The sequence below is a fragment of the Nesoenas mayeri genome, assembly GCF_963082525.1.
Source record: "Nesoenas mayeri genome assembly, chromosome: 16".
NCBI lineage: Eukaryota > Metazoa > Chordata > Aves > Columbiformes > Columbidae > Nesoenas > Nesoenas mayeri.
Genome location: NC_137562.1, coordinates 3,466,162 through 3,537,226, shown reverse-complemented (window position 1 = coordinate 3,537,226; position 71,065 = coordinate 3,466,162). Strand labels below are relative to the sequence as shown.

Genomic DNA, 71,065 nt, shown 5'->3' with positions numbered 1-71,065 from the left:
CAAAACAATTCAGATCAAAGGTCTGTCTTTCAGCAGAATTAAAATGTAGAGGCTTCTAAAGCAATTTTAGCAGTTGGCTTTACAAATGAACTTATGTCAGCTGCTCTGTATGATGACTGACTAAATTACTTATATATCTAATCTTATCTAACTATCTGTCTGTCTGTTTTTCAGCATTTCAGTACCCATCACCGTATTATCTAGGCGCCACCATAAGATTAAGGAGCTCTGCAGTGACATTCTCAACATGATCTGTTCAAAGGTCATTAGCAGAGCCTTTCATACTGGAAAAGATCGGAGGAGAGTACAGGAGGAGAGAAAAAGGCGAAGGAGGCGGTAAGCCGCTGGAGCTGGGTTAGTTGTGCTCATCCCGCGTGGCTGAGCGAGCACGGAGGCGCAGGGGCCTTCTGTCAGCAGCCTTTGCTCTGCTGCGGGACCACAGCACGTACGGTGCGCTGCTGTCAGCGCCCTGAGCTCTCTCCCTTGGCCTTGGGGTTGCTGTCCCTGGGCTTTTTCAGGTACTGTTTACAAGCTTGGTCTTTATGATTTCGGTATGTTGCTGCCTCAGAGCAGGACGTTTCTCTGCAAAATTCCTGGTAGAGAGCAAACGCTTCAACTCGGGAAACCACCTCCTCCAAACTAATATATTAGTTAAAATTTTATTTTTAGCTTAGCATGCAAATCCTACAAACTCTTTGTGTTTGAAGAAGAAAAAAAAAGATGGGTTTCAATGTATGCAGAGTTGCATAGGACCTATGGAATCAAGAAAGATGACTTTATCCCATGAGGCCCAATCCTGCTTCCACTGAATTCTGTTGCTGGACTGTCTCTGGTTGCCACGAGCACGTGCGAGGACAAGCTGGGGAGCTGTGTTACGGAAGGCGGGCCCTGGCCGTGCCGCGTTCGCTGTGCAGTCTGGTGCTGTGGTTTCCAGAAGTATACTGGTAAGTGAAAAATCTGCCACAGCTCTGTTTTTCACCACTCCAATTAGGAAGGCTGGTTCAGTCCTGAGGAGGCCAATGACAGTATCCTGACACGTTGCTCAAACAAACGCCTGGAGGTCTTTCGTATCCCTTTTGGTGCAAAAACACTGGGGGTTTACACTAGGGGATAAATAGGTGGTTCCAAAACAAGAAGGAAAGAGCCAAAGTTGGAAGCGAACCACAATCCGTGGGTGTCAGCGATTACCAAAGGCTTCCAGTAACTCTGCTATCATCAGAGACTAGCTTTATGGGTATGGCCTCAAGAAGTTTCCCTCCACTTAATTAAAGAGGCAGATAAGTATCTAGGTGGAGTGTGCAGATAGGTTCTGAATGAGTTATCCACTAAGGCTGGTTCGCTGCACCTATTGTTAAAGCCAAAATATAATATCAGATTAATGCATTATATTTGCCTATTATAGCACTATGTCATCATTATATGACATGTTGTAATTAAAGCCCTGCGTTAGAAACAAAACTATTTGGCTTGGGATAAGTTGCCTTTATGACTTCTGTGGTTATGATTTCCTCCTTTTCTTAACCCCTTAAAACTGCATAATATAGCTATTTGTAACTGTATAAAGAAAGTTTCTAGGTTCAGATTCTAATCTCAGGTAATTCGATGTAAATAAAGTAAAAATCTGGCACATAGTCTTTGCCCGTGTCTGAATATTTGCTAACAGAGGGAAATCCGCATTGTTTGGGTCGAAGGAGTCACAAAGATGGGCAGTAGATGAAATGACAGCATGCATAACTCACCACCCAGCCCTCTCAGCTGTCACCCAGCTGTCCGCATCCCTTCCTGATTCGGTACAATTGCCCATCACTGTTGAGGAGAGGAAGCCACCCAGCACGCTTTCACTCTTCTTCTTCCTCCCTGGAACTACATGAGGAAAAATTGGTTATTAGAGTCATTTCTGGACCTGGCTCTCGGGAAACCATGCTCACAAATGCAAATCTGCAAAATGGGGGGGGTGATTGCATGCCGAACTTGGAGATACGATTAAGATTACAGTTTGGGTAACTGACTATGGTAATATGTTTAATTAGTGATTTGCATATGCAAGCTTTTAAATCTCGGTAGTTGGTGAGTCACCCCGTGAAGTGCCCAGCTCAGCCCTGCTCTCAGCTTTAGACAGCCAGGGGACACCAGCAGTGCCCCTGTCCCCACATCAGCTGCACAGAGCGAGTGGTGTCACCAGCCAGGGCGTCATTCCCCCACAACAGCCAGGCTGGGTCCCTTTGAGAAGTCAGCATTGTAGGGCGATGAATCTTCCTGCTGTTGTTTGGTAGCAGCTTTTATTATTTAATATTTCACAATACTCTTATATAAATGTAATTGATGTCTTTTGTATTAGTAACTTAACTGTGCAATTGTTTGGTTTGGAGATGACCACCTTAATGAAGGTTAACGCTGAGGGGAGAGTTGCCAATAGCTGGGGGAGATATCCCACTGTCTTAGTCAATCAGCTGGAGAGAGTTTATTCTGCTGCTGCAATGCTGGTAACTCAATAGTTTGCTTCCTAATTCGTGGATGACCTCTCACCTAGACTTGGACCGAGCTGGATGTGGCCTTGGTAACTGGCTTGTGCAGTTTCGGGGCTTAAGCACACCAGGAACTATTTTGTTATTTCTGTTTCACTTAGATCCTGGCAACGTGCTTTCTCTTCATGGGGACAATTTCTCCCATTCAGGAAGGTCTCAAGTAAGTGCCAGATGCCTCACGTCGCCAGTCTGAGATACATACAGTCTTCTGATTTGTATAGCTTGTACACCTTTCTAGCATTTCATCTAAAATAATAAAATTCTGAAAGTGACAATAATAATAACAATAATAATAACAATAATAATATGCACAAATGTGATACTATTTTTTTTTGCACAGAAAAGTTATTTCCCCAGCTTTTGCCAGTGGTGCCCTGGCCGCTGCTCAAGGGGAACCTTCCCTCTACGGCTGCTTACTCACACGAGTCAGTCACTAAACTTGATCCCACTGCAGCTCCTGTTCGCACGGAATCGGTGGCTGCGCAGGGATGACTCAGAAGGCAAAACGGGATATAATGAGCCACACATGGGCCTTCCAGGAGTGTGTGTTCTCTTCAGTGCTAATTAATTTTCTGCTCTGCAAAATACTTAACAATACAAAACACTGCTAACTTCTTTTTTCTTTAAACGTTTCCATCAGCCTCTTGGAGGTGCTTTTATGAACTCCATTTAGTCCTTTTCCATGTTGATTAACAAATCAGGCCTAATTACATGGTTTATTATCATGACATGTTGTCCCTGAACAGCGTGTTATTACATACTTAATAAAACTGCAATGATACCCACCAACGTCGGGAATTACATACTGTCAGAAGGAAGGGAATTGGAAAGGAAAACGCTGAGGACTCAGTGAAATTCTGTGAACTCAGAGCTCAGACTCCGGAGGAGAAAGGGAAGATAGTATCCAACTTTGAAGGTGATTTCAAATACCTTGAGAAGTATGAGGCATTATAAAAATATGGCCCCTGAAGAGGATTTCGTCATGAGGGAAAGGCTGCTCTACTCACTGGGTGAAAAAAATTACTTTCTAATAGCATCTGTCTGTTTTACATACATAATGAGCCAAACTCTTTTGTGGTCATGTTACTGCCTGGGAAGTTTTTGGAGTGAGGGACAATGGTGCTTCCAGTCATTTTCACCAGAAAACTTTCCCTGCTGAATTCATTCCTATTTTTAGCTTTTAGTATATACTTTAAACAACGTATGGTATTGTCAAGATCTTTTATCTCATATTTCACAGTTTTTTTAACAAATAATACCTGAGACACCCTCCTCTGTTCTCCCAAATCCAGGAAGTACCTTTCTGCAGATAAAAGAACGGAGGCAAAGAAAGGTGAAGTAACTTGCCTGAGATCCTGAAACAAGTTTGCAGCGCGGTCAGATACAGGACTTCGCTTTCCTTACTCCAGAATCACTAGGTCATCGCTCCTACCTAGTTAATGTTGGGCAGGGTCTCTGCAGCAGAGCCTGGAAAGCAACCGTCTGGGCTTAACGCTTAGGACAGGATCAGTGCAGCGGCCCAGCCCTGTGCCAGCTCCACTGGGCTGCATAAGGCGGCCAGAGCCCTCCGGCATCTCCAGCTGATGTTTAGTCCTGGGGGGGAGGCTGGAAGAGAGTGCAAATTAGCTGAGAGAGGTGGTTATTCGGAGCTCACATTCACCTCCCTTCTACCCTCAAGACAAGGTGGTGGGCAAGGAGAGGGGGAACTTACCTAGTATTGCATTTGTAAAGGAGCTTATAATAAATGGGCTGTTTTGCGCTGGATTTGTACAGTGGATGCTGTGGATGCAGGAGGCTGAGGCCGTCAGACGTCCCAGCACACAGGACAGTAAAAGGCAGCATTCCTCACAGGCGAGCTGTATGCAATATGAAATATTTTTTACATCTACAATAATTTTCCCATTTGTGCTCTTCACTTCCTAAAAAACCTTCCACATACCCAAGTGCAACAGACAAACTCTTCTCAGAATAAAGGCTGTTTAGAAGCAAGTGAGGGTTGCAAAGGTCTGAAATGCTGGTATCAGAAATGCTTATTTTGGACCAGCAGACTCTAAATGTTGAAGTTGTGAGAATGGTTCATAAAAAAGCAATACAGGGCTGTTGGGAGATGGTCCTCACCCTCTTCTTCTTTGAATGCAGGTGAGGATGAATCCTCATGCTTCATGGCAGCGTGGCAGCACAGCATAGCTGTATTTTCATGGGCAGAAGCACATGCTGCAAAGGTAACTTTTCTCTGAGGAAGAAAACCAACCCCATCATTTCTGGGCTTTATAGTAACCAAGATAACGCTCAGAGTGGGAGCAGTGTGTGAAAAATAGCAATGCCTGCCTCAGTCTGCAGAAAACAACAAGTAATAGGCCTGAGAGGTCCATGTTGCCCTCTTCATCATAGGAGTCTGTTGATCAGAAGATTAGGAAGGTACTAACTTGAGAGCGCAGGTACTACCTTGATTAGCAGTTTCATAGTCTTATCACAAGCATCTCATTTTCCTCACCCAGGTAGGTGGAGCTTTGTTGGCAGCTGGAGCCTAGGGAAGGTTTAGCACTATTTTTTTCTCCACATCTAATGCTGCATTGAGTGCTACAGCGGAGTTACTGCAGAGGACCACAGACTGCATCCTCCAGCCCCGCTCCGCGGGCTCCCTGACACAGGGGGGACACAGCCATGCTAAGGTGTTTGTCCCCAAGCTGTTCTGTGTCACAGCTCGCTGCCCTGTCTGGGTTGGGTCAGGTACCCTGCAGAGTGCACCCCTGCCCCTCCTGCGCTGGGCTTACGCATGTTAAAGCAGGATTTTCCCTCTTTTTTTTAAAAAAAACAAAAAAAGAGAAACATTTGAGTTTTACCTGTCATAGTAAACTGACTCTAATGCCAGTAAAGCATGCCTAATTGGCAGGATTTAGAGCCTGATCATTCCAATTTATGCCCAGAACAGGTAGGGCAGCAATGAAAGCCTCTCCCACCCAACCCCACCCCTTCTCGCCAATGTGCCTCAACCCTGCCCTGAAGGGACCACCTGGAGGGCTGAGAAGGGAGTTTCCTCCCTCTGCGCAATAAAAAGGCACAGTCCTACAGTAAATACCAGGTTAAGCTTAAGGCTCTTTAATAGTTAGTGTACCTCCGGTAATAAAGCTCTTGCAGGGCTCGTGCAGAAGAGCACCTGCTAGTGAGTTAATGCAGGAGCAGCAGCCATTTGCTGAGGTTTTCACTTTAAGAACTTGGCAGAAAACACGAGAGTAGAATTTTTACTTCACGTTACCATGAGGTCAGTGGGCAAACAGTTCACTGCCCCTGGCCTGGGGTTGGACACGGTTCCCATCACTGCCACGGCTTGCAATAGCCTTCCCAGAACCGTGTGCTGTTTGGTATCACTTCCCTCTTCCAAGGCCTCTTCACCACATGGACATCTGCTTTCTTGCGCTTTTTGCCAAACCCTTTCCAGTCTGTCAGACTCGCTCATGAACTGTATGCCCTGCAGCCTACAGAATGGATTTACAAGAGGTTCGACTGCATCATTCCCACCTCTTCCGAGTGCTTTATCCTCCCCAGGCCAAAATCCACAGGAGCTAATTCTAGTGAAAGGCACATTGACCCGTATTTGTTATCGACAGAGGAAGAGCTATGAAGTAGAGCATCTGTTAATATAAATAAAATGCTTTGGGAAAGAAAAAAAAGAAAGAAAGCAAAAAAGCAAGCACTGTTCAAACGCCATGTCACTGTGAGCATTTAGCGAATCAGGCTTATGCAATTTTAGAACTGAAATAAAAATAACATTTTCCAGTAGCCATTAGTAGCATTCAGATTGCCCAATGCAGGCACCTTTGCTTTTCTCAGCAACTGCTTTATCAGTTGTCTTGCAGCCCATGGAAGTCCATGGCTCTTGGCAGCAGCTCTTGCTGATGTGGAGTGGGTTATTGCTCAAGAAGCCTTTGATCAGCAGCCAGGTGCCAGCACCAGGCTCTGCGGCCGTGGCTTGCCAGGCTGGCCAGCGTGCAGACTGGATGTGCTCCTCAGTACAGCGGGAGGAAATCAGGATTGCTTTTGGACTGAGTGCATCTCATTCACCATCCTTCTGGACAGACAGATTTTCTGTCATGTTTTCTTTCCCAGGACAGCATCCCAGCAGTGTAATCCAGGGGCTCTGGAAGATTGTGTTTCAGCACATCCAAAACTTGAAAGCTTGTGTTCAGCAATTTCTTGCTTCTGGTCAGGTTTAACATCCACTCAAGTACTATCCCTATGTTGAATTGGGACGCAGTGGTGGCTGTTAGAGCACAAGCAGTATCCCACTTGTCAGGTGTTTTGTTGTCTGCTTTATTTCTCCTGGGAAATGCAAAAGTGCTGAAGCCACTGTCATCTCCTTGTGCACAGGAAGGACAGCCAAATCAGCCCGTGTGCATGGGTGGCTCTCTCCAATTTGAAAATACATGGAATGACAGTGCTCAGAATTTGCTAGGGCACATGCTGTAAAACTCAGCAAGGCACAAACATTTTCCCAGAGACACTGTGATCTCAGATCCATGTATATACAGATCCATGTAAATACATGCATGTAAATACAGATCTATGCATTTATCATCACTCATGTGAGTAATAATAGTTCCACTGAAATCACTATAGCTACAAGTGAACTACATATGTAAGATGAGGATCTAAATATATAATAGGCAAATACACCTGCAGTTATGGCAACTGGACTTATAACTAGAGATGCACATATGTGTATATGGCTTCAATTACATTTAGGGGCTAACTGGCAAGCTAAAGATACATGATAAACTGGTGAAAGAGCCAGGACTGGAAACCATCTCTTTTGTTTCATGTGCTAAGCTCAGTATTTATCCCTTGCATCTCAATTTCTGTCAGCATTCTGCACTCATTAATTCTGCAGCTGTGTAATTTGCTGTAAAAGTGTTCGGGACACTGTGCACCCAATAGCTAAAATCATGCGTAGAGACCTTCTGCCTTCTCTTCTACTCCTTCAGTTAAGGAGTTAAGTACTACCTTAAAGTTAAGAACAGTGCTTAACCCAACAATCAGCACTATTGGCTTTAAGCACAAAAATATGTTCTGCCACCATGAGGGCTCATCAATAACTCAACAGCAAGGAGCCCATCCTGCTCGGAAGTTCTCTTTCTTCACAGAGCTGCCACACAAGCCAGCTGTGTGCTCAAGTGGGGTGTAAATGGCCATGGTCCAGCTTGCATTCCTTTAAGCAACCAAACTCCTTGATAATTACTGTTTTCTTTTTGTAGTTCTACTCATCTTGTTGTGCCAAGTTATCCCACAGAATTATTCTACACCTGGAATATTGTGTCCAGCTGTGGCCCCTCAGTTCCAGCAGGACAGGGAACTGCTGCAGAGAGTCCAGCGCAGCCACCAAGATGCTGCAGGGAGTGGAGCATCTCCCGTGTGAGGAAAGGCTGAGGGAGCTGGGGCTCTGGAGCTGGACAAGAGGACACTGAGGGGGGACTCATTCCTGGGGATCAATATGGAAAGGGGCAGTGTCAGGAGGATGGAGCCAGGCTCTTCTGGTGACAACCAGTGACAGGACAAGGGGCAATGGGTGCAAACTGGAACACAGGAGGTTCCACTTGAATATGAGAAGAAGCTTGTTCCTGGTGAGGGTGGCAGAGCCTGGCCCAGGCTGCCCAGGGGGGTTGTGGAGTCTCCTTCTGTGCAGACATTCCAACCCGCCTGGACACCTTCCTGTGTAACCTCATCTGGGTGTTCCTGCTCCATGGGGGGATTGCACCGGATGAGCTTTCCAGGTCCCTTCAACCCATGACAGTCTGGGGTTCTGTGATTCTGTGATTTTATCCTGCTCCTTGCACATGTAAATGTTAGACACACTTAAGTATTGGTAAATTATATTCTTTTTCTGGCCTTATGTATTTCAAAAAATACAAGAGACAGGATATGTATTTCACTGTTTGGAGCAGGACACCTGGGCTTGGAGACATGTGGAAATCACTGTCAGAAACATTCACTCCCGAGTTATTGTGGGACGCAGGGGCTGGGGACATCAGCAAAACAATGGCTTTGTGAGCAGCCACGGCTGCTCTCCCTCTGCTTCTCCAACCGGCTCCAGGCACTTTCTCTTGTTCTTGTGATTCCCTTCCTGAATTACTTCAGCCAAGTAATTGTTTCATCATGTTGCGCAGAAATATTTTCCCATCGTGTCACCATGACATTTGTTTCTCAAACCAAAGCTCCTCCACTTGCTTATAGAAAATATATAGCAAAACTTTTGTGGCCCCAGATCCCAGGTGAGCTGAGGGAGGAGGGGGATGCAGCAGGTGAGGTGTTAGAGGGATTTTTGTGTTGTTTTAAGGAGACTGTGATTCCTATTACTGTGATTTCTAGACAACATCAACGAGCTGTTTACCATGGGCCTAATGAACTGCTGTTGCAATATACTAGCAAGCCCAAGGTATTTATAGAAAACAAAGAAGCCGTTGCGCTTGATTTGTCTGGGGATGGGGACCGTAGCATCTTGGAGCCTCTATCAAAAATGCAGGTCTTTACCCTGATTTACATGATGTACAGAGGTGTCTGTGTGTGAGCCGATCAAAACCAGGTCTGCTGACCAGGTCACTTCTACAGTGTGAGTTTGCACAGGATTTATTCTGCAAATAGTCTGAAATTATGAGACCTAACTAAAAATCTCTGATTTAAATACCCTCAACTCTGAGAAAGTGCTGTGGTAGCTGTGTAATGTGTGATACAGGGATCCCAGAGGCGAAAGCAGATAGGACAGGGCAGGGAGAAAATGGGATGTAGATAAAATTCTGCCTTAGCTTTTAATTAGATAGAAAACATTATTGGAGTTTATTATTATTTATTCTACTAATAATTTTAATAGTAAATGTATAGATTCATGAGAATTTTAAAACAAATGAGAGTTAGATTTGGCACTGCTCTGTGCAACTGTGGCAACCAGTTGGAAGGTTTGGAAGATTCAGCAACTATTAACCCATTTCTCCTCACTTGGTACTCAAGCCCTATTGTTTTTTATATCCAGACAGATCTAACCACCAACACTTCTAGTAGGGGAAGAAAGCCTTTTATTCAAAACAAAACAATTTAGCAGGTGGGAAGATGATGACAAAAGGCTATTTGGTTTCTGATAGAGTTTCCAGTAGATGAAATGAGAATGATTTGTGTTCTGAGCAGGAGAGCTGTGCCTGAGCTCCCGGGTGCTGCTCCGGGCGGCCATGCTGCCTCTCCCAGGACCGTCCCAAAGAGAAACTCTCTTCCACTTTCGTGTAGTTTTGCATCAGGCTCCCACCACACCATAAATGGCACATGATCCTGATGTCAATCCAAGGCTGTATCTAATCTCTTTAGGTGTTTGCATACCATTGTGTGGCTCATCTGCCCAGGCTGGGGCGAAACAGCCTCAGTTCACGTGGAAGAATCAGGAACCTCAGAAAACCTCAGGGTATTATCCAGGTGTAGAGTGTCTACCAAGGTTTAGCTTTATGGTGCAAAGATTAAACCCTCAGACTATGATTTGAGTCCCAGCAAAGAGTTAAGTAGAACTTTGTTCTTTTAGTGATTTCACTTGTCTGTTCATCAAGTGTCTCTCAAAAGAGAACTGATTCCCTCACATATTTCATGTACAGTTTTGGCCACATGGTTTTATTTTTACTTTACTGATGGATTACAAAAAGTATTCAGAATTTAAACAGAAGTGTTTCCTTGGGAATAGTTAACTATATTCCTAGTTTTGTTTGCATTTCCCGATTAAGGTATTAAGACCCTTTCAACTTGCATACACATGTTTAAGTTTTACTTCACACTTCACATTACTGTATGAGGTTTGCCCTGAAATTCTGACTGTTAAGCATTTGCGTGGACTCAATTTGTGCCAGTGTGAATGACAGCAAAATGCAAGACAAGGCTTATTGTATCTTAAGCAATATCTGGTCACAGCTACTGAAACATTGCCTGAAAACTATCTAATATGAGAGTAACTTTGGGATTTTATACACATCCGCATCAGTGACACTGGCTGTAGGTAAAGAAGGTGCACAAAGATGTTTTTCAGGTTGTAATTTCAATATCTGAAGGCTTTTTCAGAATTTTAATGAGGGAAAAAAAGACCATACTGTTATCAAATTACCTATTAGAGAGCAGTGTAGGGGAAAGGGACCTGGGGGTCCTGGGGACAGCAGGGTGACCATGAGCCAGCACTGGGCCCTTGTGGCCAGGAAGCCAATGGTACCTGGGGTGAGTTAGAAGGGGGTGGTCAGTAGGTCAGAGAGGTTCTCCTGCCCCTCTGCTCTGCCCTGGGGAGACCACACCTGGAATCTTGTGTCCAGTTGTGGCCCCTCAGTTCCAGCAGGACAGGGAACTGCTGCAGAGAGTCCAGCGCAGCCACCAAGATGCTGCAGGGAGTGGAGCATCTCCCGTGTGAGGAAAGGCTGAGGGAGCTGGGGCTCTGGAGCTGGACAAGAGGACACTGAGGGGGGACTCATTCCTGGGGATCAATATGGAAAGGGGCAGTGTCAGGAGGATGGAGCCAGGCTCTGCTGGTGACAACCAGTGACAGGACAAGGGGCAATGGGTGCAAACTGGAACACAGGAGGTTCCACTTGAATATGAGAAGAAACTTGTTCCTGGTGAGGGTGTCAGAGCCTGGCCCAGGCTGCCCAGGGGGTTGTGGAGTCTCCTTCTGTGCAGACATTCCAACCCGCCTGGACACCTTCCTGTGTAACCTCATCTGGGTGTTCCTGCTCCATGGGGGGATTGCACTGGATGAGCTTTCCAGGGCCCTTCAACCCCTGACAGTCTGGGGTTCTGTGAAATGTGATTGAGTCTCCCACCCAATGACCCTTTGGTGCATGAGTGCAGTTTGGGTGATGTTATTTGATGGAGGAGAAACAATTAGGATAGAAACAAGTGTTTATTTTCCTGCATCTCCAAAAGGCACTAACAGGAGGCAGCGGGAAAAACGTGAAAGCAACAGCTCAGTGTCAGAGCCGCAGGGGGTTCCACGGGCTTCAGGCAGAGCAGAAGAGTCAGAAATTATATTACTAGATAGGAGATCTGCTAACAAAATTATAGCTGTGTTTTTAAATATTTTGTTTGAAAATGATATATATGATTCCTTTTGCAGTGCAACTGAATACAAACACTTAGCAAACGGTAAAATGGTGCTAGACACTTGGGAAAGGGGGTGTCAGTGCTAGGGATTTGATGTTACTTATTTCTACACAGGAAAAAACTCTTGTTATTTTAGTGGTAATGAGGAAGACCCGTATGAATCTGTCAATATAATAAATATTTTGAAAGGGGAAAAAAAAAAAAAACAACAAGTTAAATGCTGTTTATAAACTTCCAGAACATTCAAAATACTCCTGGAATAAGTGCCTTAACTTGTCCAAAAAAAGAATAGCCAGACATCTTTTAGTTACAGGGGCTTTTTCACTTGCTTGTTTATAGAGCAGGGTATTTCATTACCTTCATGCATTTAATAGTGCTAGAAAGCTCCTAAAATGTAAGTTGTGTGGGTAATACAAGATTATGAATGAAGGATTCTGTTATTCTTTTTCTGACTTTCATGGATTCCTTCTGAGTCTGGTGTAAAAATGGTGCCTCCGTGTCCCTGGTTTTTCTGTCTGTATTTGCATCTCTCTGACAAAAACTAATCACTGCACAGGTTTCTTCCTGAACAAGAAATCTGTAATCCTAATTAAGAGACAAATTGGAATACAGCAGTAATTTAAACATCGTTCTTTAAATTGCAGCAGCTCTACCCTGGCTCTCCTGAACTGTGGCAGGCAAAGTTTAAGGATGGGGATTAGCTGATTCATGCCTGGTAGAGCTCTGTCTCCAAAACTGGACTATAATTTAAACAAATATAAATACCTTTAGTACATGTTATCTTTCAATCTACCCTGCCTTCTGGCCCCCACAAACTGACCTTCTGTGGGGAGGGAGGAGGGAGGGAGGGAGAGACAGAGAGAGGGAAAGAGAGAAAGAGAGGAAGAAAGAGAGGAAGAAAGAGAGGAAGAAAGAGAGGAAGAAAGAGAGGAAGAGAGAGAGGAAGAGAGAGAGGAAGAGAGAGAGGAAGAGAGAGAGGAAGAGAGAGAGGAAGAGAGAGAGGAAGAGAGAGAGGAAGAGAGAGAGGAAGAGAGAGAGGAAGAGAGAAAGAGAGGAAGAGAGAAAGAGAGAAAGAGAGAAAGAGAGAAAGAGAGAAAGAGAGAAAGAGAGAAAGAGAGAAAGAAGAGAGGAAAGAGAGGAAAGAGAAAGAAAGAGAAAGAGAGAAAGAGAAAGAAAGAGAAAGAAAGAGAGAAAGAAAGAGAGAAAGAGAGAAAGAAAAAGAGAGAGAGCGAAAGAGCGAAAGAGCGAAAGAGAGAAGGAAAGAAGGAAGGAAAGAAGGAAAGAAGGAAAGAAGGAAAGAAGGAAAGAAGGAAAGAAGGAAAGAAGGAAAGAAGGAAAGAAGGAAAGAAGGAAAGAAGGAAAGAGAAAGAAAGAAAGAGAGAAAGAAAAATGTATCTGAGGACATCTTCAGTCCCCAAGCAATTCCACCCTCAGCAGCACTGGGTTCTGACTGGGAACGCTGCTTTTAAGTTTGGGTAACATTACATGGCCTACAGCACAAGAAGAAAATAGGATCTAACGATGTGGATAAGTTTCGTAACTAGAAGAATAGTAGAACAAACAGCCACAGGAGGCTGGAGTAATCATCGTCACGAGGGACAGTCAAGACAAGATCTAAAGTCTATCTTGCCTGCAAGAACTTGAGTCATGCTGGTGCAGGAGCTAGCTCACCCAAGAAAATCTATTCTTAGGGTCTCATAAAAACAACTTAACTGCACTGTACAAATTAAAAAGCAGATGGGTGAAATCTGTAGCAGGACTAACACTCCGCTACTTGCTACTTCCCAGCTCCTAGCAGGAGCTACAGAGGCATTGCGGGAATGGGGAGTGCGTAACCCATTTCATAAGAGCTCTGGGAGATTCCCCTGCAGGAGGCTATGAGCTTCAGTGTCAAAAAAAGCAGAACACTTCTTAAAGCAAGCACACTTTGCTTAAAGAAACACTAGAAATAAGCAACAAATGCAATATTTGTCCTTCTGCAATCTGTTTGTATTGAAATGTACAGCAGCAAATTCAAGTCCACTATCTTAATACTGAAAACCCTTCCTGTGTTCAGCTGTCAAACAGAGCATAGATGATTAAGGAGTTTCTCTTCTGGGGCACCAGGAATCTGGATCTGAAAACTTAACACTTCAATTTGGCCCAAGAGGAATATGGAAAATGCTGAGTAAGAGCCGATCATTTGCCCAACTGCTCCACGTAACCAGCTTGAGACTGTTCACTTCTCACAGACCGGACACAGCAGCGTCCAGCGGGGAAAGGACCCGGCCCGACCAGCGTGTTCCATGGGCAGGCAGAGCCCCAGCTCCGTCAAAAACAAAGCTATGGCCTCTACAAACTCCTCCTCCTCTGCCACCCCCCCCCCCCCCCCCCAATCTGGTTTTTGCCCCCAACAAACACGCATGCACACAGAAACAAACACCTCTCAGCAGAGAAACTCTGACTGCAGCTTTAGAGAAATGTCTCAAGGCACAGATAAGGGAGTTGTTCACATGCCTCTCACCTGGCCGGGTTTCATGAGACCTTCCTGAGCAATGACCGAAATTACCGACATCCAACAGAAATGCTACTTTCTCATGTTTATTCCTGTAAACTACAAACATAAGAAATGCTGAATCATAACTTAGAGAACAGAAACTCTGTAAAGAAAAACACTCATTTCAGGCTTCCTCCCTTATTTTTTCTTCCTCCCTCCAACTTCAGACGTGGCGTTACTTGCCAAAGATTGGTCATGGTTTGGATAGCACATCTCGCTCTACACGTTCGGAACAGCAAGAAGTGCAAAAAAACCACCCCAAAACAAACACCTCCTCCCCAACAACACCCAAGCGGCAGCTAAAGCAAGTGATTAGAGGAAATACGAGGCAACGAGAACTGGCTAAAGCTTCCAGCTCTGCTCTTTGCTGGGTTTCTCTTGGGGGTTTTGTTTTTGTTTTTGTTTTTCCTTTCTCTGAGTCACAGAGAAAGTTCAAGAGACCAATAGGAATCCTGATCCCTGATCACAGCGTTGAGCCAGATTCAGCTAAAAGTTCAACCCTGCATGTAATCTAACTTTAAACATGCCTTCAAAACAAAACAAGCTGCTTTTTTTAACCTAGTCATAAAGTTTATTAAAATTGTTCATTAATGCTTCAAATGTAGCAAGAATGCATAGATCCCAAAATATACATATGTATTTTCTTATAGAAATAGATTATTCTTTATAATAAAAAAAAAAAAACTGTAGGAACATCTTTAACAGATTACTCAATTCATGACTGACAGTTACACGAGATTGCATCATGTACACAGCATTCCCAGCCATGCTTAAAGGATTGCATCACTTCGCCCTTGCTCTCCTCTCGCTCTTTTAAATAACCCAGCGCCCAGCAGCCTGCGGAGCCCGCCCGGGGCCCCCGGGACAGCCCCCGCTCACAGCCCCGGCCCCGCTGGGGTCCCCGCGCGGCGGAGGGACCTTCCGCCAACATGTAAATAAAGACCGAAAAAAAAACAACCAAACCAACAACGAAAAGTAAAAACCAAACCAACCAACCCGTCCCCGGGCTCCCCCCGCGCCCCGGCCCGACAGAAGCGCTGAGCAGCGCGGGGACCGGCGGCTCCGCCCGGCCGGGGGTCAGCAGCGAGGCGAGGAGGCGAGCAGGGGCTCGGGCAGCTGTTTGAACAAGTTCCTGAGGGTGCTCAGCTCCCGGGAGAGCTGCTCCACCTTCTTCTGCAGCCGCTCGTTCTCGGCCGTCAGTTCCAAGACTTTGTGCTGCGTCTCCAGGTTGCGCATTTTCGCTTTGTCGCGGCTCTTGCGCACCGCGATGTTGTTCCTCTCCCGGCGGAGCTTGTACTCGTCGCTGTGCTTGTCCACGCACTTCTTGGGCTTGTTCTTGCCCACCGGGGGGGCGGAGTAGCCCCCGCCGCCGCCGGCGGACTTGGAGGACTCGGAGGGGTTGGGGGTGCCGGGGGGGCTGGAGGAGGACGAGGTGGACAGGTTCCCGCTGCTGCCGCTCGGCACCGACTGATAACCCAGGTAGGAGCGCACGGTGCTGCCGTAGGGTGAGGACATGCCCCCCGGTCCCGGCCCGGCTCCCCCTTCTTCCTTACGGGGCCCTTTGCAAGAGTCCAGGGTCTCGAAGACCGGCTCCACTTTGGTTTCCACGATCTGGGGCGGGAAGCAGCCCGGCAGCCCCCCCGGCTTGTGGCTCTGGCTGGCGCAGGGGTGGCTGTGGCGGGCGAGGCTGATGTAGGTGTAGTCGGGTTTCTTGCTCCCGCCGCTGCCTTTATAGTCCTCGGCGAAGAGATCGGAAAGGAAATCTTGGCCGGCGCCGCTGCTGCAGGGAGGCTCAAAGTTGCCCCCTGCTGCTGCTGCGGGAGGAGGCGGCTGGGCCGGCGGCTGGGATGCCAAGGGGTCCAGGTAGGGGCTGAAGTCGATGGCTCGCTCGTGGTCCCCTACGGTGAGCTCGGTCATGGAGCGGCCCCCGGCCGCCCGCGGATGCAGCTTGTTGAGAGCAGCCAGACAGTCCGCCTCGTAATAGAAATTAGCCACTTCCATGGATTTAAAGGCGGGCGGCTGGATGGGGAGGCATGCTGCGTCCCAGGCCACCAGGCGTTGCATGAAAGCAAAGGGGGATGCGGGGAGGAGAAAACGACGCAGGGGCCCCCCCCGGCAGAGGATCAAGCTGCCGCCGTTGCGGTGGGGGGGTCCGGACCCTGCCTCAGTCCCTGGCGCTGGGCACGGCCCCGGCTGCGCTGCCCACCTGGGCCGGATCAGCTCCTGCGGCGCCGCGGGGCTTCACCGCTCCGGCTGCTGCGGCGGGAGCTGGCGCGGCTCCTCCGGACCATCTGGTTCTGGGTCCCGTGTCCTAAAGTCTCTGACTTAGGAAAGTTCCTTTCCTCAGTTATTTATAGGGGCGGTGGATCCCATAGCAACAGGCGCGTCACCGCCTGGCCGCCTGCCACGCTGCACGCTCGGTAAGTGCTGGCCCCGGCCCCGGAGGAGGCACCCGGGGCGGGTGTGCCGGTGCGGTGCCCCGCCGAGCCGGCCGCAATAAAGCCGGGCTCTGCCGGGCGGGAGGGCAGCGGGCGGCAGGGCCCGCAGGTGCGGGGCAGCGGGGAGGGGGCAGCGGCCGCGCTCAGCCCGGGGGGCCGCGGGGACACGGGGGACGGGGCGGTGCTGCCGCCTGTGTGCCAGCCCGGGCTCCGGCGTTTCACCCGAGAGCGGGACTTGGTGCTGGGGCTGACGGGGCCGTGCGGAGGTGGGCACGGATCCCGCCTGGGGCACAGATCCCGCCTGGGGCACGTTTTACCCTTGGGGAAATCGAGGCAGGAGTGATTTTCCCAAGTCCTTTTGCCAAGGCAGGGGAGAAAGCTGCAAATAAAAGACAGATCCCGTTATTCTCCGTCCAGTGCTTGGCTAAGTAAATCCCACTGGCGAGCAGAGCTGTCCATAGGAATCTGTGGAGAGCTGTACAGCAGCGAGCGGAGCGGGCACGGCGCTGCTCCAGGCCTCCTTCTTGCGGCTGCAGGCAGCCAGGGAGCCCAGCAAACCCTGCTCCCCTCCCCGTCTCCTCATGCGGGGATGATGGCCTTAAAGTTTGTCTTGGTGTATTTACTTTACATGATATGGTGCAACTGTCAGGGTACACAAGCGATAGGGAATCTGTGCACTGAAACCAGAGGAGACCGTATGTGACATGATTCAGAAGGAAAGTGAGATACGTGCATAAAAACATGGAATGCAAATGTTTTTCGAATTGTGGGGTAAGTTTGGGAAGGAAGACTGAATCTTGATGTCCGTTTTAATTGAAGACACCCACCTTGGGAATCAAACTTAAATTTTCACTCTCTTACTCCCACATTTACCTGTCTACAAGCTGGTGATTCATCCCCAGAATAAAGGACATTAATTTAAAACAAAACATATAATTAAAGGAAGTAGGAGTGTCCTTCGCCTCAGTAAAGAAGACCTAGCACTGCAGGGAAAATGACACTGCCTCTTAGAATAATGTGAAGCAATCCTGCGGTGTGGGAAATATTGTAACGTTAAGCCAGAGGAACAGGTATTGCATTATACGATTCAAACAGTCAACTGTCCATAATGTTCAAACCTCAAAACTTTGAAAAGAGGAAGAATTCAAGAATCAGCCAGTGGATCATACGACTTTATTTTTTTTTTTTCATTTGCTTTTTCTTTTCATGTTTTAAAAGGATTTCTTCTTTCCATAACAAAAGCACTCTAACAGGTTTTCAGGCTTCAAATATTTCTAGTTCCATCTTTATCTACCAAGTTAATCTTTGGTGCATGCACCAGAGATTAAATTGGAGCTGGGCCTGGCCAGAGAGCTGGGGCTGGAGGTTGTAGTTGGAGCCCATACCTTCATAAATACAAACATCTGTATTGGGTGCAAATACTGGCAAGTTGCTGTGAGCCAGGGCTTGTTCTTCTGGCTGTTTACTCCCTCATTCTGCGTCTTTATCCTGCATTCTGATCTGGCAGTTGCATCCAGCGGCTGCCCTAACTGGCCTTTGCAACTGAAGTCTTGAAAATTGGTCTCATGTACTTCCTACCTCCAAAACGTCTCAGAGACCCACAAGCAGAAGGTCTTCTTGCCGTTGTGGCCTGCTGAAATGCATGGTTACGATTTCTGGGCATTACCCCAGTAGGTCTCCAGCTTGCCAGAGCCATTGGCTAGAACAGGACGCTAAAACTAGTTGGTAAATTTCCTGGACAACTTTTCAATATATTTTTTGAGATCTAAATTTGCCACCTTCAGAGTTCTGCCCTACTCTCTGCAGCATGAAGTTGTCCTCCTACTTGGGCTGATCTTCCCTAACAAAATAAAATGTCTGTGCAACCGTCATGTGAAACAGATTATATCAGGGATGGTGTGGCCCACACCTCCTTTCCAGGCCAGTGCTGAGTAATCCCATAGTCACCGAGATCACACGTCAGCCAGGGTGGTAATTGAGGTTGGATGCTGGCGTGTCCCCTCCTTCCCTTCTCCCCCCTCACCTCCCTGCTGTACCTGCATCTCTTTAAACTTCCTCCAGCTCACCTCAAATCCCAACATCCACTCTCACGGAGCCAACATCCGTTCTCAGCTTCTCATGGGAACCTAGTTGGCGGGACTAACCACATATCCAAACCCCTAGCATTCGGTAAGCAGGTTTTGAGCTAACTCTGGTCTCTTTAAAATCGTTTCTGCACTTGTCATAACAAATGCATGGGCAGAAATGGGGGTTTAGAAATGGGAAGAGGTGCAGAGCGAGGCTCGCGGCACGGAGGACGGGTGGAGGTCTGGGCACACCAAGCTCTGGCCCTGCGAGTGCCACGGCTTAGCCTGGAGAGAAGTGCCGAGGCTGCTAATGATCAGCCTGGAAAACCTCCTCAGAGAGACGCTTTGGATAGGAAAAGACATGCAGACATGCCAGGCGAAGGGATCCGGGGAGCCCGTGGGCAGCAGCCCTCCCGAGCACGGCTCCAACAGCAACTTTCAATAGAAAGGCAGCACTTCTGTGAAAAGCACCTTCTTTATAGTGACTTCATTATTTCTCTTTTTCAGAACTAGTCAGCTGAGGAAGAAGACACCATAACTCCCAAAGTGCTTAGTAAAGATATCAACATTTTTGAGCAGAAAAAAAAAATAAAAAATCTGATGCAATAGAACCCGGATTCCTCTACATTCATGTTTGAAACAATATAGGGACTGGGAGGGTAACAGGAGGATATCAGGATGGTGAAAAGGTGGAGGGAAGAATCTCATCCTCACTGCTCATTTCTGTCAAGAATTAAATTCTTCTTTCCAGTTTCTCTGTTGTACTGTAGAAGCCACAACTTTCCAGCTCCAGGCTCAGACCTACAATAAAGCATTGTAGAGGCATTTTCTTCCTGGAAATTGCTGCCTTTTCCAGGATTTCTTGCAAGCTCTCCAGTTCATGCGCTCCAGGCCTGCAGCAGTTGTCCCTGGAAGGACACCAGCTTTGGGGAGATGCTATTAGTGTAATGGTGATGGCTCAAACACCGAAGCGTTTATAGGAAGGTCTGTGGACTAAGGATCATATTCTAGGAAAGGTTGTCTGTAATTTCTGATGCTTCTTGCTGTGGACTTGTCTCCTGTATTATTTCCTTGCAGTAGGTCTCAGCGGCTCAGCAAGGTCAGAGCTGCGTCACGCTGAACCCTGTGTGGACGCAGCTGCTCACCCATAGACCTGCACTGTAAAACAACATGAAGGAGCAGAACGGGCAAAGAGGAAAGAAATTAATGCCAGAATTTGGCAGTTGCGTGAATGAGGAAGATGCTATAGGTACTGCATTGGAGATGAGCTAAAGAGGAGAACAGGAGTGGTTCCAGAGCAGTGTCCATGCCAGCGGGCAGGCTGGGACAGAGCACAGAGGTGGCATGGGAAGGTCTCTGGGGGGTGGGAGGGGACCTTGCCTGAAAGACTGACTTAAGTGCAGCAATGTTGCAATAAAGGCAGCAAAATAGAGAAGTAAAATTGAAATTTATTTCTGAGCATGTTGCGCGCTCTCTTTTTTCTTCTTCCTAGCCCCAGGTCCCTCTTAATACAGCCGCACACCGTACGCCAACAACAACTCACAAGCTGTACCTGGCAGAGGCCAGATTTCAATGTATTGCTTTCCACTTGCCGTTCTCCACTGTAAAAAAAGCTGCGCTTACGAAATGTCAGGCAGGGACAATGTCTCAACTCGGAGAGAAGTTGGCTCTCCTTCTGTCTCCCCCAGCTCTTAGACCAGGCTCAAGACTTTGCCTCATTTTAACATAAGAAGCGATTGCCACATGCTTTCCTCTCTTCCGAAGCCGCAGCTGTGATACTGTGCCCTGCAGTCTCCAGTGGCAGGCGGCTCCCCGGGCGGCTACCAGCCGTGTCTCCTGGCCTCCTTTGGTTCTTTTGTTACAGACCACAGTCCCCCCCCCTCACCCCTTGTTTCCATGTGACATGGTGATGCTCGGGTATTTGTTGGTCTTCTGCTGATTTTCTGCTCACCTCTGACCTAGCATGCTTGGCCTTTGCAGTGCTGGGTTGCTCAATCCCACTTTATCTACACGTTGCTCTTTGCCCTACCCAGTGCTGCAGGGACGACACCTGGAGATGGGCACTGCTGCCTCCAGCCGGTGGGACAACATGGGCCAAATACCTTCCCCCACCAGACTGAACATTTTCCAGAGCAAGTTGCAGGTCAGAGCACCCACGCTGCGGCCATGCAAAAGAAAGAAAAGGAGGGAGAGTCAGAGTGCACACAAGCGCCCGTGGAAGGGAACGGTGACAAAGCAGAAGCTACAGTCTCCAGTCCTGTGCTGCAGAGAAAGGCTGTGCTGAAGGCGCTTGGCTGGCAAGATGTGGGCTGGCTGTGTGAGCAGGGGCAGTAAGAGGTGGCTGTGTATTTTATGAGGAGCCTGTTCCCTTGTATCCCAAAAAAAAGGGCAGAAAAGTTGGTGTGCGCTAACTTTCCAGAAGTTCTCCATAGTTGCCTGAACCATTTCCTAGGCAATTGTAGCCTCCTACTTGGAATAATTTGTTGCACATCACATATTAATGCTTTTTTTCTGGCGTATCCAGGCTTTCAAAAGATCCATCAGGGGAACAGGAATCCTATCCTTCCAGGGTACCCTGCCAAGTGTCAGAAGTTCCCACTAACAAAACTTGGTAGTTCATTTAGGAAGTTTCTAAAAGACAAGAACTATTGAAAGGTGCTGAGGCTGCAGGCCAGGTGGCTGGAACTGCACGGTGTGTATTGCCAGGGGCAACAGAGATCAAGGGAGGTGTTAGAGTGACAGGAGAGTGGTCTTAAGTGAAAGATTAAAAGATTTTTCTTTATTAAAAGCATTAAAGGCCCGTGCTCTAGACTGTGCAAATACTTTTTCTTCCATCTGCTCTCATCTTGTGTCAAGCACCATGGGGAAAGCGGGGCTGCCAGGGAGCCAGTTGGGACTTGCTGTTTGCGAGTGCTGGCACATGAGAGCAGCCCCTGGGCTGGTCTGTCACCTGGCAGCCCGCTTGGTGGACGGGGTACCAGGCAGGCGGAGCCACAGCGCACTGTCCCCCGCATACCTCGCCCTTGGTCCCTGTCAGTTCCCTATCTTTGCATTTCTGGCTTTGGACGGGAGCCGTAGGAGTGGCCATTCCAGCTCTTCCACCCACTGACACTTTCCCATGCCAGAGAGAGTCCAGCGAGGGAGCTGCAGCCAGTTTCTGCTCCCTCGGTGCCTCCTGGCTCGAGAACAGACCAGAATTGCCCAAGCAAGGCGAGCAGGCGAGAGCCGTGAGTGTGAGCGCTGCTCCGCGCTGGCGGGCCAGCCTTGCTGGGCAGCTCGCAGGAACCGAGGGGAAGCGTATAGAAAACCAGAGCTGCGGTGCTGCGACTGGGGTGAGTGTGCAGGTGAAGCAGCAGCTGGAGCTGGGCCAGCTGAAACCACTGGCAGCACTTTCGATCCTGTGTCTGCCCCTTCTCCTCCCGGACACACCGCTGAGGCTGCAGCCGCTGCTGGCAGGAGGCCGGTAAAGGCCAGATGGTGACTTTTGTGAATGTGCAAACCCTTGTTGTTGGGGTGACATCTGTCCTAACTCACCGGCAAACGGGCTCTGCAGGGGGACGCCTGGAAGGTTTTCCCGCGGGCGCCGCTGCCCCGTCCCCGGGTGGCTCTGGCGGGGCCGCTGGCGGGGCGCGGCTGTGACGGGCACGGCGGTGTCGCAGGCTGGGGGTGTCGCAGGCTGGGGGTGTCGCAGGCTGGGGGTGTCACACGCGTCGGGCTCTGCAGCATCTCCCGCCCGCGCCACCGTCACCGGGCCTGGAGCGCCACCTAGCGGCGCGGGAAGGGACCGGTCCGGGGCGGGGCCGGGAACGGGCGGGGCGGGGCGGGGCCGGGGGCGGGAAGGGGCGGGGCGGGGCGGGAACGGGCCGGTGGTTTGTCTCCAGGAAAGGACCAAATCCTCTCCTTGATGGTCTTCAGTCCTGTCACACTCAGCTGAGATCAGAAGAGGCTTCAAAGCACCTTTTTCCTTTTGCAAGGTTTGTCTTTGGGCAGCTACACTGACATTACTACAGAAAGATGCAGCTTTATTCCAGCCAATACCAAGGAAAAACTAATAACCATTTTTCAAGATAATTTGATAACCCATCCAAATCCAAACCTTGCTAGCAATTTGCAGCCTTTTTCATACTGACAGCCCTTCTGCCTTGACAAAACAAGATGACTAACAGATGTTAAAGGTATCTTGGGGAACACTCCCAAGAACTGTACATTAGAACTGTTTATATCTTTCCTCTAACGTACACCTCCATCATGGGGACATATGGCCACATATCTCAAAACACATTTAAAGGTGCCACATCCTACTGAACTGACATTAATTGATTCATGTTTACACCAAATCCGCACTAACATTATCAAGGTCACTGTGACCCTAAGAGGATCTTAGCAAGAACCTTAGCATGGGAGCAGCCTAACCTCACAAGCGTCTGATGAAAACATCGGCACCCCTCGATACCAGAACCTTCCCATCACTCTGTCCAGAGAGTCTTGCCCTGCCTGATATGTAGGGCCGGGGCCTGATTTGGGGGATCAGCTTTAAGTCTGATCCAGCATTGTGGACAGGCTGTAAGAATGACTTCACCTGTTCCCATGGACACTGGCCATCCCGGGGATCGACATTCATAATAAAGATCTGCTTTTCCAGAATGACCTCGCTTAAGGTGTAACCATTCAGCTAACCATGCCCACTCCTCTGGTATGCTTTCAGCTATTGGGCTAGAAAGTCAGCTTGTTGGTTCCATTTGGCAGTGGGGGGTTCCATCTTTTGCATGTCCTTTTACCCAGCCCACACTCGAAGGTTGTGACCTGCCTATTTCTAATAGTCTTTGCCCATTTTCAGCTCTTCACACCCTGGTGCGATTTACTTCCCACTGGTTGGATTCCCATTGGCATATCCATTCAGTTGCACCCTTATAGCTTGCATAGGAATCCATGTAAACCGCGGAGGCTCCTCCTTCTGCTGCTAATAAGAGAGCACGTAGTTCTCCTACTTGAGCACTACCTTCCCCCTCCTCTGTTATTCTTTTTCCTGTAGCAATCTCCAATGCTGCTGCCTTGTACTGCCAGTTTGCCCCTACCCGATGGGCTGATGCATCAGTGAACCAGACTCCTTGTGTGTCTGAGTCCTGAGTTAGCTCAGGTGCTTCTTTAATTGGGGAGGGCTTATAAGGCAGGCTCAGCAGGACTGGATCAGCGTTCACAGGTTGTTGAAGTTTTGAAACTTTTACAGAACCCTCTTTCAGTAGTAACAATTTACTAACTCCCTCTTAATAGGTGTACCATTTTCATACCGTTGCTTTCTGTGCCACCCCCTGGGGGATGTGACCCTTTAAGGATTGAATTTAACAGAGGAAAAGGGCCTTGTACAATAACTTCCTATGATGTACACAGCTCCTCTGCCTCCTTAACTGCTCAGGTAAGTGAGAGAAGCCCCTTTTCCCACTCCGAATATCATTGTTCAGCTCCCTTAAATGCGGTGGAAGAGAACAACTAAGGTCTAGCTGGCCCTATTGGCCCCCTTTGGAATATACCACAATAGGAAGCATGTTCTGCAAACCCCCATTCCACTCTCAGTGGGTCTTGTGGATGCAGTGCGCCCAGTTTCTGATAGGCTTTAAGTTCATCTTTTAGAACATTAAGGGCCTCTATATGTTGTAGAGTCCAATCCCATTTCTTGGTTTTTTGGAGTAAGTCATATAGGGGACGGGCAATCACTGAAAATCCTGGGATATGCTTTCTCCAGTACCCTAATGTACCAACAGGTATTGCAAGTCTGCTTTGCTGTTTGGGGTGTGCCCCTTTTCTATAGTAACCGGGACATCATCAGGCACTGCTATGGCTCCCCCTCTCCACCAAGCCCCTAGGAATTCAACTTCCTGGCTGGCACCCTGGCACTTGGACAGTGGAATATCTGATCCATTCTGTGTTAAAAACTTCCAAAGAGTTCCTGCTACTTGCCCCACCTGTTCCTTATTGTCTCCGCCCACTAGGATGTCATCTATATATTGATATATATAGAATGCCCAGATACCTGTACAGTGTCAATGAGTGCAGCAAGGGCATTGTGGGCAGTAGTAGGAGAGTGTTTGTACCCCTGAGGAAGCTGATTAAAAGTGTATTGCTTCCCTTCCAGGTAAAAGCGAATTGTGCCTTGTCTTCTTCCATTAGGGGAATCATGAAGAACATATGTTTGACATCCAAGGCAGCCGTCCATGGGTGGGCTGCTGCTTGTATTACAGTCACCACCGAGGATACGTTTGGGACGGCAGCTGTTAGGGGTGCAGTGTTATTATTCAGTTTTCGATAATCAAGTTAGGTGCCATCGCCCGTCAGGCTTGCGAACGGGCCAAACCGGAGAATTATAGGGAGAATGGGTGTGGCTAATTATTTGTCTTTTTTCAAGATCAGTAATAACCTCCGTAATGCCCCGTTTTGCTGCATTCGGCAGGGGGTATTGTGGAGTACAGGTTATTGTAGATGTAGGTAGAGCAGGAGCAATTTGCAAAATCCTAATGCCAGTAGTTCCTTTGAGCTGCAAGGGTGCAGGGGTAAGTGGCAATATTCTAATACGGGCTACCTCCGCTCTGTGGCTTCCAAAGCTCCAAATCCATTAGGTAAGCACCACCGTCTACCTGCCAAAATATCAAATCCCAATATGTTTGCCTTGTAAGGACTCAGGGCAACTTCCGCAGCCGTCATCTGCTTCTCCCCAGGCAGCAAAAGGTGGGTTTGAGCTAAAGGACATCTCTCTGCTACACTCGTTACCCCTACTATATTGATGGCTTTCCTTGATGGTTTAATCCCGAGTTTGTCAGCTTGCCGCCTGTTCAAAACACTGATTTGTGTGCCCCCGTCAATTAGAAATTTCACACTTATCCGCCTTGAACGGACGGGAATATGTATGTATGGCTCCTTATCACTGGACCATTGGCAAGAAAATACAAAGTGGGGTGGCCGGTCCTGTTTCCAATCCGCTTCTACTAGTTTTTTGGCTCCTTTGACTCCCTTTGGGAGGGTATGAAAGGGTTAATGTTTTGTTTGTCCTCAGGGAGGGGGGCGGTTACCGTTGCCTCCTCTCTGATTTTCCCTCTAAATATTCCACCAGCTCCTGTGTATGCTCAGTGGGAAGCTTATATAGCAGCGTCCGAGGCACCCCCATTGCAAACGCACGGTGCCAGGGGCTGCTCCAGTTTCTGGGACGGGGGGCAGCCCCAGAAGAGGCTCGGCTCGGCTCGGCTCGGCTTCCGGACCGTCCGGCTCCTGCACGGGCTGCCGCTCGGGTCTACACCACCAGCCCAGTAAGCTACACGAGATGTGATGGACTGATCACCGTCCGGACCATCACTTAAACATACCCTGGGCCCCAGAAGCCTGTGGCTTCGTCCTTACTCAATAATATTCTATCACCCCCGGTAAGTGAAACGCGCCAAAGATACTCAGCCTCCATCTCGCCCGGCTTGCGTGAGAATTTAGCTCCAATCCTGAATATGGTGTGCTGTGGGGAGCCGTGCGTGGATTTTTGCCTCGTCCTTCCGTATGTGTTTCAGTTCTAATAGGAGGACGCACGTCCTTTGCTTCTACTCCCCCTTCGTCAACACTGTTTTCAGAATCAGTATCTTTGCCGAGAAGCGGGGGGGCCGAGGGGCACACCTGAACTTGGGGACGCTAGGGGGAGCTCTTGTATTAATTATCAAAATCTCAAGTTTTTGTTCCAAAAAAACCAAGTTTCCGTTCTAACAAGCCAAATCTCTGTTCTAAACCATCCGATCGTATGCTTTGCCACAAAAAGTCCTGCTTTAGAGAGTCAGACTGTTCGCTTTGCCGCGGAAGGTTTTGCTTTAGGTCAGATTGCTCACTTTGTCGTGAAAGGTTTTCCTCCATTTGGAGCTTAAGTTTACACAGATCCTGTGCTACCTTAAGCAAACGGCCAGACTGAAACACACCGCCATGCACATTACTGCAAGACCCCAGGTTACTGCAGAGATATTACTCAATCCTCTAAATAATTCCTCCATATCTGATACCCTGCTCTGCTGCGCCAGAAATGTCATGAAGGCACCTCGAGGTTGGTTTAAGGGACAACAGGGTCCAACCCAAACTTTTATTCGGTAAAAAAAAGTGCAGCAGATTGACCAGTGGAAGATGGGGCTTTAGCACTCCAAAGTGACTTGAATAAAGGTTCGGATATCAGTTGAGTAAATCATTAAGGGGCCGCTGCTGGCAGGAGGCCGGTAAAGGCCAGATGGTGACTTTCGTGAATGTGCAAACCCTTGTTGTTGGGGTGACATCTGTCCTAACTCACCGGCAAACGGGCTCTGCAGGGGGACGCCTGGAAGGTTTTCCCGCGGGCGCCGCTGCCCCGTCCCCGGGTGGCTCCGGCGGGGCTGCTGGCGGGGCGGCTGTAACTGCACGGCGGTGTCGCAGGCTGGGGGTGTCGCAGGCTGGGGGTGTCGCAGGCTGGGGGTGTCACACGCGTCGGGCTCTGCAGCATCTCCTGCCCGCGCCGCCGTCACCGGGCCTAGAGCGCCACCTAGCGGCGCGGGAAGGGACCGGTCCGGGGCGGGGCGGGGCCGGGAACGGGCGGGGCCGAGAACGGGCGGGGCGGGGCGGGGCGGGGGCGGGAAGGGGCGGGGCGGGAACGGGCCGATGGCGGGAACGCGCAGCCCGGCGGCGGGGCGGGCCGGGCACTGCCAAGGTTGTTTTGTGGAGCAGAGCGAGCTGCCCACCGCACCGTGGCGCTGGTGGCTTCTCCGCACCAGGGACACGCATGAGCGCCGCTGGCCGCTGGGGACCCCTCGTTCCTCGGTGTCCCCGGTACCGGCGGGGCCGGGCCGGCTGCTCGTGCCCAGCACGGACCTTTCACAGGAGAGCAGGAGCTGAATGCAAACACAGCAGGGACTTGGCTGTGTGCCGCCTCCAAACACCCCGGCCAGGGATTTAGGTCTTTCAAAGGCCGTCTTATGGTAATGGGCACTACCGTGTTGCAGATGGTCTTTATCTTCCTCAAATAGCATCCAGAATTTCCTACAGAATTAGTCTCTTAATACAAGCTTCTGTTCAGAGTCCCAGCAGCCTTGACCTGGCTATGCTGGTCCAGGTGGCTCTAGGTTGCCTGATACGTCACGTTTAAGGTGGTGTTTCTGTAAGGTGTCGCACTCCCACAGTGCTGAATGCTCAGGGATGCGCTGCTCCTGTGGCTGTACCGGCTCGTGGAGTTTCACTAGACTCCATGAACTAACTCACAGTTTCTCCCTCCTCCCCCAGATCATGAAACAGGGGAAAAGGAACTTTCTTCAGATGAGTCCCAAGTGCTGGTTTGTCTCCAGGAAAGGACCAAATCCTCTCCTTGATGGTCTTCAGTCCTGTCACACTCAGCTGAGATCAGAAGAGGCTATCAGTTGAGTAAATTATTAAGGGGCAGCAACTAATACAACAGGAGGTCCACAGTGTGCATGCACGTGGCTTCACCAAAAACAATGCTGGAGCCGCCCCTCAGTCCGGGAAGAGTCCACACTTGCCTGAATACGGTGTGGGGTTATTTTAAAGGGGTACACGTAGTCGTATTGAGTACGGAAAGTGTACACTCGTGATTCTGCGAGGATTAATTTATAATACACTCGCAATCCTGCGAGGAGAAATACATGTGCAAATGTGCACGGAATGTTACACGTGCTTATGTGGAAGCACGGGAGGAAAATACACTCGCAACTGTGCGAGGAAATAATCACATTCAGGGGGAGATGGGGGACAGTGGGGTCTGGTGGCCGGGCTGTGCCCTGGCTCACCACCAGCTGCCTGGCTCTGTTTGTGGCACTGGTGGCTGGGGGTGCTGCGTGGCTGCTTCACACCCCATCCTGCCCCCGTCTCCAGGCTCTTAGAGTACCGGGGCCGGGTCTCTCCAGTGCCCAGGGTGGTCCCTGTGAAGTGGCCACAGGTCACCATCCCCCTCGTCCGACGTGTGAAGCCGACGCTCCCCGTCAAGCTCTTCGCTAGATCAGCCACCATCACCAACAGCTGAGCCAAGCTGAAGCGTGAGTCTGTGCGTGGGTGTGCAGGACGGTGTGGAGACGAGTGTGCATGTGGACATCCATCCGCAGCCAGTCACCCACAGGGCCAGGCGCTGCCACGGAAAACCTTAAAGAAACCCCAAAAACATAGAATCATAGAATCATTTTGGTTGGAAGAGACCCTCAAGATGATCAAGTCCAACCATAACCCACCCATGTCCCTGAGAACCTCATCTCTGTGTCTGTCCAGCCCTCCAGGGATGGTGACTCCAGCACTGCCCTGGGCAGCCTGTTCCAATGCCCCACAGCCCTTTGGGGAAGAAATTGTCCCCAGATCCAACCTCAACCTCCCCTGGCGCAACTTGAGGCCGTTTCCTCTGCTCCTGGCACTTGTTCCTGGGGAGCAGAGCCCGACCCCCCTGGCTCCAAGCTCCTTTCAGGCAGTTCAGAGATCAGAAGGTCTCCCCTCAGCTCCTGTTCTCCAGCTGAACCCCCAGGTCCCTCAGCCACTCCCCATCTGACAACAACAGCCCGGGCAGGGGCTGTTCGGAATCCCGCAGCTGCAGGTGCAGCAGAGGAAGGTTCAAGTAGAACCTGAGCATGCCACAGCCCAGTGTCAGCCTCCACAATATGCCTGAACAATGGACACACAGGCTCTTTTGGGGTGCCTATGACCACCCACAGCCCCCTCAGCCTTCCCTGCTCTGCAGGACACCGAATGCCTTTTTTTCCTTCTTTCTTTCCTCCCAAGTGAAGCGCAGCGAGCTGCAAACAATCAAAATGGAGCTGACACAAATCAAATCCAACATCGATGCTCTCCTGGGCCAACTGGAGCAGATCGCTGAAGAACAGAAGTTGTCCACAGGTCAGTTGGATGCTCACCGATGCCTGGAAATGGGCAATGAGCACAGGGATGTGCCCTGCAGAGCTGGCCAGGAAAACATCACAGCTTAGAGCATCCTCCAGGCTCTGGTAGGGAAGTGTCAATCCCCAACTCCCAGGGTGGAATCACAGGCCAAAATTACATGCCAAAATTCCCTAGATTATAATGAGATTTTGTTTTCCTTTTGTCATATAGTTTGTATTCTTTTTAGTTTGCTTTTTTGTTCTATTATTCTATTCTATCTTCCTCCCATGCTCCGGAGCGCTGCAGAACAATATCCTGCTCTGCCCTCTCTGGGGCTGCTTTCAGGCAGCTTTGTCAAAGTCAGCAAAACTTCCCATTGCATTATTTACCTGCTAACTGAATTTGGGGGCGCACTGCATTAGTGTCACCAGGCTCCAGACATTGTCCCCCCATCCCCTGACCCTCGGCTCTCCTCTCTCAGAGGTATGGAAGAAGGCAGATGGCAGCAAAAGCAAAATCTCGCAGGAAGACACAGCATCAGAGGCCGAGGTCACCACGGAGGAGCCGCTGAATGGGGACGAAGGGGAGGAAGAGGGTCTCGCACAGGATGAGTGTGAAGATGAACTGGTAAGAGAGTTTGTGTAACGCATCCCTCCAGCGGAGGGAATTCAGTAATGGACCACTGTAACTTATTAAATCCCCAGAAAAATAGTTTTGCCTTCCTCAAAAGAAATCGTTGTACTTAAATCCTATGATTGTTCACAGCTTGTTCTTTCTAAGTGTTCTGCTGCCTGCAGAAACATTGACCTGGCAAATGCATGTGGACACGCCGAAGAAAAATGGTTGACTCTTGAAATTCTGACCACATTTATCCTTGATGTCACAACTCTTAATGAATGGTTAACACGAGTTGTTCTGCTCCTGAGCGATTCTGAGATGGATTGAAACATATGGCAAAGGCTGACCATGTTCTGTTAACTGCACTTTCCTACCAACCTGCCTTTGCAGTGTCATTTTGTCTAGACAGACATCACATGGCACAAACCTGCTTAGAAGGTCTGAGCAAGGCAGGACCGCAGGACCTTGCTCGGACTGCTGTGCGGGAGCTGCACATCCCTGGCGAGGGCAGCGCTTGAGCATCAGCATCCCTTTGTTCTTCCTCACCCCGTCATCGCTGGGGCGACCACACCGCCCTGCACAAGCACAGCACCCTTCCCTTGCCAAAAACCTCCTCAAACTCAAACCACTGCCCAGGTTGTTTGTGTTCTTCTGCTCTGCCCCACCTGAGTCATGATGGATGAGGGATCTGAATGGGGTCTTTCAGGTATTTCAGTTTCTGGGGCCTCGTAGGTGAAGTCCATGACCCCTGCTAAGACTAAGAAATGTTGAAAGGGAGACATCATAACACGCGCTATAAAGAAGAAAGGCAAAAGCTGGTCTCCCTCTCTGTGTCGATTAGGATGAGGAAGGCCAGGTCTGAATTCCATCAAGGGAAACACATGGTAGAAATCAGGGGGAAACTTGCTGATGCTAATGATCATAAAGCAGCACACAGCCTGTCAACAAAAAAATGTGGACTTTTCTGCCATTAGTGGGATAAGAGAGCAGAGTGAACAGACATCTGCTGGCAATGATTTGAGAAGAGCTGGTCCTCATTAGGAGCAGATGAACAAGATGACTATTTCAGCTCCCTTCTGTAACTCCCTGATCCTAAAGTATCACTGAGATCAGAAATATTTTACTGTCAACATCAGAGAGGCTCACGTGTGCTCTGCGTGGGGCAAGTCAATGTGTGCAGTTCATCTGCAGGGATGTTCTCTTAAACACTGCAGGGCGACTCAGAAAAGCCATTCTTCGTATTTTGCTCCTGACCTTACAACACTGAGGAGTTTTCAGTCCTGGGGAGCAACTCCTTTATCTCACAGCTTACACACGTCAGCATGGCCTTTACCACTTGCTGTCCATGGACATGGTGCCCACACCAGTCCCCAGAAACATTATTTACCCTTGGCTGTGGTGTCATGGTAGCAGAGCAGAAGTCACTCAGAACTCATCTAATAGTTTATTGAGTTCTAATCAGTAAATTTAGGTATGTAAAATATTTAATAAGTACAGATGGATTGGTGGTCAATACTCTGCTATTTACTATACTTGAAGTTTGTATGGGATATGAAAATTATCATGTAAGCTTACTATGCATATCTTAAATGTTACGTGTGTGCAAAAAAATGTCACTTGCGACCCCCTCGGTGTCTGGTGTCAGGTAAGGGATCTCTGAGCCTTGACAGACATCCCTATTCAAGGGGGAATGGCCACCGTGCAGCCAGCTCACCAGCCTTGACAGCTGCAGATATTTATAGCATAAAGTGGCTGATTTGCAGTTAGATTTTCTACTGTGTTAATACAGTTTCAGATGCTTATCAGCCCAGACTCCAGCCAAACCATTTCGTTGTGGGTTTGGTGCTGAGTTCTCACTGGTAGCCTCACACAATAGAACTAACTGGTTAGACCTACTTGCTGAGCATCTGCCGAAGTTCACTTAGTTCAGACAGGAGGAGAGCATCTGTCACGAGTGGGAATGGCATCGTTTATGCAAGGCGGGAACCAGACCTGCTCACGCTTGGGCAGTACCCAGCACAGTACCCTGCCATGAACCTCTTCCCTGTGGTGATAAGTGGGGAAGATCCAGGTGGATTTGGGGGTCTAGATCTCATCTTCATGCTGTAGACAGCTGTAGGACATCTCCTGGGGAGCAGCAGGGCTGAGCATCCCTGTTCATAGCGGAGTTCACTGAACTAGAGCTCCCCTGAAAATGCCATGGCCAAGCAGGGTGATGCTTCACAGAGATGTCAACCCCAGCTGGGCCCAGGGGGTGCATTTTAGACCCCAAGGGAGTCAGGCACGCAACTTCCAGTGAAAATCAACAGGAGCTGAGCAAATACGTCCTTTCATACCCACTTCCAGAGCAAAGTTGGCTGCCCTGGTGTTGTGCACAAATCTCTGCTTGGCCTCGGTGAAGTTTCCAACATCACCTGGGGAAATCAAGTCCAAACTAGACACTGCAGCCCACAGGGAGAAGGACGAAGGGATCCCCCCCTCCTGGCATGAGTTTGTGCCCTTTTCAGAGAGGATGGGCAGCAAAGGCGTGCTGTGGAGGAAGGATCAAGTAGGTGATGCTTCCTTCCCCCAGGCTCTGCCACTAGGCTTAGGAACCTGGGAAGCCAGAAGACAGACCTGACCAGTGAGAACCAGGAAGAAAAGGAAGCACTGGGCACCTTGGCCTTTTCCATGTGCTTTGTCACCGGGTCCCTTGGTCCCCTGCACCACTGAGCAGTGAGCTTATGCTTTCCTTGGCCTTCCTGATGCTGCTGGTGGACCTGCAGATGCTCCTCTCACTCCATCACTGCAGAGGTGGGATGGCTCTATATTTCTCCTGGGTGGCTCAGCTCTGTTTTCCATCTTCTGGGTTCTGCCATTTTGTGTAGGAAAAACCTCATTTGGGAGCTTGCTGTTCATCCACACTGACCTCCGGCCACATCTGCCCAGCTGTCACCAAAACAGGCCATACTTGTGTCCTTGAAGATGACCCACCTGCCTTGGCAGTCTCCTATGGGATTTTGCCAAGCAGATCCCTGAACAACACAAAATCTGCTCTTAAATTCAGGGGTTTTGTTCTGCTCTTTACCTTGGTCACTTCTCTCAGGATATTCAGCTTCACAATCTCGTGGTCACTGCAGCCAAGACTTCTCTCAGTCTTCACATCTTGGACTTGTTCTTCCTTGGTCATCAGTAACAGCCCAGAAGAACGTCTCCCCTGGTCAGCTTGTCAGTCAGTTGCATCACAAAGTTGTTCTTGACACTCTTCAGAAATCTCCTGGGTTGCTTGCAGCCAGTCCTGCTGCCCTCCCACCAGACACCAGGGTGGTTGAAGTGCCCACGAGTTCAGGGGTCTGTGATCAGGAGGAGACTTCCTATGAGGTGGGCTGTACCAGGTGCCTGCCCTGGTGTCACCCGTGTTCATCTATCCCCTGATCATAGAATCACAGAATCCCAGAATGTCAGGGGTTGGAAGGGACCTGAAAAGCTCATCCAGCGCAATCCCCCCATGGAGCAGGAACACCCAGATGAGGTTACACAGGAAGGTGTCCAGGCGGGTTGGAATGTCTGCACAGAAGGAGACTCCACAACCCCCTGGGCAGCCTGGGCCAGGCTCTGCCACCCTCGCCAGGAACAAGTTTCTTCTCATCTTTAAGTGGAACCTCCTGTGTTCCAGTTTGCACCCATTGCCCCTTGTCCTGTCACTGGTTGTCACCAGAAGAGCCTGGCTCCATCCTCCTGACACTCCCCCTTTCCATATTGATCCCCAGGAACGAGTCCCCCCTCAGTGTCCTCTTGTCCAGCTCCAGAGCCCCAGCTCCCTCAGCCTTTCCTCACTCGGGAGATGCTCCACTCCCTGCAGCATCTTGGTGGCTGCGCTGGACTCTCTGCAGCAGTTCCCTGTCCTGCTGGAACTGAGGGGCCACAGCTGGACACAAGATTCCAGGTGTGGTCTCCCCATGGCAGAGCAGAGGGGCAGGAGAACCTCTCTGACCTACTGACCACCCTGCTTCTAATACCTCCTCCGTCACAAGCTTTCAGCTGAATCATCACCCATTGCAAGGCACATCCCAGTGCATCTGAGCTATTCCTTTGCTCAGAGCACGTTTCAGCTCACCCAGCTTTCCTGAAGAGCCGTTTCCCAGGCTGCTACCTGCTCTGTAATTGCAGAGAAGGAGCCTTTGTTCTGTTGCCAGAAGTCCCAAGCCTCCAGACTCCCCTCTCCTGGGAGTCTCCATCCACGGCTTCTTGTAGCACAGTCTCCAGGTGCCCCTTCTTCATGCTTTGCAATCCTGAGGCTTTTCCGCTGGAGGTCTCTGCAAAGACCCTCTTGGTCTCCCTGATTATAAAAATCTCTTTACCCGCAGTGCCAGCCCACTGCTGACCACATTGGGCCTGGGCTCCCTTGCTTTTCCTTTCGGATTACCTGGCATCCCCTGCAGACATCTCCTGGATTCCCATCTCTCAAATATTTACCACACAATTTGGCCTGTGCAGGAGATAAAATGCTACTAATTCTTCTCTCAATGATGCTGCATTGCAGAACGGCAACTTTCACATGCTGTGCTTTCAAACCGCTCTTGCGTGGGGAGTTGTTTGGCACACCAGCACAATTATTGTGGCCTTTGGAGAGATGAATATTATGAGTGTTATCATTCTGGGTGATGAGTTCTGCTGCAAACTGGGACCAGTTCCTGTTTCCAACAGCAGAGTCGTTACGCTGTGCATGATTTGCCATTGTGGACAGACTGCACCTCAGCACCTGTGAGCAGCCGCAGTAACGCGGGAATGCCTGTTCCCTCGTGTGGGCCATTCCTAGGTCCCCAATTAACTTTCCACAGTGCTACAAGAAGGCGTGAGCTGTGCAAGCACACCAGTAAATATTATGAAAGCGCTCAACGAGGATTTAACTTGGCCCTGCAGAAATTTGCAGCCAGACTAAGCATGGCAGCTCATGCCGTGGGCTCAGGACCTTGCCTGGGACCTGCCACTGGAGATGCTGACGCTGGTGTAGCCCAGATCAGACACCTGACTTTACACCAGGGAACACGGGCTGAGTTTCTTCCCAGTCCCTTTGAGGTTCAGCAGGAGCCAGACTTTAAAGTCCAAGAGGGAATCACACATCCTGGATCTGTTGGGCAGACCCCTGCCAGAATAAGGAGCCAGAGGAGATTTTGGGGTTTGTCTGGGACAGCGTCTGCCAGAAGACACATCCAGTGTCCCCATGAGGTGTGGTTTGTAGCTCATCCACTACGCTGAGCAATCCGTTCCTGTGAGCTGTCCCACCGCAGTGACAGCTGCTCACCGCACACCGGTGTCACGGTGTCCAGGCAGGGCAGGGGGGACACGTGGTGATTTACTATTTCTGGTTCCCTTTTCCCTCCAGGAGAACAGCCATTACACAGACGTGGAGGATGCCAGACTACAGTAACCAGGTACAGCTCGCACGCTGCTTTTTGAAGGCTGATCCTGAGCAAAAGCTGCCGTTCTGTGCATGTAGGGGTCAGGGGGTGCTGCTTCGGGAGATGCTGTTTTCCATTGATCCTCTGTGTTTTCCTAGCACTGAGCGTGGCCGCTGATCAGCCCCTCCCTCCCTTTCCTAGATCACAAGTCTTTGAAGTTCAAGGAAAATTATGTACCTCTTTTTCCACCTTCTCCATCTCCTCTCCAGAGCAGCAGTGAGCATCTGCGTGAGGAAAGCAGGAGGATAAAGCCTGTCCTGGCACGGTGAGCAAGACAAGCTGAATCAAAGTGCTGCTGTCATCTCTGCCTGGCATTCAAAAGGAGAAACCCGACCCGACATCTTCCACCCATCTGTAAAGCGAAGACAAAAGTCGTCATCCCAGTGAATCCCCACCACTCTGTGCGATGGATTTGGAGCTCTGCAGCAGCGGAGGCAGGAACCGAACCCTGCACAACCCATAACCACCACCGACTGGATAACAGGAGAGTGGTTGTGTCACCAAATGAGTCAGACATGTTACAGAGCTTTTTGTAGGAGAGGAGGGAGAAAAAAGCCTGACCTAATAAAGACATTCTTCCCTGTGCTGGGTGAGAGCCAGAGCATGTGCTGACTGGAGGAAAAGTACTGTCTCAGTTTGGACAATTTGTGTTCTCATGCTAAAGGTTGTGCTGAGGCTGTGGGGTGAGCTCTCCTCCCAGAATGGTCACCTCCGGTCGTGTCTCTTTTGCCCCATGAGCTGCCGCAGGTACCCGGTCACGTCCAGGCGGGAAGGAGTTGCTGCTGGTGCCTCTGCTGTGCTCTTTGCAGCTGCTTGGAGAGAGTGAAGGGGACAGGAGGCTGCCTGCAGGCAAGCAAGTGATCCCGAGCAGGAGGAGCAAAGCATACGTCATCTTCATTGGTTTGGGCTCCTCCTTCTCCTTTGGGAAACCACTACGTAAAGGCTGAACAGCTCTCTGCAGAGTGAGGGGGTGCAAGCACGTGTGGATTAGACCCTTTTCTTGGCCCAGCTGCTCCCTGGAAGGGATGTGATCCACTCGCTTCTCCAGCCCAGTGCCAGAGACGTCAGCCCCTTCCCCAGGGCGTCAGCATCTCCCCGTGCCACAGCCTCGCTGGGTCTTCACGCCAACCTGGCCCCCGGGAGAGCGGCACAGCAGCTCCTGCCTCCCCAGCCTGATTGGTAACGGTGAACACCCTGAGCACGATGCATGCGGGCGTGCAAGCGCCTCCCCTTCCTGCCCAAATTCCGGCTGCTTTTGACCCGTGCCACGTCCTGCGAGCAGAGGGCAGCAGCAGCCAGCATGCCTCTTGGCGTGGGAACCTCCTAACACCACAAGACCCAGGAAGGCTCTTGGCCTTTTCTCTTCTTGTTCCTTCCTCCTTCATGGGTTTATGCGTTTTTTCGGAGTTCAGGGGTGGGTGGGACTGAGACTCACATAGCACTGTATTCAGATCAGGTGTGTCCTGCCCATCTCCTCTTTTCCGCTTCAAAACACACATATCAGTGCTTTGAATCCGCAACAGTGTCCACACCTCCTCGGTCAAACTCTCCCACAAACCGTGTGCCCCCCCAGGTCTGTAGGGTGCTCTGAAGGGGACTCCTGCTTTCTGCTCCAGTGCTCAAAGCCGGACCTTGTCCACGGCATCGCTCTTTGAGGGGTGGAGGGGAAAACAGGTCCCAGGGCAAAGCTTGCCTCCCCGAGGGCCGTCCTGGAGCAGGCATGGCTCTTGAAGCACAAGGTTTTATTTGCATTTCTTAGTTTCAAATAATTAATGAGAGATTAAAGGGATAACCGTGCTTTCCCCTCCCTTTTTCCGGTTCCTGTACAACTGATCCATTGTGTTGTACTGAGCCTCTGTTTTCTAGTCTTTGAGAGATGAGCTGCAGTTTTTGCTATGAACGGACTGTGATGCTGATGTTTGGGAGAAAGGTGATCTTGTACATACAATCCTGTATAATAAAAGAAAGAAATCTAATTTGCTTGCACTCTCTTTCCTCTCTGTTATACATCCGTATAACTTGCACTTTTTTGCTCTATTTCAGACAAGTAATTCTTTCCCTTCCTAAGCTTCATCTCTGCCCCCAGGATTTGATTTCCCATACACAATGTATGTCCCACTGAGCTGAGTAAAATACCTGGATTCACAGGGGGTCTGGGACTTTTCCTCGGGAGGCCTGGAAACACTTTTAGTGCAGGAGAGCCGGGGAGAAATCCAGACCTTTAATCTCTGGATTTTGCACTGGTCCAGCTCATAACAGACTGGAAAAATGAGGCTGCTGTTCCAGTTTGCACAAGCCGACAGTGCTAATAAATGCTCCTTAAGCACAGTGTCTTCTGGCTGGGTCCCCATCCCCTCCTCAGCAGAGCAAAGCTCACACCGTGTTGCCAACCATGCACGTGTTCGCTGGAGTAACCGTCCAACCCTGGGACGTGTGGCAGCTGAGCTGTGTCTGGAGGCCACCAGTGACCACAAACCCTTTCAGTGCTTTGTAAGTTTCCAGTCCCAGAAAGCTGGCTGCGGAGCCTGGCCTGAGCCATCATCCAGCACTGGAGGGCATAGCTGCCTGTTTCATCTGTTCAAGTTCATGGTGAGACTGGGGATGCTTGAGCATCCATCCGTCCGTCCATCCATCCATCCATCCATCCATCCATCCATCCTTCATCAGTCACCAGTTCAAGGTGAGGAAAGCAGCGAGGTCAAACAGATGGCTGGACATCTTTGCAGCTGGGAAGAAGGAGGAAAGACTGAAGGGTGGGGAGCAGAAACTAAAAAGCGAATCAAAGCATTTGGCTATCAAGGTCAAACTCAGCCCGGCCTTAGGCCCGTTGAGCTGTGTATCTGGGCTCTGCCCAGGGCTCAGTGCCCCGGGGGCAGGCAGAGCGTCTCCCTGCACCACCCCCACCCAGCCCCTGCCTCCCCCAGATGCTCGGCCTGGCACTGGGTAACGGCAGGACCGTGTAGCTCATCAGCTTGAGGCCACCAGAGCATGGTGGAGGTCTCTGGGCAAACAACTGTTTTGACCTTGTTAATTCATAGACTAGAATAATTTCAGTTGGCAGAGACCCTCAGGATCATTGAGTCCAACCATAACCTAACCTGACTCTGGCACTGACCCATGTCCCTGAGAACCTCGACTAAACACCTTTTAAACCCCTCCAGGGATGGTGACTCCAGCACTGCCCTGGGCAGCCTGTTCTAATGCCCCACAGCCCTTTGGGGAAGAAATTGTTCCCAGATCCAACCTCAACCTCCCCTGGCGCAACTTGAGGCCGTTTCCTCTGCTCCTGGCGCTTGTTCCTGGGGAGCAGAGCCCGACCCCCCTGGCTCCAAGCTCCTTTCAGGCAGTTCAGAGATCAGAAGGTCTCCCCTCAGCTCCTGTTCTCCAGCTGAACCCCCAGGTCCCTCAACCGCTCCTCATAAGAGGACTGGTAATTAATTATCAATTATTAATTATAATTAACTATTTTGGGGGGAGAGCGGGGCAGTTTGGGAGCTCATATGCAGGACTCTGTAGGGTAATGAACTTTGCTATTGGCTGTAGATGGGGCCTCTATGGCATGAGGTTTGGGGCTTTCATGTTCACGGAGTTCTGTATGTGACCACCCACAAAATCTTCGCCTGAAGAGGCGAGGGCACAGCACAGGGTGGGAAGGGGAACACAGCACCCCTTTCACCCCTTAAGACCATCAAGAAGCTGCAAACTTCCTGCTGACTTCCCTGGGTCCATCAAGAGCAGAGCAGAGGAAGAGGAGGCGTCACCCCCAGTCGGGGGACAGAGAGGGACAGGGGGGAAAGGCAGATCCCACCGCAGAGGCAGGAGGCACAGAATGATGGAGAAAGAAGCTGGTGAAAGCACATGGGCAAGAGCAGCCGAGGCTGTGGAGGTTTAAGGGCTCCAGAGTGACCGTGCACACAGAGCACAGACAAAGCCATCGGTGCTACTTCAGTGCACACAGAATCACAGAATCCCAGCATGTCAGGGGTTGAAAGGCCCTGGAAAGCTCATCCAGCGCAATCCCCCCATGGAGCAGGAACACCCAGATGAGGTTACACAGGAAGGTGTCCAGGCGGGTTGGAATGTCTGCACAGAAGGAGACTCCACAACCCCCTGGGCAGCCTGGGCCAGGCTCTGCCACCCTCACTGGGAAGATCGCAGTCAGCTCCTGTGCCTCAGCTCCCCCATCCCATCTCTCCAAGTGTGAACCCCCACGTGAGATACAGCACGAGGTGCTGCGTGCTCAGAGCACAACACAGAGCTTCATCCCCAGCCCAGCGCAGGCTCTGGGGCGCAGGGAACAGCAGAAGCCCCAGCACTGAGCTTGTCCTGGTTAACAGAAAGATGTGTGGTCCTTCCCATGGCACTTTAAGTATTCACGACACAAAAAGATCTGTCATATCTCATTAGCTTTTGAATGACTATAAAGGCCCCCGCTTTATATTCACCCTACATGCATTGTCTCACCCCATATGCACCCAACTTCCTTTTCCAGGATCCAGTGTCCCCATAGGGCTGCTCCCTGTAAGTTGTCCCTGCCCTGCTGGGGTGTGGGAATATGAGGGCTGGGTTGCTCCATTCTCCCTGCGCTCCCTCCAGGGCAACAGTCAATCCAACATCTGTACATGCTGCAGAAAAGTGATCAACATCAACCGAGCGACTCAACTGAACACACAGTTCCTGTCTGTGGAATGGAAAACAAATGCCTTTGTTAAAGCCCTTCCTCACCACCCACAGAGACCACATCTCATTACCAAGAGTCCCAAACCTCACTTGGCTTCTCACATTTGCTGCTCTGCTTGGTGCTGTCCCATCTGCGCTCAGCGGCAACGGCAGCGGGATCTTTGTGGGGAACGAAACCAAAGGTCTCAAGCCCCACTGCCTCACCTGCACCTCTGCAAGGGAAACACCAAGTGTTTGAGGTTCCTGACACACTTTGGGCTTAAATGTGCTGCTCTGGATGGGAACAGCAGGTGTGGCAGAAGGTTTGGTGCTCTGGTGTTCGATGCGCTGGCCTCGGCAGTCATTAGAGCAATAAGAGCAGGGATTCTCCAGAACCAAATCCTCCGTTTATGTGCTTCTGGACATGGAAAGACAAGCCATTGGGCCAAAATGCCTGTTATCTTGCATTCAGTTTGAGACAGAAGATAGAACAAAAGCCCACACTGGCTTTAATAAATCAATCAGCATCACAGTTAAAGTCTGTGCAGCGCTTTGGAAACACTTCAGTTACTGCAGCTGCCACAGGACCTACATTCTCTGAGGAATTTGTAAAAGCCAGTTGCTGACTCTGCAGGAGTTGTCATATCCCTCTTGCGTTGTTCTCCTATTATCTGCAGGAGATTTAGTGCCTTATTATTCCTCTTCCCAAGAAAGTCGTGGAAACATTTGGGGATGTGTCAAGAACCCCGAGGCTCCTGGTGGTGTTTGTCCATCCTCTGCCAGGAAAACACACCCAGGCCTTGGATGGGGATGGTCCAATGCGAGAAAGAACTCGGCCATTTCCGAAATCCTCTGTGCACGTCTGACAGAGGGGCTCGAGCAGCCGTTCCTGCCAGCGCTGCTCAGGTGCCCATCATGGTGGCACGGGCACGGGTGCGGGTCACTACAGATGCACTCTGTTGGTTTAGCAAGAAAGTCCAGCACCTTTTCATTGCCCAGATTTAGTTCCTAGCAGGTGAATTATTTTCTCTGACAGGTTTGAGAGGGTTCTGCAAACACGATTTCCCATGCATCTCAGCGTCCACCCCCTCCCTGGACTCTTGGTCCCAGTGATCCACCCAAACTAGTTGCAAAAGAGACCTGGAGAAAGTGTGATTGAGAAAGGCAAGATGCGAGAGGGTCGAAAGGGAAGGATGGGGAGGGAGGTGCAGGCAGAAGCAGGAATCCGGGCTCCCAGCCCTGCCCACAAAGGAGCAAAGAAGCCTCCTTGCTGGTGCCTTTAGTCCCATTTCAAGAAGACATCACCAGGGGTCAAGCACAGACCAAAGCTGCAGCCACCCCGTCTGCTCACCAAGCGCATCGTCACCCCACAGCCGAACTCCGTCTGTAGCCGAGCAGATGAGGAGCGGCCGCAGCGACGGCTCGGCAGAGCGCTCCGTGGGCATGCAGAGGGATGGGATGTCACTGCGGGCTGGATTAATTCCTACCTGATCTCATCACCATCAGTTCTGCTCCTCACAGCGCTCCCCTCTTCCCTTCCTCTGGTTCTTTGCCACCTTTTAAGCATAATTTCAACCCGCAAGGCTGTGAATATACAAGACCCACTGTGAATATCGTACTCTTCTGGAAAACATTCAGTGTGTAACAGGCAAAAAAAGCGTGGTGCCCTGGGCATTAAAATCCAAATTAGAAAGGTAAATCTGATACACAATCACCTTTTTAACAGCAGAGCTCTCAAACAACAGCTTTTCAAGACAGCACACACAAATCGATACCTTTCTGATTGCATCACATAGCTTTTTCTTCTAATGCATTTGCATACTTGCCCAATCCTTACCTTTTGTTATTTCTATGCATTAAGTTTAATCTTATTTTTTTCATTACCTACGTATTTCCTTTCTACCTTCAAGAACCCTTCAACCTTCACAGCAAACCATCTCTCTTCTGCACGGGGATGACGGTGGCTCCACCTCCGGAGCGTGGTGGCCGCAGTTCTGAGATGCCATTTGGCAGGATGGGCCTAGAGCCACCATGGTGCCAACACTTCCCTTGTTTGCTTGGGGTTTCCTTCTGCTGTGTGATGCTGAGCCAGCCGGACAGACAGAGCTCCAGGACAGCTGGGACATCCGCTCCTCATCCTCACCCTGTGCTCCGGCTTGTCTCACTGTTCAAAGATCCCCTTCACATCCACACGTGCCAAAGCATCATCTCCTGATTTTGGACGGCTCAGAAGACTCGTCTCTGCCACAGCATCTCCATGAGGCTCCAGCCCCAGCGCACTCCTCGTTCTTCAAGCCTGAGTATGTTCTTGGCTGGGGACAGATTTAATGGCCACCTCCCTCATCTGGAAAAAAGCGTGGAGGGAAAACAGTGTGGTTCAGCACATAAGTGGATCTGAGAAAGTGGAGCGGGTCTGGAATATAAAACAGTCGTGTACAAAAAAAGCCGAGACCACACGGCCCGCCCCAAGCAGCCTCTCGCTAACAGGGAAACCTCAACGGCAACCGCAGCCGCCAACCTAAATAACCACTTCAAGACAACCCAAGAGGTCTTTGCACAGCTCCTTCAGAAGAAAAAAGAAAGAAATGTAATCCTCCCTGCTGGCTGGGACTCACAGGAGAGCAGCCCATTGTTTGAGGGTGTCAGAAAGTGTGGAGACAATGCAGTGAAGAAAAGCATTTAAAGCTTCATTTCAGATGAGCTCACATTTCCCAGGGCTTATTTTTCCACATTCGTGGTGGAAAAAAAGGCTGTTTTGGTGGTGGACAAAAGCATAGCACGAGGCCTGCAGCAGGCTCTGACGCCGAGCAGGACAGAGACATTTCAGTCCACAAAAATTAAAAGAACCAAAACCTTGGGGTTTACTTGCCTTTAGTGCCTTGTTTTCAAAGTGAAGCACATCGAGCTTTCCTCCCTGTAACAAAGGCAATAAAACTCCCTCTTCTTCTCCTTTTCTAAATGAAAATGTGTATTATCAGAAGAGGACTGTAAGACCACATTAGAAGGTCCGACATCCAGCCATGCCACCGAACACCGGTGACAATTAGGACACCAGCATGTTTTGCCATCAGTCACACAGTCCTGCTCCACCCCAAGTGAAATGTGTCCATGTGGAAGAAAGAAATACACAAAACCTATGGGATAATTACCAAATAAAAGGGCTGGGGGAGGAAACAAAGGGTTTGCAAACTAATGCGCTTTAATACAGAATGTAGAATTAAGGAAACGGCTTCTGCATTAGAAAACCCACAGTCTCTGTGAGCCCTGAGCCGCGCTGTGGGTGATGCAACGGAGGGAGGTACCGCAGACTTCTGCTGGGAATTCAGCAGAAACATGATTAATAGCACAGACTTAAAGCTATGGCTGCTTTATTTCGGAAATACACGGCCGTTTGAAGTGTGCAAAAAGGAGAAAGGATAACAGCGGGCTGAGCCAGCGAGGAACGAGCCTGGCGCTCGACGCACAGGAAGGGAAACAAGAATGTGCTTTCCTCCCTGCAAGGAAAAGCCACTTCCTCGTGTCTGTTGCACAGCAACGTCTTTCCAGAGCCAGCTTAAATTTCTAAGTCTGTGTAAAGAAGTGTGGTTGTTCCCTTAGGCTTGCGACAGAGACTAACAGCACAAGTTCAGCCTATTCTCACATATAGAATATATAAGAAATTATAGTGTCTATATGTATCTGATACCAATGTGAATATGTATGTCTGTCTTATCTATATTAAGCTATGATGAAACAGCTGCAGTAGAAGCAGAGTCTCCCTGGGCTCTTTCTAAAAACTAAAAGACTGGGCTGAATCGCCTCTGGAGGCACCTCCCTCTCTTCATTATTGAGCACAGAAAGAGCTGAAAGAACCGGATTTCTTAGCCGAGGGACTGGAGCGAGGTGAGGTTCCTTCAAGCCAGAAAAGATCAGCAAGAGCCCTCAAACCTGCTTGTCTTTAGAATTCCACAGTTTCCAAGTAATATCTTCCTTCAAAAGCCCTCTTCCCCCTGCCACAAGAGCATTTAAGCAACTGATCAGGATCAGAGTGACCTCTCTTCTCCATCAGCTCCATGTATTGAAGGCATTTCGAGGGAAAGGACACATGGAGCTGTGCACTCTGCTCTGCCATAGGATTTTACTGTTGAGCCAAAATCCTTTTAGCTCTTAGCCCAAATTAGAGCCAGTTGAGAAGATATATATAAAAATATATATATATATATACATATATATATAACCCTCAAGGCTGACAGACACCTGGGACTACAGCAAGGTGTGAGTTAGGTTCACTGCCACCATACCCTACACGTGCGGAAAGGAGAACGCGAGGTAGAGCCATGAAGGTCCAACCCAACACTGGCCAATCCCCATGGACATTGTGGGATTCCAAACATCTGCAGACCACAGCTGGAGGCCCCTTTGCACTGCTGGAAAAGCCCAGGAGAGGCTTAACCAGGATGGGCTTGTGCTGCCTGAGCACTGCCTCTGAGCTGGGTGTTTCTGGCCGTCCTCCTCCAGGGACACTCAACTCCCCCTTTTCCCATCATTTGAGTCCTTCTCTTTTCTAGGGAAGCGTGAGCTTAGTGGTGTGTGCACAAACCAGGCACGTCACAAGAAGAGCCAGAGGCCACGAGTGCGTTGCAAAGAGCAAGTTTGATTTTAGTTCCCTCTCTACTGGGGGATCTCCGAAGTCGCACCTGAGCTCCCAGGCAGAGGTGACACCAGCGGGGACGCAGGCGCTGGTCAGTTCAGCCCTGGTAGGAGATCACCAGGCCTGCTGAGCTCGCCTGTATTTCAAGGCTTCAGGCAGGCGCAGCCTCTCGCTCTTTCTCACAACAAAGCAGGGACCTCAGACACAGTGATGAGTTGTCTGGAGTTCCTCACAGGCCTGTGTTATCTAACACTGAGGTTCTGCTCATCAAGCACACAAGGTCAGCAAAACAATTAGTGTGATGTATGTGCTTTTTCTACAGACAGCTGCAAGTCACTTGGGCGTATTTACATTTAACCAACCTCCTCGCCAAATCTTCCAGTGGCTGGAAAATACACACCAGTGAACACGACAGCTGGGGAGCAGGATGAGCGAACACGAACTCACCACCCAGGTTCCAGCAGGCTGCATCCCACCATGTCCTGCCAGGCTCAGAACCAGGACCAGGCTGGGAGGGAAGAGCTGCTGCTGCAGCAGTTGGCGTGAAGGCACGACAGGGAGCGGAGATGTGGCTCCTGCCTCTGGCCCTCCCATGAGCGGAAGGGGGGCAGGGGGTGCCCTGATGGCTGATCCCAAAGTCCCCCCACCCTGGAAGCCACTGCTGGGACAGATGCTGCAGTGTGCCCAAGGGTGGCTGTGGGGGTGAAGAACTGCATGAGGTCCGTGACCATGACCTGTCAGCTTGGAGAAGAGAAGCTCTGGGCAGACCTTATTGCAAGCTTTACGGACTTAAAAGGGGCTGAAAGGAAAGATGGGGACAGACTTTTGAGCAGGGCCTGTTGCAATAGGATGAGGGGTGATGGTTTTAAACTAAAGGAGGGAGATTCAGGCTGGACATGAGGAAGGAATTGTAGCCCCTGAGGGTGGTGAGAGCCTGGCCCAGGTACCCAGAGAGGTGGTGGATGAACCATCCCTGGAGACATCCCAGGCCAGGCTGGACGGGGCTCTGAGCACCCTGAGCTGGTGCAGATGTCCCTGCTCATGGCAGGGGGAACTGGGGAGCTGGGAAGGTCCCTCCAACCCAAACGGTTCTATGATCCTATGTGGCAAGGGCAAGCACCTGTCAAACGGAAAGCTGCAGAAAATCATAATCTACTACTCAGGCAACGTGGGACTAACCTTTACTGTGGCAAAACCAATTTGAAAAGAGAAAAGCAAGCAATTATTTTGGAAGATGGAGTGACTTTGCAGTTTGTTGCTGAACTGGTAATTCTTGTGCAGCTTCTGTTTGCTGCTGAACATCTGCCTTCAGTTCTTTCTCAAAGCTTGGCCTCCCACATGCTTGGATACTGTTCTATTACCCTGGTAGTCTGGAATAAACCTGCAGGAAAAAACTGGGCAGAGGGGTAGAACAAATACCTGGCGAAATGTTATTCAAAAGATTAATAGATAATTTCTAATGAATCTTAGCTGTCAGCATCACACTCAACTTCACATTCTCTTGACTTTCAGAGTTTTCCTGTTGTTTTGATCCTGTATCTCCGCCACTAGATAGCATCGTATGCACTTTCGTCTGATTACAGAACATCCCATACGCTTTGTGACAAACCTTGTGTTGTTTTCAGCAGCAGCAGCTTTGAAATTCCGCTTTTTCTTCTCCTCACCTACAACCTCAGGTGACCAAGTGTCCCTGCCAAGCCGCCCCGGATGACACAACCCTGGGGTTTCGGGGTGTGGGGTACACAGCTGCAGGACACGATGCACCATGACCCAGGCACAGGACCAACCAGAACCCCCCTACTCTCAACGCAAACTTTTTATAGATGTTTCTCCTTCTCTACACCATTTCTGGTTATAAAAATACTACTGCTTTGATGAAGTCCTACCTCTGGCCAGAAGCTTCCATGAGAAGAGTTTAATCTCGCTTCTTTTCACAAGCAGTTCTTTCAGCAGAACAGCACCACGCCGCCTCGAAGGTGGCTGATCCTGCTGCATCCATCCTAAGCCAGGGAACTAGATTATTTTCACCATACTGGTTACTTTGGTGACCTGATGGAACCCTCCAAGTACCAACCCCCGACTACGCAAGGGAGATAACAGCATTTCCCTGGCGAAAGCGGGTTATAAAGGGATTATTCTTCTTATAAGGATAACAGTGAATTTCAGGCAGAACGGCAGCAACGTGACTTCTGGACCGTTCTCCTGGGACCTCCAGTGACAAATCTCAAAAGATATTCCTTTACGCGTTCTGGGCTGACAGATGTGCGGCATCTGGAAAGGAACAGACCTGCGACCACTGTGATGAGTTAGATGAGACGTGGGAGATCACAGGAGCCGAGAGGAGCAGCCTCGCTGTATCAGGGCCGTGTCAGCGCCAGGTTCCTCCCCAGCCCCTCCAACAGGGACTCCATCCCGCTCCGCAGCCGGGCGCTGCCTGATAAAATCCAGCTCCCGCATCTCCAGCAGCACCATCCAACCGATTTTCAGCTCACAAAGCACGGGAAACACAGCTCTTTGTGCCTCCACACACACGTCTGTGCGCAGACCCAAGGCAAAGCAAGCTACAAACTGCTTCTGGTGAGAACTCCATCCTTTAAGCTGCTTCTTTCCATTCTGCTTAAGTACAAAACTCTGCTTTTTAAACCTCTGGACACACGACTGCACTTTAAATTACATCAGTCTGACAAGGAGCAAGAGGCCTTTACATTAATTCAACACTTGTGGCAGACTGTACTCCTCTTTTGGAATAAAATCAACTAATAGCTGCTCCTAGACACAGACTTTTCATGCATCAGTGAGGCCACTTCACAGGTGAATCAGTCTACAGCTCAGGATATTAGTCACCAAAGCCAATGCCTTCAGGATTTCATGCACAGACTCAAAATCTATCTATAAAATACAGCTGTAAAGCTCTCCTGTGAGCCAGGAGAGCTCACAGATGACAGGTTTGAAGAATTATTTGGTTTTTTATTAACTTGCATCTTTTGGATCTCAATTTACTGAAGTCAAACCTGTATTTAATGCAGTTAAACACAGCAGGAGCTCAAGGCCGTACTGTGGGGTTGGTGGTTGTTTTTTTCTTGTGTGTTCAGGCTTTTTGTGTGCGGTTTGTTCTTTACTTTGGTATGCTGAAGGTATCTGACCCAGGAAAAAGCATTTACAACCAGAAAGTATCATTGTTCTCCAGCTATTTCAGTGTGTCCCAGCAGCAAGTCACTGAAACAAAAAGGCAACTGGCACTTCTCCAGGAAGTTTTACTTCCAATAGGATAATGTCTATTTGCTAGAGAAAAAACAAGAATACAACAATAATGTTACAAGAGGCACTGATCCTGGCTTTATTCACTTCAAGATACATCCAACATTTGTTATAGCTCACTTGAAATTCAAAATGCTTTTAAGAAACCAACGATAAAACCTTGGGGTTTGCCTTAGAGTGCTGTCAAGTTTTCAAATAGCAGGTAAGTGACTTCCCAGCAAGACTGTGTTCTGTATTACCATACAAAGATTAAAACTTGGCAGAAACCCTTCAGTTTCTGACACCTGATGAATGGCATTGGGAACGGTCAGCGCTTCTCTGGGGAGGAGGGTGGGTGTGCGGGGTCCTGAGCTGCTGCACCTTCTTACCCTGCACCGTTTTGGTGATTAAATGAAAACTGTCCCCCTGACAGTGCTCAAGGACTTGACCCCGCGAGTGCATCTTTGTACGTGGCAGCTCTAACAAGTTAGAACAGCACTAGAAACTTCTGATAGTGTCTGCCGGCAAAGTGCTCCTTCTGACCAACCCAAACTACTTGGCAGTATCTTCTGTAAATTCAAGACTTATACAAGATAGTGTGTTGCAGCCATCATATGATGATGTTACCTATATCCTTTTTCCTGCATTTAGCTAGATTCTTTTTAAAGTGGTGAAGAGTGCAGGACTTAAGAAATATAACATTTCTCTATTAGAAATTGAAAAATGTAGTACTATGACACTATGAAAGCTTACAGTACGGTTTGTCAATTCTGTGTTAAGAGTCAGCATCAATGTGGTGTCTGAACCATCCCAAAGTTACACTCAGCATAATTAAGCAGTATCAACCTGTCCTGACATCACTTTCTGTGCAAAATCCATTCCCCGATTAATGCGGCCATAGAAGCATGAGCAGTTCTCATGTTGCTCTATTGTCCCCCTGACTTTTTGTGGCTGGTTTCTCTGTTTAATGACAGCCTAACTAAAAATAAGCTTGTTACGTAAAGCAAAATAACCTTTATGTAAAACTTTATTCTGGGTCTTGGACACAGTTCAGTGATATGATGTGCATAATAACACGCCAACCATTCCCATGAGCTGTTTAAAGAGGAAACTGAAGGAAAAATCCAAATCAAAGACACTCACTGTTATAGTATCTTTAATTTATCTTGTGTTTTACAGAAGTCTGAATGGATTAAAAAGCACCTCCTTTCCCATCACGTTCCTTACAGTTGGTAAAACATATTCAATGAGCAAAGGTATGTGAACAGCTTGAGGATCTGCATCTTGCAAGGATTTCACAGACCAATCAAAAGCCCAATTTCCTGTAGTTTTTACAATCTTGTTTTAATACAATGGTAAATCCATTCCGATTGTAAACCTGTCCAGTCACATCTCCCCAGAACACTTTGCAAAATCCAGTGTTGATTAGCAAACTAGTTAGCTTTGGCACGGAGCTGTGCTCTCTTGCCTGTGACAGCCTGGAAACCAGTTTTGATGCTGGCGACGGAGCAGCGAGAGTGGCAGGTCTCACACTGCAAGAAGTATAATCTGGTGTCCTTCTGTAGGATTGTGTCTGGTGACCGACATGTGTGACAAGTGACATACTCCTCTGCAGAGAAGGAATTAAGTTGCAGTTAAAGGATAATGCGGACAAGTCACCACTTCTTCAGCCTTTAGTTTCACAGTTGTCTTGAAAGGCTGTTCAAATGCAGCTACTAACTTAGAAGTGGGTTCACTGTGAAAACCATGGAGGTTGAGGCAACCTAAAAATTCCCCCTCATTCCCAGGTTAATGAAGCCTGGGTTTCATATGGTACATTATGCACTGACACTGGTGTTTTAAAAATAGTAACAACCAATTAAGACTTCCCACTGGCATTCTAGAACTTCCTCTGCTGAAACAGCATTACCAGATGTCAGCAACTCTTGTACAGACACAGCACTAAACCAGTGGGTTTTGTTACATAAAATCTGCGAGGCCTTTGGCCAGCAGCACACACACTGTATTTGTTAATTAATGTGTACAATAGACCTTAAAATTAACAGTTACTGTTATTTTCCATAGTCCTCATCAAAGCCAAGAAATCAAAGTCAGAAGAAAACAAGCAATTCTCAAACACTCTGTTTTCCTTGGTATGTTTTAGTGCCAGGACAGAGTACAACCTACGTGCTTATTACAACCACCTGTATTTGCATTATAAAGCTGCAGCAAATTTACAGCTTCTTAGCACAGAATGTCCACAGCACGCACACACGTGGGCCATACATGGGCCACTGCTCATCAAAAGGGGGCTGAGAGAAATCGGTAGTGGAAAAAGGAGTTTTACTTACTGATATATCTTCTCAAGACATTTTCTATCTGTTTTTGCTGGAATCTTCCTTTGATTACAAGTTGGTTGTTACCATCTATTGAGCCACTAAGTTAAAAGAAAAAGTAATTATTTGATTTGCAGAAGACATCAAGCGTTAAAACAAGTCAGGAACATGAAGCAGGATAACGGTGCATTCTTCAAGATAAGAGTAAGCCAGGATTACTTTGTGGAAAAAAATGCACAGTTCTGAAGGCACTTGAAAACCTACAGGAAGTTTTACCCAAACACAGCCCCCATGGAGTGTGCAGTAAAAGCACACTCCAGCAGAGAAGAGCCTCATATTTAAGCTACCCACTTAGAAGAGCTTCACAGAATTGAGAATTAACACCTGCATAGCTCAGAGAAGCGACCAAGACGACTCCCTAGCAAGGTGTAATATGCTGAACAGATGTCATGCATGCAGGAGGCAATGGCAACGTGGTTAAGCTCATACACAGCCCAGCAGCCTTACCTTGTACCCAATTCTGCCAACAAAAATGCCAGAAGATGTTTTGGCTGACGATGTAATCTAAAAATAGAGTAAGGATATGTTTAACCTTCCCCCTTTAGAGAAATTTGATATTTACACCAGGCCTGGCAGGCTAAAATGATCTTAAATTACTAAGTTTAAAAGGCAGCAGTGCCAGAGGGTCTGCACCAAAGTGCAAGGGCAGACAGTGAGGACACAAGAAAACTGAACAGTCCACAAAAAAAAATCCCACCGCCCCTAAAAACTAAACTCACAATTACAGTAACTATTGAAAAGCAGTTTTCTATTTGAGATTTTCCGTTCTTTTCCTCCCGTCCCCTCACCGTTCCCCAAAAAAAGCGTTACTAGCTACTATTCAAAATTCACTTTAGGGGACTACCCAGATCCTCAGTGTGATTTCACCAGCACTGTTTTCTGGCACATTCGTAAAACAAATCAGATATGCATTCCCAGAAGTGCTCACAAAGAACAGAACTGCCCTCGTGAGGAATAATTAAGATGTAGAAAGCACTGCAGAAAATCATGGATAAAACTACTGAATTCCATACTATTTACCAAGAGAATGATATTTGTAGTCAGGTCAAATTATCATTTTTCCCATCCCTCCTCCCAAGACCTGCAAATAAATATCACTGGTGACCCAACTACAGAAGCTGGTAAACTCACAAAATCAATACATTCAGTTTTAGGGGCCCATGTAGCAAGCCTACAATTTTCATAATTTAAGTATAAAATAAGAAATTATCTCAAACCATCTTCATAAATATCTTCTTCCAGAGAGGAACCCTGCAAGATGACTGAAACAGCTTTCGGTTTGCTCCTGGTTTGCCAGAGTCTTGTGTCAGAAAACATACATTCAACACAAAAGCCAACAGCACTGACAAGTGCATCCACTCACTATTCCTGGGAAATCTCAAGAACACACTTACAATTTGCAGATGTCTGTAAAGTTGACAAAAGATGTTTTCTTGGTCCCTACTCTTACAACCTGCGGAGGCTTCATGACAAATTTTCGTTTTTCTCCAGCTACCATATCTGGGTTTTTTTCCCGCATGATGTTAAATACTCTATTGAGCAACTGCAAGAAAAAAAGACTCACATGATCACATTTCTCAAATGAAGTACATCCCTTTGAAAACCTCGAAACACTGTTCACAATGAATATCTGACCATTAGCATTGCCTCATGGTTTTTTGAGCACACACTTTAAAAAAATGTTCTGATAGATGCAAAATAAAAAGGCCATTTCACTAATGGTTTATTTCATAACCCACAATAACTCGGTCTATTTGCAGAGGTGTTTTAACTATCACTAATATTGCCCTATATGAACGTTAACTGTGATAAAAGATGTGCTGTTACTTTCAGTTAGAAACAGGACATATGAACTTAAGGCCGTGCTCTACTGATGCACATCAACAAAGATTTTTTAAGTGTCTTTAGAACATTACCTCATCATATGTGTAGTCCCTTTCTGAGCCTGCCCACGCAGGTCCTGACTGAAGGCTAAAAGAAATTCCATCATCTTTTTTGCTATCTTCATCCTCAAAAGCTGTGAAGAAAGTTTGGGATTCATTAAGAAGAAACATTCTTTAACCTCCATTTCTAAAAGGTACATCAAAGACTATTCCACTAAGATGCAAACACAAGCCTTCTCTGTCTGCTTACAAGGGACACCAGCACTTAAGGCAAGTTTACACAGTGCTTTTACAGAACATTTTTCTGATAAACAATATAGTGGTAAAGGTAAGAAAATGAATTTTGAAACAAAAAGGCACTTGAACAGAACTTAGTTGCCTACAACATGTGTGGGGGACTACGGTGCGTCTGTGGATTCCCTGACGGAGGGCATGGGAACAGAAATGACCCTTGAAGATATTAAAGCCTACCTGTCAGAAAGATGGGAGTAAAGGAGTATCCAGAGATGTTGAAGATGTACTCGTGAGAGAGAAGGGAGTAAAAGAGTAACACTGATGATAGCAAAAATAGCCAATGAGATGTTACTGCTGTAACTCGTAACCAATAGCGAAGGGACACACGAATTGGTAAAACTGTATAAAAATGCACTTGTGGCAATAAATGGCATCTACTACTTTCATCCTGGAAGAACTTGGTCTATGTCGTTTGTCCGTCTTAACCACGACAAACATGGACTACATTTCACTTTTAACATCTAATCGAGCTGGCTTATACTTTTACCTTCATCCTTCTCCATTATCTCATCTTCATCTGGAAACTTCACATTCTTTTTTTTCTTCTTTTTATTGCCCAGCATGATATCAAGGTCATCTTCAGGTTCTACTGCCTCTGGCACATCTCCTTCAATTTTCAAGTCCTGCAAAGAAATAATGAGACCGTAGTTTACAGTATTAGAACACAAACCTCCATTGCACTGCATTTGAAATAATACTAGTACCATGCTATACTAGATGAATACTAGTAATATCCACCACAATCCTAAAAGGTAGCAGGGAAGAATGGAACTAAAGCATTAAGATGCTGAAGGGCGTGCTGCACTACCACCACGACGCAGAGCTAGATATTTTTATGCCAAGCTCAGATACCATAAAGTATGTGCATCTAACAGTGCAGCCTTGCACTAAAACTTAGTTTATACTATCCCCTTTGGAATACTTGATTTCCTACTAAGTGATCAACGCAGGCAAAAATCTTCTGGTCTAACTTCAAGAGCAAGGCCACATTATACTTACCCTAAAAGCATGAGCCATTTGAGGGGCTAAGGGAACAAAACACCCCACATGGCAGACAATAAGGTGAGGCAAAGCTGTGCTACCTGCAGCCAGTCCCATTTGTTATCACAATTCTGCACATGTAGAGAACATAGAGCAAACATTTCACCTGTCTGGGGCAGACCAGAGGGACATTTTCTTCCCCAAAAGGCAGAATCTAAAGAAGAGGTTTACACATAACATAACATATCTCCGCCCTCTTGCTCTCTGGGCTGGCCAGTTACGCTGACACTTGATACAAAAAAACAACTCGAGAAGAGCAAAAATATCTTGTACACCTTCTGAAACACAGAACAGTAGACAATTTTTAACCCATCAGAATAAATGACTCCTGAGCAGATATACAGCCTTTATTTGAAGGACTATTCTGTGTGGCTTCTGTCATCCATTTACTTCTCTCACCCCAAAAGACAATTAACTTTGATGCCAGCCAACCCTTACTACAGATTGCAGAATTACTTGCTCATTGTGCAGATCAGTTAGATTATTTTCACTTCTGGGCAAAAAGCGCTCCAGGAGCAACATGTTTAGCAGAACCTGCTATGTATGAAAGACACGGTGAAATGTAAGTTCCATTATTAATCGCACTACGAGATGATGACAGACTGGAAACAAATCCTGCCCTGCCAATCCCCAGAAAATGAAAGCAAGAAAGCTATCAGCCATAGACAAATGACTTAGTTATGTGAACAAACCTTTATGCCTTCTTCTGCTTCATCTATATCAAATATTTTTTTTGTTTTTTTCTTCTTTTTCTTTTGATTGAAGAAGTTTAAGTCATCCAGGTCATCTGTTGCATCTAAAAACCAAAGGATTACCAGAAGAAGTATAATAACTGTAGAATCAGTTCAGACATTAATGTTTCTAATTTACATCCAAATCTTCAAAACTATACAGTAAGAGATAAGCAATGATCTGTAGCACCTGCAGATATCCTTGAGGTTTTAAAGAGGTCATTCCCTTCTATCCCCAAACACCTTAGTATTGTTTTACAGTTTCTGCGTCTTCTAAATGCATTTACTTAAAAATTAACTGCTTAATCTCTGTCTGCTGTACAAGAGATACTATTCACTTTTGTTGTTATAAGAGAAATGCGTGGAAAAAAAGAAGAAACTGCAGGAGGAAGATACAGTTTATTTGCTTTACTGTAGGAGCCAATTTTATCAACAAACTGGATTTCAGTTAACAGCATTCTCTGAATCAGGTTATCGTGAAATGACATTGGCCTCAATTTAAAAAGCAAGGTTATATTCACAATTGCAAGCTTACTTCCTGAAAGATTCTGAAGAACATTCTAGTTATCACATTTACAGCTGTCCAAAAACCAAAACCCCCTATAACCATATTTCTGTTATCATACTATTGCTTAGTTGTTCAAACGAAAACCAGTCATAGCTGTGTATTGTAATAACTGCATGTGGAAGACATAAAACTTCATGCCAACTATTTTATGGTTCTCTTTTCATTGTCTCACACAAAAGAGTGTGAGTCAAGAAAGCAGAATTTAAATAAGCCAGTGGTAGTTTGCTGGCTGGCTGTGAATGTGATTTCAAGCAGGAGGGAAATCCACCCTCCAAACAGGCAGAGTGTTACTCACAAGCCTCTAAACAAACCTGGGCCCCAGCATTATACACTCTGATGCCAAATTCTTGAAACAGGGCTTGTAGTCTCAAAATATAGGGCTACCTTTGTGAGCTTATCTACATAGATTAACTTTACCTTTCTTCCTGCTGTCTTCTTCATCTGCTTCAACATCTTTGTCTTCTGTTGGCTCTGGTTCAACTTCTTTTGTTTCTGACTGCTGAGTCTCTTCTGCTTGCGTATCCCCTCCTTCCTCATCCAGCATAAAGGGCTTCTTCTTTTTCTTCTTCTTCTTGCTCATAGTAGGATCAAAAATCATCTGTAAAAGTCAAAAGTTCCTTAGCAACACAATTATCACCTTCCATTTAATATTTGTAACACCTTTAAGTTTCTCTTGAGATTCCTTCAAGTTACACAAACTGTCCCTTGGCTTCAATCTCAAGGTGGGATTTTTCTAGAGCTGTAACAACATAACACAAGTTAACTGACCCAAAACAGTGATTACTAAAAACACTGCAGATCTTGTCCCAAGGCATGACTGATGAGACCAATTACAAGAGACATTACAACACTACTTGACAATTCAGAGCTTCCGTGACTTTTCCTACAACAGTCCAAGTTTCTTCCCATTTCTGTATTAGCTCGGCTGAAAATATATGAAAGCTGGGCATCTTTCACAGACTAACTACCAGCTACTTCTTGGCTTTATTATCACTATGCACTCAAATTTTGAAGTAAGACTATGCAAAGCCACCACTGAACCACTCAGCATCAGAAAAAAAAAAAAATGAAGTTCACTTATACCACAGAGCCTGATTACTTACCAGTTACACTTTGTACTTCTATTTGTGAGACATGTTAATTTCCAGATTTATTAAAAGGCAAGATCTACCAACAACTCTCTTGACAAGAATGCTCTGGACTAGGGACAAGCCCAGAAGGGGCTGGTGACACAGCAAGAACTGTATCAGCTCTCAATACTACAAAGTAGCAAAGGTCTCATCCTTTTCCCACACTGGTGGGAAACTGAACCTCAGAGACCAAGTGATTAAAAACCATTAATGAGTTCTTTAGCCAGCAAAGCAGCTTAATGTACGTAGTCTGGCTGTGAAGAAGGCGCTAACCCCAAGACTCACTTCTAACCTATTCAGCAGCTGCAGACCTGAGATATTTAACACGTGAGCTCTTCAGTTTTCCAACATAGGAATGCTTCCTACTTTTGTCACTGAAGATGCAAGTTTGATGTCACAGCTTCTGGTCACTTTTGTTACAGACATCTGGCCATATTTTCACACCATAGTATCTATTTAACGTATTAAACCGTTTTTGACACTTGAGACTTTCTCCAGCAATCTTTTCCTTCACTTCTCATTCTCCTACACATATTTTAGTGATATTCTGATTTTCTGGAACTTACATGTTTCATAAAGGCTCTACTGACAGGCAGCAAGCTGCACATGCAAGTGTCTGAAGCGGCACATCACAGAAGGGTCCACAGACATGGGACACTGAAGCTTAAGGCTTTCAAAGGGCTCAAGTGTGTCTTTAGTTGTACACGCTGCACTACAACAATTTTCAAAAGAGGGTTTCCCTCTAATGCTTCGTTAGTCGCATGTGTGAATCATGCTCTTACAATGCACAGTAAGCAAAGAATGTGCACAACCGGTTGTGCTGTCTGCTGGCTCCCTCCTGCAACCCCAGCCCGCCAAACAGAGGGAGAGGCGCCCGCAGCTCCAGGAACAAGCACACAAACGCTGTTTTCAAGATCATGACTCATTTCAGTGAAGAAGCTTTGCAAGACTCTGAAAAGTTTTATATCCTCTCACATGATTAAGCAAACGTAAGATGGGAATGGCAGGAAGATGAGCCAGGGAGGGTCAGTGGGACATGAGGAAAAGGTTCTTCACCCAGAGGTGCTGGACACTGAACAGGCTCCCCAGGGAGGTGTCACGGCCCCAGCCTGACAGTGTTCAAGAGACTGGACAACGTCCTCAGACACACGGGGTGACCTGTGGGGTGTCCTGTGCAGGGACAGGAGTTGGACCTCATGAGCCTTGTGGTCCCTTCCAACTCACAACATTCTATGATTCTACAAAAATATGATGTATTTCTAAGATTATGCTTAGATCAGGTGTAATGATTTCTAAGAAGGAACTAGCCCACCCACCCTAAATCACTCTTCTCTTTGTGAAGAAACGGCCATCTTTCATCCCAAACCACCACAAAGCACATCTTGTGTCTACAAGACACATTGTGTCCTCAGTAGCACCAGTCTCAACTGAAGTTAACACACAAAGACAACTTCTGGATGCAGGAGATCATTTTTTTCAGCATTAAAACTGTGTAGCTGGCCTTGGACAGAACACTGCTCTGAAGATCCACTCCATCCATCCAGGTCAGGCCAAGCTCCTGCAAACACAAGACCCCGTCATAACAGGTGAGCTACTCTCAGGAAATAACAGAATAGTTCCACAACGGAAGAAGGAGGCCTATGCCTGGAATATTTTGTTCATCAAGGGCTCCAATGAAAACTAAGCAGGAGTCTTAAGTCACACATGCTTTAACAAATCATGATATAAACTACACCAGCCTGATAACCAGGCCACGATGTGTTTACCTTTCTGAGCTAAATGTTTCAGAAGTTCTTTTATTTCTTTTCTCTATTCTGTATGTTTGATTAGTCAAAGCATTACAATACCATTTAAGCACCGAGAAACTCTACAAACTTGCAGGCCCTCTACTGAAGGGGCTGTAGCCTCCAACACAAATACAAACCCTCTGCTTCTCCTGTGTCAAAATGGTTATAAATTTCTACCCTTATTCTGCTCTCGGAGACAAAGTCCCATATGGGGTTTTGTCTTCTGTGGACCACACAGTTCTTTTTCATATTCAGCTACATACACCTACTCCTTATTTCAAATGCCTAAACAGTCAAAACCCCAGTTTACAGAAAACTTGCAAGTGAAAGAACAGAGCTTTATACTTCAAGTCCAACTCTCAAGACAGAAGTCAACACAACTTTAAACCACTGTGACATTGGCAAATGCTGGGGATTCTAACAGCGCTCACAAATAAATCCCATTTCATTAGTCTGAATAAACACAGGCAGGTCTACAAAGCACACAGCAACTCTGCGCTGCTGACCATAGTTCAGCCATCCTTAGGCTACACCGAGTCAATGTCTACGATGGAGTGCGAAATGGCAAAGACCAACCTGCCCCTAAACTCCCTGGCTACACAAAACAAAGCATTCTCCAATATTATTTCTGTAAGCTTCAGAGAACTGCAGGGTGAGAATAACTTCTGGATATCCAGTAGGATTTTTAATAGAGCAAACAGATGTTAACAGACTGCTTCCCGCTGCAAACGGGGCCTGTGTCACCTCTGTAGCTGCACTGCTGGCAGCACTTGGGCAGGAGATGTTCCACCAGGGAGTTTCATTTTGTATACAGCTCTGAACACCTTAAGCTACAGTCCAATGCAAGAAACCGAAGTTTTGTAACATCTATACCATTTTAACGTGCAAATGTGTCTTCATCCTCCTCACTGTTGGAGGGTTGGTTGCTTTAAAAAGTTTCACCAAGTTAACATCAATAACAAACTACTTGGCTCCTAACAACCAGATACAGAGAAGTTCTGGAAGGCACGTGTGCTCACTCACTCACACATCCACTAGCCAGAGATGTAACAGTGACAGTTCAACAATGATACTTTACTCTGTCAGTCTGCTACATAAAGCACTCCAGAAATGTAACTTTATTATACTAGATATTCCTGATATCACTTCAATAGCAGAACAAATGCATTAAGCAAGAAAAAGTAATTTTACTGACGCTTAAATACAAACTGGGAAACTCCAGGTGAACTGCTCAAAGGTTCTGTGATTACCTCAGACAGAAAGCATCTGACACAAGGATTCCTGGGCCCTAATTTCTGGAACCAGAGCACAGCCTAGACATTAGAGCCGCAGTTCCAGGGACATAATTAGGCATAAAAACGCAGTACATTCATTCTAGATGTTAAAGCAGCTGAATAAGTCAGTCTCAACTACCATTAACAGAACTAGTAATTACACTAGTTCTCCTTTATTACGCAGGACAAATGAGGGCTTGCCTGTCTCCATGGCGAGAGCGACCACTTGCTCAAAGGAAACATGTCACACAGGTATTTTAGACACCATAGAGAAGACCAGCAGCAGCCATCTCATGGATGCAGCCAGTGCAGTTCCCCACAGGCTGCAGTCACCCATCAGGGTGCTTCAGAGATGCAAAGCGTCCCTCTTCCCCACGAGAGCACCTGAAACGCGGTTAGTAAAGGCGCCAGCACACGGGAGGAACAACACGTGAAAGGTTTCTCAGACACAGAAGTGTCTACTTCCCTGAGGTGTGCCAGGGCAAACACCACGCGATCCGGAAAACAGGGAGGTATCATTTGTTAAGATGTAGCTATTTAGCTCTCCGGGTTAAAGGCGAGTTATTAAAGCTCCAGACAGTGGCAAATACGCTGACTGAACGCTACGTCTCGATAGCAGAGCACGGAACACGACGGAGAAGGGGTGGCGGGGAGACCCGCCGCCCTGCCCGGGCCTCCCTCCGCCCGAGCTGGCGGAACACGGGAGGTGCACCGAGCTCTGTCTCCCCACGGCCGCGGGCCGGCGGGACCGCGCGGCGCAGACGCCGGGAGCTCCGGGGAAGGCGCCAGCGCCCACTCGGCCTCCGCCCCGCGCGCCGAGAGGCGGCCGCGGGCCCCGCTAGGGGACGGCGGCGAGCGGGGCAGCTGCCGGTGCCGCCGAGCGGGGCCGCGGGGCCCATTCGCCTCCGGCCGCCCGAGCACCGGGCCGCCGGTTCTGCCCCAGGGCGGAGGCCGCGCTCGCTGTAGGCCTCAGGCCCGCTCTCCCACATGGCGGCGGCCGCGGCGCAGCTCTCGGGCCCGGCTCCCCCCGCGAGGGCAGCGGCCGCCGGGTCTCACCTCGTCGCCCGACATGGCTGCGGCCGGGCGCGGAGCGGAGCGGAGCGGTGCGGTGCGGGAGGCGGGCGGAGCGGCGGGCGCGCAAAGGACCGGATCAGCCGTTGCCCGCGACCGCCGCGCTCGGCTCTTGCATCAGCGCTCCCCTCCCCCGCGTGCCCGCGCCTGCGCAGCCGCCCCGCGCACGCGCGTCCCGCCGCGGCGCCTCGCGGGAGTTGTCGTTTCCGGAGCGGCGGCGGCGGCACAATTACAATTGCATTAAACAGTATTTAATACAGTATTACAACAATTACAACAAATACCATTTCCCTGAAAATAAAACAAACAGTTTCAGAGCAAATCTGAGGCCTTAGTACTTATTTTTAAAATGTTCTTTAAGCTTTGCTGCCACCTCTATCCACAGTCCTGCCGAATACAGCTGTAGCTCCATGGGAAGGTAAATGCTCACGAGGTGCCAGCGGCCCGGCCCGCCCGGGCGGCGGGTTTGTCGCCGGTGTCACCTCACGGAACCCCAGCATGTCAGGGGTTGGAGGGACCTCAAAGCTCATCCAGTGCAATCCCCCCATGGAGCAGGAACACCCAGATGAGGTTACACAGGAAGGTGTCCAGGCGGGTTGGAATGTCTGCACAGAAGGAGACTCCACAACCGCCCTGGGCAGCCTGGGCCAGGCTCTGCCACCCTCACCCCCAACAAGTTTCTTCTCAGATTTATGTGTAACCTGTTAAAATTCTGCCTCCAAACCCACTCTTCACAATTAAAAGGTCATTCATTTCATGCAAGATTTAGTGTTAATGCAGACAGAGCCATCAGCCCAAACCATTACAGGCTGGTTTACAATTTAATATTTCCAGACCATTCGCATTCTTGGAGTCCCATAACTTCCCATTATGTGCTGTAACTTGCACTGCTCTTCTTACAGTAGTGGGAGATTATGCACACTATATCATTTAACTTTTTAATCGCCTACAAGAAAAGACTTCCCATCTTGTCTGTCCTCGGTCGTCCTTTCCTGTTTGCCTCAGCTGAAGGTGAGGACACCCAGCACACACACGCAGAGCCCTGAGTTTGCAGACAGAGCGGGGAACAGGATCAGTTTTAGCTTTTCCCAGTAGGACTAAAATATTTTTCTGTTAAACTGCTGAAAGCCAACTTCAAAATAATTACTTTCCATTCTTGCTTCAGTACCAATACATTTCCCTGGGCATTTGTAGCATTTGGGTCGCTGTCACTTGCCTTTATGTCACAGGGACGCCACGGCTTTTAAGGTACTGCAGGCAGCCGTGATTTAATGCTGGTGATATGCTGAGCAGGCACACTCAGTGCTGCTGTAACGCTGAAGATGGTTTCCCACCAAATTCTTCTTTATTTTGCTGCGTTTCCCTGGCATATTAGACTGTTCACACTGATGCAAAGAGACACTTTCCACTGGTGTGAAGCCAGAGCGGGTGGCTTGGTAATCACTGTGCTAATGACTGTGTTAATGACTGCAGCCTGACCCCCTCCTCACTTCCCAGAGCTCACCCAGACCAACCTCCTGTCCTGAGGCAGGATAACTATATTTTTATATCACCCGCATTTATATTTGTGTAAGCTGTTCTTAAACGCCGTGATGGACAGAGATTCTCTCTGCAGCCTGTCCAAGTGCCTGACAAAAACATTTCTTCCTCTTCCTTGCTGTGACTTAACCCAACACCTGTTGTAGTGTCCTCTGGAGACAGAGACCTTCACTGCTCTCTGTGTGACAACCCACAGGCCTTTGGAATATCACCGTGCTCTTTCCTGTCTTGTCCCCACAGTCTTCTTTTTCCAAAGATGCAAATCCAGCCCCTACAGCCTTTTTCAGGAGATCATATTTTCTTGTTCTCATTTTCATTGCTGCCTCTTGCTCCTCGCTTACTTATGTATTTATTTCTTCAGTGCAGTGCCCAATACTGGACAAAGTACTTCCATCACACGCCATGGCAGTACCAAGTAGGGCAACATAATTCCCCCCAAATTTCATCCATGATACATCTGTGAATGCATTCTAGAATAAAATTCACCATTTTCTTTGTTAGTAATACTCGAGGACCAAGTATTATTGGTGATAAATACCCTGAGATACGTGGTGATCAAAAATCCTGAGATTTCCTCCAGTTGGGCTGCCCAATGAATAATACATACCATATGTTGTGCACATACATAATACACATATTTGAAAAATGACAGAGGAAAATCTAATGGGAGCTGCTGGAAGTGCTGTGCTGGAGTTATGACCTGATCTTCAGATAGAAACCGAAACACTGTCTTTGAAGCTCTTGGCTGCAGATTCTGCAACATCAAAGGCATGTCTGGGAGATCACCATATATTGCTTTTTTTCCCCTCTTCTGCTGAAAAACCACTCAGGATGCAGGACTTTCCTGTTCTGTTTTCTTCTTTGTTTTCCTCATGAATGAAATAAGTTCCAGAAACTTAAGAGCACTGCTATGTTAGTTGTTAATTAATTGTTACCAATGCCAACACTTGACCAAGAACAGCTGGAACTAGTCTCTTTGATCTAATATTTAGGGAAAAAAAAACCCTGTGTGCGTTTTGATAAGGAAGGCACAGTCTGGGTTAAAGAGTTTGCAGAAACACACAGATAACAGGTATATATATATTTCTCTTTTTTTGTTATTTTGTTGATGAGCAACAATCATGACATAAGAAAAAGGCATGTGATACAGAATGTCAAGTAGAATTTCAGCTTTACTAATGAGAATTCAGCAACTTAAAGCTGAGAAGCTGAGCACACTGAAAGCATTATGTGGTTGCACAAGTTATAGTCTGAAAGTGATGAGCAATCACAGCCTGGGATGAACAAACTTCAAATGCAACCCTGAGCTGGGGTGATGACACAGTGAAAATTACCATCCTGTGGAACACACCTGTGGAGGCTGTGAGTGTGTCTGCCCTCGTAGTACCACCCAGCCCTTCAGAAAAAGACTTTGTGACTTTGCCTTTCTGAATTCTGCATCCTGCTCCAGTGCTCCCTGTGATGCTGAAGCCGTGTTCCTTACTGGTGTGACTGGATTTCAAGATCTGTTGTTTGCATTTGCAGAGGTGTCGCTTTTTTCGCTTAAAACTTCCCTGCGCTGGAGGGTTAATTGAGATCAAAAGCATTTAAAACACCCTTGCTATTCCTGAGTATCTTCCCACTCAGGAAAAATTGTCAACACGTTTGATCAAGGACAACATCACATGGACATAAGATTTTAATTGAATCCATTTAAACAAGGAGTAAGTCCTTATTTGCCAGAAGACACTCTGTTCCATGTCTATATTTGAAAAAGTTGTATGTGGATAAAAATGTCAAAGATATGTCTAGAAAAGATACGACACCCTAAACAACCTTTTCCAGATTTGATGGAAATGCCGCCTTCTGTCACACGTTTTGATCAGGCAAATATAGGAAGAAAATGGATACACAGGAGCCTATATATTTTAGATTATTTTCTCATCATAAGTGGAAGTTGACATGTACCTATTAGTGATAATTGACAATATGAATCAACACAGAACCAAATTGCATCTCGGTTTTGGAATTCAAAGTCCTAGGGAAAAAAAAGAAGAGGGGGGCAATTAGATAATGAGATCAATTTCTAAACTGTCACATAGACACAGATCTTGTGGATTCACATATTTCACTTATCTTTCTATTCCCAAATTTATGAATGATTGACTTAATCCCGGTCAAAATAAATCTCTCATAAAGGAAAAGGCATATGTTGAGTGGGTTTTAAAAACCCCTGTCAGGCAATTCATCATCTCACACAGATCAAAGATACTGTCAAGTGTGCGGTCTTGCCATTATAACTGCATCCGAAATAGAAGTTTTACAGGGACAAATGTACCAGTCAGACAAGGTACCTTAGAGCAGCATGTGCTCCACAAACAGGAGTGTGCAGCAAGCTGTGGCAGGAAAATCAGAGGGATTAGTAAAAGTGCTGCTCAGTCTTTTTTTAATTAGCATGTTATTGTACAAGCTAGGAAAGGTTTGCAAACACTGGAGCGACCAGCTGGGTTAAGTTACGCTGTGCAACTCATCCACATTCCTAAATGGGATTTTTGTATTGTTATGGCTGAAAAATGGAGGCCCAGTGTTTTCCATCATTTTCTGATTGTTCATGGCATTGCTTCCAGAAAAATTATGGAGATGCTATTGCCTCCAACATCCTGAAGTCCAGTTACTGGCCTTAAGTTAAAGTTAATTTTTGTCAACCTGGCAGTAAGGATCTGATTTGATTCTGTGAATTATCTAAGAATCAAAAAGTCCAAAATAATATTTGATTCCTTGATCTTATTTTCAAATGCTAATATAACAGAAGCAGGCTGGAAATACCCTTCCTTCACAGGGTGAGACAGAACATTCAGCCAGTAAAGACCAGTATATCTGGATGGCTAACAGGCATTCATTTAGTAGCAAATGCCATAGCGTAACGATGATAGCAAATCCACAGCAAGGATCAGAGCCATTCAGTAAATTGCAAAGGGGCTGATTTTGTTAATGTGGGAACAGCTTCATTAGTCACGCATTTTGAAACACTCCAGTGTTTTGGCAGTTGCTGTCATGGACAATCAAAAAAAGACCTTTAAGAATCTGTGCACAGCTGGACATAGCATCAGACCATCTCAAACAGACAGTGATATAGAACTTTTATTTCACACAATAACTTCACTAGTCCTGGGAGCAAATAATGCTGCCACTGTGAGGCTGTTGGTGCCTATGGAAAGCAAGGAAAGGTTGTATCGTTGCTTTTGGATGGGGCTGCACGGCTGTTGTGGCAGTTCCTGGGTCTAAATCCTTCCTCTCATTGCTCTTTGACCTTTAGAAACATGGAGCCAGAAGGAAACACTTGGGCTCTGAGGTGTTGGTGGCATTGAGGCCATCTTGAAAGGCCCTGCAGAAGAGGGGTCAGCACATCACTTTCTGGGTTTTGTAACCCAACTTGGCCTTGCCTCTCTGTACAATAAGAAGAAAATGACCTTGGGATGGACTTGGAGGGACCCTCAGCTCCGCAGCTGATGTCCAGTTTCCCAACAAAGCGCACAAGCGCAGAAGGAGCCTTGCAACTCAGCCAACGTTGTATGACTAGAAGGCAGCAGCTCCATCCCCAGTAAATGTAGAGCCAGAGCACTCAGGCTGGGGGAAAGCAAACAGTATGTGTTTCGTTTCTTCCTCTAGAGCACAGAGCTGAACTCTCATCACCCATTTCTTCAGTGGACACCCAAGTAATGGGGAAAAGTGGACAGTGGGGCTTCCTTCAAAGCTGCTCTACATTGCATAAACACTGAAACGGCCCAAGCAGAGGCAATTTTTCTCAGATCTCTGAGAAAATGCTTTTGCCACTGGCCACCTCTCTCATTCCCACTGTCTCAGAAAGTGCTGAAGCCCTCTGTGGTTGTGTATGTGCCTTCCGCAGAAATACGGGTGACACAGGAAAGTCCACTGGTGGAAATTTGGGCAGGGCTTGGACAAGGTTTGAAGGATCTCAGGACCGCTGACATTTCATTTTGCCCCAGGCTATGAGGAGACATTTAGTGCCAGATTCCCATTAATTTCAGACACTTGAATATTGTGGGTAACTCAGGCCATTGCTTCTGTGCTTTTTCCTCATCACCTCATCTATCTGTGGGAAGAGAGTCTGTTGCCAAGCACATGTGCAGGTTGTGCCTTTTGCTGCAGGACCTCCTGGTGCCGTACGGCCCCTGTGGCAAACCCACCAGAGCAGTCAGCCTGCCTTGAGAGCAAACGCTGAACAATGGGCGTTTAAAAAGAATAAATTGAAATAATCATTTTTTGAGTTATCAAAAGAATTCAGATGGATTTGAAGGGGCAAAGTGCTGAAAATGTGAAAAATAGCTTTGTAGAATAGCCAGATGATTCAGCTACGCAGTGAAACAGGATAAATGTGTCTCAGATGAAGAGGAAACATGGCTTTCTTCACAAGCAATAAATACTTAGTTTGTTAGCTGCATGAAATTGTCTTACAAGCCCTAATTTCAGATGAATCTGTCTTCAAGATACTAAACAAATTTTTAAATATGTTGGTGCCAGAATGCTGCTTCTGTTTCTTAGAAGCAGCACAAAACACATGCACAAAGGTTGTTTATAGCCTGAGCACACAGGCCATAGCTATGGTTAAAGTCTTGCATAAGAGAAATAACACTTGATTATTAACATATTAGCATATTACCAACATGCTAATTATTAGCATATTACCAATATGCTAATAGAATTATTAGCATATTACCAATATGCTAATCTTTAGGAACTGACAGCAAATCCATTGTCACCAGAGAGACAAAAGGCTGCAGGAGCTAAAAATCTGGAGACTGATAAACAAGCCTGTACTATTGCATGAAAGCAAAGATGGATTTCCCGAAACACTCTCCGTAGGGACAACCATGACTGTGTTTGCTTGGTTAAGCACACATCTGGCAGAATCAAATTTCAGTGCCAAACACATGATCCTCTCATGGAGAAAAAGCTACTTAAAAGCTACTTAAGCATGTGTGCTTTTGGTTTGATTTGGAGGGTAATGGATTTCCAGCTCAGCTGTAATCATGTCGTCCTGGTAGCACTGGTTGTAGGTACGATCCTGCTGCAGCAAATGAGACTGCTGAAAAAGAAATTAGCAACATCCTGTACCACGCACTAGTGAGGCCAAACCTCAAATCCTGGGGTCAGCTTTGGGCCCCTCACAACACAAAAGCCCTTGAGGTGCTGGAGCGAGTTGAGAGAAGGGAACGGAGCTGGTGAGGGGCTGGAGCACAAGTGTGATGGAGCGGCTGAGGGACCTGGGGGTTCAGCTGGAGAACAGGAGCTGAGGGGAGACCTTCTGATCTCTGAACTGCCTGAAAGGAGCTTGGAGCCAGGGGGGTCGGGCTCTGCTCCCCAGGAACAAGCGCCAGGAGCAGAGGAAACGGCCTCAAGTTGCACCAGGGGAGGCTGAGGTTGGATCTGGGAACAATTTCTTCCCCAAAGGGCTGTGGGGCATTGGAACAGGCTGCCCAGGGCAGTGCTGGAGTCGCCATCCCTGGAGGGGCTGAACAGGCGCAGAGATGAGGTTCTCAGGGACATGGGTTAGTGGTGGACCTGACAGTGTTATGTAATGGTTGGACTCAATGATCTTAAAGGTCTTTTCCAACCAAAACAATCCTGTGATTCCATGATCCTTGTGGCAACTGGACCAGAGCAGGAGTCAGCCTTGTTAGTGGCTGTGGGATACTCTGTGAATGGAAAGGCTAAGGCTTCAGATAGCCCACCCATCTGACAGTCTTTGAACTACAAATGCAGAACTAAATACATTTTAATTCCCAGCTCCATCTGGATTTGAACATAAGGATGTGGATCCAGAAAAGAACCACACCAGGTGGAAAGGGGATGAGTCAGCCCTTCTGCATCTGTCAGCAGCACCACAATCTTCATAGTGCAGCTGTCTGGAAAACCCTGGACTCCCAAGGAGTAGTCCGAGGTTTCCCGCAAGTGTTTCTTCCATAGTAAAAGAAAAACATTAAATTCTTAAGAAGTATTGAATGTTTTTGTTTATATTGAACCAAATGAGAAAGAAAACAGAAATCAGGAGCCTGAGTTTCAGGAGAGAAAAACATTTTTCCTTTGAGCACCCTGATCTTGATCCGTATTCATCTGAAGACATAGACAAAGCAGCTGAAACAACCCTGGAGATTTATGAAGCTTTGACTCATACCCAACTGCTTTGTAGCACTCTCTTTTTGCTGCATTTTCCACTCCACACAATAGATTTCAAATTTCAGTTGGGTGTTAGCGTAAGAATTCAAGCACCAGGAAGACGTACCCATCCCCATCTACATTTTCAAAGTGATCAAGCTTTTCAGGCACTAAAATCTGCATTCAAAGGCTACGAGGTCTGCACTGTGGAAGGCAGGGTGCTCTGCAGCTCCTCACTCAATGGGCACCCTTGAGATCCTGTTTCACTTTGGCTGAGATCCAGAGCTGCGGTGCAGCGGTCATGACCAAGGCTTGGCTGGAACCTTGCAGAAGGAGGATGTTTATTTGAAGTAACTCTGAAATTAACTGGTCCAGGAGGCTGGTTTGAATCATCACCTGGTGAAGGGACAGGTTTTGGCTTACAGAATCACACAAAATGTGAGGGGTTGGAAGGGACCTGGAAAGCTCATCCAGTGCAATCCCCCCATGGAGCAGGAACACCCAGATGAGGTTACACAGGAAGGTGTCCAGGCGGGTTGGAATGTCTGCAGAGAAGGAGACTCCACAACCCCCCTGGGCAGCCTGGGCCAGGCTCTGACACCCTCACCGGGAACAAGTTTCTTCTCAAATTTAAATGGAACCTCCTGTGTTCCAGTTTGTACCCATTGCCCCTTGTCTTACCATTGGCCATTACTCTCTCTTTGGCCATTACCATCTCTCTTAGCAGAGAGCCTGTCTGTGATGAAACCCTTTCTGCAGAGAAATGCCTTAGGGGCAGCAGGTGTGTCCATATTACTGGTTTTAGCCATTTTCTCCCTGACCCATGAGCAGCACATCTTTGCCAGCAGCACTGGAGAAGGAATTAAGCCCCTTTTGACATGCTCTTTTCCCCTGTAAAGCTTAGCAAGACTTGGGAATCACGCTCTAAAGCGTCTCAGATCATTTTCCTTCAGCTCCGTTGCCTTTCAGAACCTGTCCCCCAGCTTGGCCACCACTGACACTGGTTTTGTGGCTATTATTCTCTGGATCACACATTGCCCCCAAAACACAGGCTGGAGAGCCCAGGGATCCTGATGTTCAACACTTCCCTCCTGTTTTCAGGCGCTTCCTTTGAGCCTCCAGCAGTGTCAATCCTGCCCCATTTCAGGACACAACTCCAGCGATTTTCTAAGCTCGGTAGCAGCTGCTGCCACAGTTCAAGTGGACGAGGTTGACACAGATTTGTGCTGCAACTCAAGGGCACAGACCCTGGGCAGAAGATGACACAACCCTATAGGGTTTACAATACAATAGGAACCATTTTGAAAGAGGTATCTGAGAGGGACAGAGGGTGTCCATTCTGTACCAGAGGAGCTGGGAATGCCTGATTTTTGAAACATTTCACCAGTAAATTGACTCGAGTCTCTTGCCGTAAGCAGTCTGCTGTCCCAAAGTTACGTAACTCTGGTGCCAGGAGGGGAGAAAATGCAGTTCTCTGCCTATTTTTATTACTCCTTTTTTCTAGAAGAAATGGACAATCCTCTGTTTCACGACCAAATTTATGACTTGGTTATTGCCATAGCAGTGAATAAAGCAAACCACAGTAAATGGTAAGTATCAGTAACCAATGACAAAGATAAATACATCCCATATACAAAAGTCGTGTTTGGCTCATCAGCTCACTGGTAACTTCTGAGAAGTGTAGTTCCTTTAGCTCTAGCCTTTCTCTTGCACATTTCTCTCTTTTAAACACGATCTGAACCCTGTTTCACCCACCTGCAGAGATGAACAAGCACATGGTGTTGGACACCAGGTACCCACTAAGCTGAGAAGCGCCCAAGGCCACATCCCTGTGCAGTGACCCACAGGGAAATTCATTAGATTGACTCAACAACAGAAAGATTCTTCCTGGAAAATCTTGAGGAAAGCCGACAAAACAAAATCCTCTTTTACAGAGATAATTGAAGCCATCTTGTTGCAAGAAACCTGAACCTGAAATGAAAGCAGAAAGAACATCCTGATCACATACTTCCCTGGAGAACTTTAACTTGCAGGCAGGAAACAAAATTCTTCTGCAATTTAAACTGATAGCAGGTTTTCTTAAAAACAGAGCTCCTTCCCACACACTCAACACTAACATTAATTTTGCAAAAGTCAGGATGAAAAATTGGAGCTCGATGTCGTTTTTCAGAAGATCTGGGAATTCCCAGCAAGTGGTATTCATCATCTGGTAATGAAATCAATACTCCATTTTTTTTCCCAAAGACCATTTTTCACTTCCTTTCGTTACCATCTTCGGCCTCACAAAATAGCTGCTTGCTATATCTTTAGTACATATATTATGCCATTTTAATGAGGTTTATGTGCAACTCAGAGTCCTTACAGAAATAAAGGAAAATTGAAGATACTTTACTCTCTGACAGTCCCCTTCCCATGTTCTGGAACCATCAACACTGTCTGAAAGGCAGAACCTTGGCCTATTTCCAAAGCGGCGTTTCTGCCAATAATGGGATTATATCAACACAACACTTCCCGTTATATGTTTGCTCACAAATGAATCAATTCAAACAGGGTACCTGCAATAACAAGTTCTTTTGGTGATCTGTAACAACTACCACACTGGTGAAACACAAAGATTAATAACCATCTGGGAGGTTCTCGGACACTAATGAAGCATTACCTACTTCTGCCTCAAAATTTTATCTTTTTGTCTGCTTTATCATTTATTTATTGCAATATATAGACATCTGAGGGGGTGCTTTTGTAAATAACAAAGACATACACTTAAACTAGTAAACTAGACACCTAAGTTACGGTATGGGAGTGAGTTGCCACATCTGCTGAGCTTCTGTTCTTTGCACCAGAAAAGGAATGTTTACTATTGTTAAAGAGTCTTTCCAAACTCTTCAAGGAGTTTTTCTAGATGCTTCTTGGAGATACTTTCCTCAGCCATTTTTCATTTTCCTGACTTCTTTTACTCATGTTCCTTCATTTGTATTTTTTTCTTCATAGCTTATACCTTGAACATTCCTGCTCCTCCATTAACTTTTGCACAGTTTAAAATTCTATAAATAATGTTCATTATAATCTGCAACACTGAAGAGGGTCATCTATCTCCCAGGTCGCTG

General features: G+C 47.7%; 3 protein-coding genes across 3 annotated transcripts; 1 reads left to right on the top strand and 2 right to left on the bottom strand.

The window, feature by feature from the left end:
• Positions 1 to 14,686: 14,686 nt before the first annotated feature.
• CEBPB (CCAAT enhancer binding protein beta) lies at positions 14,687 to 16,233 on the bottom strand (the record flags this gene model as incomplete). Its single annotated transcript, XM_080354384.1, has 1 exon — positions 14,687 to 16,233. One exon carries the CDS (start codon positions 16,231 to 16,233, stop codon positions 15,247 to 15,249), a length of 987 nt encoding a protein of 328 aa, XP_080210510.1. The 3' UTR covers positions 14,687 to 15,246.
• An 11,083-nt stretch (positions 16,234 to 27,316) lies between these two features.
• RALY (RALY heterogeneous nuclear ribonucleoprotein) lies at positions 27,317 to 35,552 on the top strand (the record flags this gene model as incomplete). Its single annotated transcript, XM_080354669.1, is given in 7 exon segments — positions 27,317 to 27,484; positions 27,935 to 27,984; positions 28,541 to 28,685; positions 28,689 to 28,701; positions 29,429 to 29,542; positions 30,006 to 30,151; positions 35,508 to 35,552. Coding segments are annotated over 7 exon segments (681 nt in total).
• Positions 35,553 to 49,248: 13,696 nt separating this feature from the next.
• Positions 49,249 to 60,402, bottom strand: EIF2S2 (eukaryotic translation initiation factor 2 subunit beta). The gene is made up of 9 exons (XM_080354819.1): positions 60,249 to 60,402; positions 55,419 to 55,599; positions 54,395 to 54,498; positions 53,149 to 53,284; positions 52,401 to 52,501; positions 51,879 to 52,027; positions 50,932 to 50,988; positions 50,440 to 50,525; positions 49,249 to 49,718 (listed from the first exon to the last, which is right to left on the bottom strand). Exons 1-9 carry the CDS (start codon positions 60,261 to 60,263, stop codon positions 49,543 to 49,545), a joined length of 1,005 nt encoding a protein of 334 aa, XP_080210945.1. The 5' UTR covers positions 60,264 to 60,402; the 3' UTR covers positions 49,249 to 49,542.
• Between the last annotated feature and the right edge of the window lie 10,663 nt (positions 60,403 to 71,065).

Excerpts from the sequence above, each read along its gene's own strand:
- EIF2S2 (XM_080354819.1), bottom strand. Across the intron at positions 50,989-51,878 it reads TTTACAGACATCTGCAAATT|ATTACATCGTCAGCCAAAAC; the intron begins GTAAGTGTGTTC and ends CTCTATTTTTAG. Across the intron at positions 49,719-50,439 it reads TGTCTTGAGAAGATATATCA|AGGAGTATGTCACTTGTCAC; the intron begins GTAAGTAAAACT and ends CCTTCTCTGCAG.